The sequence below is a fragment of the Pyrgilauda ruficollis genome, unplaced genomic scaffold (genome assembly GCF_017590135.1).
Source record: "Pyrgilauda ruficollis isolate IOZ18807 unplaced genomic scaffold, ASM1759013v1 scaffold10, whole genome shotgun sequence".
Taxonomy (NCBI): domain Eukaryota; kingdom Metazoa; phylum Chordata; class Aves; order Passeriformes; family Passeridae; genus Pyrgilauda; species Pyrgilauda ruficollis.
The window spans coordinates 10228816-10300904 of record NW_024508101.1 but is presented as its reverse complement, the minus strand read 5'-3'; the positions used below and the strand labels follow the sequence as shown (position 1 = coordinate 10300904).

Here is a 72089-nt window from a genome sequence, read left to right as displayed (position 1 = left end):
TCATGCTTCCCATTTTACTGACAGAGCAAACTAATGGGAGAATATTCCAAAGTGACTGATTTTTGTGCCAAGACTCTTTTACTGATATCTCAAAGTAGCACAGGAAATGCCACTGCATGAATAAACACATTTTTCTCAAGTTATTTAAATAAATAAATAAATATTTTAAAAATTGAAAGTAAACTCAAATTCAGCTGGAAGAACAGCTGAGTTGCTGCAGCCCACCAGCCAGAGCTGCCAAGTCCATAAAATAAGCAAGTGTCTTTTTTATTATTTTTCTTTTTCTTTTTTTTTTTTTTTTTTTAAACTCTCCCAGTGAGATCAACTTGATGATCTTCCCTCTACAGCCCGTATCTCTTTGGAAGAACAGTGCTGTTAATTTGCTCTCTCACATGACTGGATGTAATACACTTCTATAACCTTTTAACATTTTGCTGCTTGCGTGGCATACCTGTGTCTTACTTATTGTTCATCAAATTATGCAGGGAACTCAGAGCCCTGCTTAGATGTCTTAAATACATCTGCATCAAAAATATGATTCTGTAATCCAGGCAGCAGAAAATCATTATCACAGCCTCATCTGCATATTAGGATTCATTCTCCCAGCCTGAATGCAGCACTGAAATAGCCAAGCATAAAAAAGATGGAGAATTTTCCTCAGGTGGTGCCTCATAAATCATCAGTTTCCATTTACAGAATTTTTTTCCTCTGGATTTCCATCTATTTATTTATTTATCACTTTCCAGAATACAGAGTAATTAATATTATCTTCTCTGCAGAAGGAAAAAAAAAAAAAAAAGAAAGGAAAAAAGAAGCTGTGTTGCCTGAGCACATTTACCAAGTCTCTCCATTTGAGCTTGTGGGGACAGGCAAGTTGTGGAGCTGGAAGAGAGTGGTTTAGGTTTTGGCCAAGAAGTTCTGAGTTCTGGACATGGCTCCTACCTCTGCTCCATATGCCCTGGGCAACCTCGAGCAAATTCATCAAACTACCAGGACAGCTCAAATGTCTCTGATTTTCAGTGGGACACACTCCTCACTTTGGGCACTGGCTCCTCAATGCAGTTGGCTGGTTTAGAAGTCTTTATCTTTTATCTCTCTGTGCTTTCCCTCTAATCCTGAGACTGTGTGAGTGTGCTCTTTGTGTTTCATAAAAGGAGACATGGCATCCTCAAGTATTTCATAGCTGGAAACAAAAATAAGTATTTCCCCAACCTGCTGGTGGTTTCCAGTGGCTCTGCTCATGGGTGTCCAGTGTGAGAAAATTAAGGTGACCTGATTTAGGGACAGTAGATTTTCAGCACTTTTGGTAAAGCTGAATGCCAAAAAAACTTCAGCTGGTGATTGAAATTGTAAGCCAAAGCTTTTTACTTGCAAATCTCCTGTTCAATTCTGGCTCAGGCAAGCAGGCACTGGGAGTTGTTCCTGTCTGACAGTTGCATCAGTGGCATCTGGAAAATGAGCTGCTAAGTTTCAGCTTCATTTCTAGTGAATACATAACTAAAAACCCATTCAGTGCATACATCCTGGTACCTACCAACCACAATTGCCTATGAATCATCAGGGATGCGTTTGTACAAACGATGCTACCACAAACAAATGGTGGTGATTGCATCATTCTTGCCTCAGCAGAGAAATCAGACACTAAATCATAAAACCCATTTTGTTTCTTGAGGCCAAGAGCACAGAAGGAGAGGAAGCAGGCCCAGGTTTTGGAATCCAGAGCTAGATAGGTTTATCAAGCCTATGAGCTTCTCCTGAAATATTGCTGAGAAATGCTTTGTGGACTGACAGAGGTAATGGCCTCAAGGGAAGGCAAGGAAAGCAAATTAATTATAATGTTGAAGTTAAACTGGAACAAAAGTAAGTGGAGGCAGAGCCAACTGTGAGTCCAATGAACCTCTCTAAAGCAGGAATTTTCCAGCAATTAATAGGGACTGTACCCTGATAAAGGTTACCTTGTCACTGCTAACACCATGTGATTTTCCCTCTATACCCATATCTATATCGTTTGTCAGGAATGAACTTTAATAAGATTATGCTGTCAGAACTCATCATCAGAGTGACCACACACATGGTACAGTAGATGCAGTGCAAAGACATGCTTTGATTTTCTCCTCTGAGGTGCCAAACTAGTTTCAAATATGCATCAGTGCCACTGGCACCAAGACAAGTCACGCAACACCATGGCAGGACTCCCCTCAGGAGCCTTCACTCACAACAGCAAGGAGAGGTGCAAAGACAGGCTGCTAAGAGGTGAGATGCACAGATTCTGGCCCCAGCTCTGCTAACAGCTTTTGATAACTGTCAGGCTGGCTGGGTCATGATTTTTCCAATAGTGCAGTTTCATGTGTGAAAATGCCCACACAACTGGATCCTCAGCTTGGCCAAAAATTGCAGTGGTGGAGCATAATGGGGTGGGGGATCCCTACCAAGCCTACACCTGCACTGGGGTATGCAACCTAGCTGAAAAATTACACCTCTACGTTTGGAGTCATAAATGATCATGTGAATGGATGAATCTTATACCTTTTATCCCCCTGAGTCTTCATGTTCTTTTCCATCTCCCTCTCCCTACAGATATTTAGAAAATGGACAGGATTCTTAGCTACTTCACCAGATTACCTTTGAAAATGAATTAATGCTTGTAAAGAGCTCTGTGATTCTTGGAAGGTGCCATAGGCACAGAGATTATAATTAAACTGCTAAACAGTGCAGCTGGATTTACTCAGAGTGCTGCCAACTGTGCGCTATGCTTTCAAGCAGAGCAAAACACACTTCCAACCAAAGGGACAGACATGACCCACATTTGTGCCCTCAAGGGCTGTTTGGAACAAGAGCAACAGCAAACTTCATCAAGTTTAGAAGGCTGTTTGAGGAAACAGAAATCTCCTTAGTAGTTCTTTGGAGCACACTGAAAGCCACCTCCCATGACCCATCACAACAATATTGGGTGGAGGTGAATATTGTTGTTTTGTTCAGCACAGGAGACTGAACTGAATCCTCACTCTGCTCTGTGATGGAAGAGCTCAGTGAGGCCATTTTAGCTTGTATGAGACTCGGGGTAGGCTGGCTCTGTTCTACCTTCCAAACATGATTTTTCATGAGGTCTCCTCCAGCAGGCTGGGTGAGAGCTGCCCCTTGCAAGTCTTCAGAATTGCATCCTGAGTCTCAGCCATCCAAAGTAATTTTGGCTGCTATGGAAAGGTGCAGTCACCAATGTTTGCAGCCATGATCTACCAGCCCCAAATAATACACGAGGATGTATGAGGTCAAGTGGCTACCAAAAGATTAAGCAAATCATCTTCCTGACATTCTTTCTACAGTCAGTTACCCATGATGTTAAGTACATTATTATGATCTGAATTAATGTTTGGATCTGTGGAGAGGTAAAGCCTGAAAATACCTTTAGTGTGACCGCTTTAACTCAAGGGATGTTCATTACAGCCCAGCCTGCAACAGCCCAAGGTGAAGAGAGTCATGTAAACAGCCACAGTGATGGTCATGGCATTGGCATGACAAGCCTGCTCTGATGCTCACTCCTCCTCCTCTACTCTAACCATTCTCTTAAGAAGTGTTCCCAGTTTTTCCTCCAGGCATTCTTAGCTCCTACAGGGAGGAGAGGACCACTGTTGGGTGCTCAGCACTTACTGCCACTCAGGGTTTAGATAGGTCAGGGTTATAGATACAATAGGAGCCTCCAAAGCATTTATGCATTGCAGTGGTAATATAGGGTGGAGGAAGTGATAATATCTGTCAGACTCATGTTTATTAACCATTTTATAATCACAATACATGAAATTACAGTTTGACAAGACACTACCAATGTGAACAACATCTGGAAGTGTACTGGGGTCTTCACAATGAGTACAGTTTTATTTGCATTATTTGCTTCTGCTGAGAGTGGCAGTAAACCGTAGTTAATAAAGGAAAGCCAGCTTTTATGGGCTAGGAAGGCTGTAAATATATGCAAAATGGTTTGTTGAATCTAGCAGTGGGGTGCCATAAGAGGCTTCATAAAGCAGGGATAGAGTTTAGCATCATTCTTTTAGGGCTGGGTGTGATGCGGAATAAATCTCTCTTGAGTCTACTTACTGACAGCCCCAGTTCAGATGGTGTATACACAGGCAGTGCTTCTTTCTCTGCAGAGTTCCTGTTAATCACTGTTAATGCTAGTCATCAGATCACTAATCATTTGAAACAAGAAGCTGCAGATATTAAGACAGAGATTCAGAACAAGATAAATAGCACAGATCTCTCCAGGGGCAGGAAGAAGGTCTGAGCCCACTGATGCTGCCTGGTACAGCATGAGGCTGCTTGCCTTCCTAATCTTTATTAGGATAGGAGCTACTCTACCCTGGCACAGAGAAGGAAGCAGGAGGCTTGAGAAATCTTGCATGGACTCATGGATCCAGAGGTAGATGTGGCCAGACCCTGACCATGTCTGTCTGCAGAGGATGGGAAGAGCACAATAAACCTCCCCCATGGCTATGCCCTACCAGACCCAAAGTCCACGTGTTTTGCAGCAGTTTGACTATCAAGGTGCAAATGCCCATAGCCACACATGGAACCAGCAGCCTGATGGGAAACAAGGATTTCCTAAGTCCCACATCACTCTTCTGGCCCAACCTGATTCTTTCTGTTGACTGTACAAACCCGAGAGCTGAAGCAACACCATTTTCTCTTGCCGCTGGGGAGGGTTTAAGAGCAGCTGCACGAGCAGAAACTGGTTCTGCTGATGGCCACTTGTGTCTCAGTTTATCACTTGTGGTCCTGGAAACATGTCCTGAGTTGTCTGAAACAATTCATTTTTCTGCTCAGAGCAAAGGCAGTGAAAAGGTTATGCCACTGCGGTGCAAATTTTCCTTGTAAATCAGATTCAGAAGTCAATGCCTGGCAGCCACCTCCTCTGACACTGCTGAAATCCTGAACCAAGGGCATGTGCCTGCAGATGTCAACATGTGGATTTACATGGCAGCTTGGGATGTCGGTCTCTGGCTGAATTTGCATGTACTACCAATGTCAGCTTCACCTCACCTGACAATGGCATTTGGTGTCCTTGGCATGAGGCATCTTGTGGTACAGGATCTGCCATTTTAACACAGGCTCACCTCAGAGGGCTTGGAAGGAGGGAGACAGCAGCAAAAATGCAAGACCCAGGGCCTCTCAAAGGCAGGATTTCACAAGATAACAAGCAACAAAACTGGATGTGCAGGGGAAGAAGAGGGGAGGAGGCAGAATAGACTTGTGTCTTGATCTTGCCCAGAGCTGATTTCAACAGACTCCATGGGGGTCAGGACTATTCCGAACTTAACAGTGGGAGTGCAGGTAATTGAGAGATTGAACCTTACAGGGGACCATGACTTGCCGAAGGGGAAGTCAAATAACATCAAAGCAATCAAAGGAATTCTTCAGGAATTACTGAATGAAAATCTGTGGCTCAAAGAGGACCTTAGGCTAGATTAATTACAATCGGCGCCTGTAGAGCTAAAATCTGCTCACAAGTAATGTCCGTTTCGATTTTGTTCTTTCTCCCAAAATTTTGTCTTGAAATCCAGATCAGACTGAAGCAAAATGGGGAACAAGACAATGAGAAGGAGCAGTGCCACATGATGTCTTTAGAAGAAAGTCTGTCTTCAGACAGGCAGTGTGAATACCTTTGGAACAGATGGGTGAGGGCAAAGTTCTGCTTGCCTTCAGTGAATAAACGGAGACAGAGCCAAGCAGGCTGGTGGGATGGCCCCACAAAGCCTGCCTGGGTGCAAACAAGCCTAGAGATACGTGCATAAACAGATTCAGTCTTGCTAAATTCCTTAGCACAGCCCAGAGACCCAACACAACCACCAGTGGGGCTGGTTCCAGATCTGTCTCTGCTGCACATCACAGTACAGACCAACATCACAGGCATTACCTCACCAACCACAGAACAACTGTGGCCCCCCAGGTCTCCCCATCAGATTACATCCCAAGCAGAAGGCAGTTGTGAAATCCTGCACCTCTGCAAACATTTATTTAACGAGTGATGAAGGACAAGGTGTGCACATCAGCACTCCTCAGGCAAAAGCACAATTCAGATCTTGCCTTCAAGACCACTTTGCAGCATAGCCTTGAACCTTTCAAGTCCTATCTGAGCTGAGGAATCTCCACTGTTATTCTGAGTATCTCTTTGGGGCTGTGCTGGTAAATGCTTCATTGGATTGGCAGTGATTCAATGAATTGTTTAATCTTTCTCAATCGATTCACAGAGGAAAGGATGGAGAGAGTAATTTTTTTTTTTTAATCTCCTTTTTCTCTAAGCTTCTTTAGGAGTGAGTTCACTCCTCTCTCCCTGCTTCCAGCACTCAGCTGCACTCACATGCACACACTCACCCTGGACCCCAACATCAGCTTCCCCTGGTACAGACTGGGTGCTGCATCACTGCTGGTGGATAACATCTCTGAACAAAAACATCTGGGAGATGGTGATCCTTTCTAGAGCAAGCAAGTGATTTGCTTTCATTTTGGGTCAAGTGCAAGCCAATGAGCTGCTATGTTAACATAAGGAGCTCGAGTTCCTCCGTATCTTCCCCAACTGCCAACCAAAAAAACCTTGCAAGCATTTGCGCAATATCAAGGTTGCTTCTCCAGATGGCTAAAGCAGTCCTGCGTGTTTCTTTTTAAAAGTTCCCAACTGTTGCTGTCCATTTCCTAACACCATGCTGCAGAGCAGCATGTAAACCTCAGCCCCTCTGAAGATAAAATTTTTCTCTGTGTTGGGTGCAGCTTATACACACTTGCATCGTCCTGATGAAGTTAATATCCACAGCTTGGGTGTCTGCAGCTTACTGGGATCATTCTCCTCAATGAAATCCTTATGCAGGCAAATAAGAAATTCTGCATCTCCCCGTTTCAAAAGCAGAAGGTGAAGCAAGCCCTCAAAGCCTTGTTCAGGAGCCTGACGAAGTGGTCAGACTTCCTGGAGGGGCTGAGTACCTGGCAAGTCTGATGTAATATCAAGGGCTGGGAATCACAGAATTCTGCTGAAGCATGGTTTGTATTAGACCTACAGAGAGGTCTCTTCAGCCTGTCAGCACAATGGGGAAGCCAAGTCTGTACTCCAAGGCACTGTATAAATCTTCCATCTGCCAAAATTCAGTAGTATTGGATCCAGAGCTCAGGTTTACCTTTATTCCAGAATACACGCACAAATGTAACATCAGTAGGTAAATAAACCATCCTGATGGGAAAATACTCATCATTTTACCCTTCTAGGAGAACAAAGAATTTTTCTTCTTGCTGAGCTATTAGAAAATTGGCTTAATGGAACTACTAATTAAGCTAGTGGTTTTTTTCTGAATCATCAGCTACATTGTAATTTCTACCAGACAAAAGGGCCCCATGGTTCATCTGGTGAGGCCAGAGAAAGGATATTGAAAATTATTGTTGTTATTTTATGACAATCTCTCTCCTCCATGCTGTTTGACCCCTTCCTGTGTAGTTTCTCTGATTCCCTCCTGCATTCCTAAGCTTGGAAGTCCTGGCTTGGGTACTATCTTAAAGCTGTTTTATAATTGGGAAAGATATATAAGTAAAATAAACCATTAAAAAATTAGGAACTATTTTTATTAGAAGCACCAGATCCATCATTATAGATGTTATTCTGTTTTACTTACACTATATGTGTCCTCCTAATAATCTCCCTCAGGTGGACTAACAATGATTCTTCAAGTCCCCTCCTAGAGACATTGAGGATATTTATGATGAATGAGCTTCCAAGACCTCAGACATTTAATTTGCAGCTACCATGCTTAGTGATGATTAAGATCCCTTTGTTTTTACAGCGTTTCTTAAATAAAGTGCAAACACATCCTGTCCAACTCCGTTAAAGAGTGAGACACATGGGACTGCTAGTGGAATTGCTAAGAAAGATACTGAAACTGGCCAGGCACAAACTAAATACACGTGATCACACTTATACACACCTATGCATGTGTTTGTGCATGTGCAAACAATGCACCTTACACTGACACAGATGTATAAGCAGTTATATGTACTCCTTCTGCCTGGCCTTGACTGCAAGTTGTCTTAATGTCTGGGGATTGCCACTAAAATACCAGCTTGATTTCCCACCAGGAAACATGGAGAAAATTAATCAATCTGTCTGGATACTCAATGAATATAATTCCCTGTTCACAACTGATGAATCCAACAGATAGGCCTAAGCAAACAGTACCTGCTGGGAAGTCACACGAGAGCTGGAAGAGGAACAGAATAATTGGCAAGAAGAAAGCCCAGTCCACAAATAGTTCCTTCCCAGCATAAGCCCCCCTGAAGGACCAGCTGGGTTTGTTCCTCCTGTGATTGCACCACACAGAAGTTCACAGAATTATATGGGGGTTTTAGGGAAGATGATTGCACTGCAGCTTGAAGCAAAAGATTTCACATTCATACATGGGAATCCAGACGCTCTCCTCATCAGACACTTCTTTTAGCTCCTTCCCCCAACTTCCATTCCTATAGGAACCTATAACAATGCCTATCAGAAATCCCAGAAGTTTATTCAAAGCTCTATTTTTCCTCATTCCTTGGCTCACCACTTCCGTTCTCTGTCTGCAAGCTGCAGATCACATGAAGATTCCCTAGGCTTTTCATAACACAATTTTATATTCTGTATTTCCTTGACGGTACAATATAGCTGACTTTAGCAGAAATTGCCCCAAAATGTTGCAGACCATGAAATGTGAATTTCCCTGTGAAGTGACTGTCTATTCAATCTCCTCACTTCTCACCAGCTATCAAGGCAATACTTTTATCCTTGTTTTCTGCTCCTCAAGTGCTCTCCAGATACAGCTGATCTTTTCTCCTAAGCCTCAGTTCACCAGGCAAATATCTATATACATTACACACATCCATACATCTATATACAGCAGGAAGAATTAGCAAATAACTAAATAAACAAACAGAAAAACCTGTTACACACTACAACTGCTTCAAGAATTTATAACATATGGTGGCAAAGCACTATAAAAACTGTAAACTACAAAGAGGGTCACACAGCCCCATTCATTTATCATGTTACAATGAGTAATTTGTGCACTAGGCAGGAAAGAGAAAACCCACACCACTGGAGTGTGAATATGTATTTCTGAGGCTCACACTAGAGAGCCTTTTATAAAACACACACATGATTTGAATTCCAAAGCAAAAGCACTGAGAGGCAATGCATGGGCTAATATTGTTATAGTGGTGTATGCAGAGCTTAGGAAGAATGGGCACTAGCTGACCTCCTTTACTGATAAGAGTACTTCCAAACACTGCATGTTTCTGCACAGTTCAGAGTCTATCCATTTAGAAGCTGAGCTCCAGCCTACAGCTATAAAACTTGTCCTTGGTGTTGTTACAGAAATGGCAAGATGGTGCTCGAAGAAGGAACTGTGGCTGGGTGCTCCTCCTGCTGATTCTGATCAAGTTTCACTAATTTTTGCCTCCCTTCACATGTCTGGTGGGGGTTATGTTGAACCACATTCCCAGCTGGGTCCATGTACTCATGGTCCAAGCTGTGTTTCATACCCAAATCCACATATTCTGTACGGACAAAACAAGACCAGTGAAGTTAAGCGCTGCATTTCCCTAGAGGGCCTCTGACCACTGCAGTGTCTCACAATAAATCCCGTCGATTTTCCAGATAGCACAGAGCCTTGTAATTCACATCTACCTGCTCCTGATCTGACATTTCATATTTTTCATTTCCAGCTGGCAAAGAGCTTTTATGAAACACATAACACATGCCACATGCTCTGTCCTGGAAATGGATTCGTTTTCCCAGTGGGGCCAGCAAATGATGTAGGCTGTGTCCCAGTTGTCATGTCCCAGTGCAAATGGTTAAGATCTTCTTTTTATCTCAGCAAATGCCCCATGGAAGCTTGAGCTGGGTTTGGGCCCTTGGGTCATTGCTAAGCAGTTTCTCTTTCATCCTTTTCAGCACCAGCAGACATAGCTTGAAACATGTATACAAGATGCAGCTTTACAGCATCCCTTATTCACTGGTACCTTGGAGACTCCAGTTCATTGGAAGTAATAAAACCAGATCATCAAAAAGAATTCTTTTGAACAGGCTTTGGGCTCTGCTGTGCTACTTGGTTACGGATATTCATCTTCCTGGAAACTGTGTTGTTTGATACAGCACCAGCACGAAAGCCTCAGCTGCCTCCCCTGTGCATTAACCCCCTGAGTGTTGAAATCACAGTCCTTGAATAGCAAAATAGTTATCACTTATAATTGCCTAAGGGGAGAAGAAGATTTTATTCTCCCAGATGCACCAAGGGTGCACAGCAGGGTCAAAGGGTTTCCCTATCCTCATCCTGCTCCAGTGATGCAATGGGCTGTGCACAAAAAGGGAAGAGGGAGCAGAAAGAAGCAGCCTCTGTTGGTTACAGCTACAGGCAGGCTGTAACATAACTCCTGTATCAAAGGGTGCCATAGCACTTAATCCAAACTGAAAACACAGGTGTGCTGAAAACACAGGCATTCTGGTACTTGGGGCTTTAACTTTCTGTTAACCTTACATATCTTGTGATCCTGTGTGTTTTACAGAGCCCTGATGTCAAGGCTTTAACCCAAAACCCTTTGATTTGGCAGGGGGAGTGTTGTCACTGTTGTTAGAATTGCCAGAGTGCTGGTGCTTTTTGATTGCATCCAAACCCTGCCTTCTTTCATCTTTCTCAGCTAGAAAGAAGAGAAGGTCAACACTGGCACCATGAGCATAGATGTACAGCCCCTGAGTTTCATTTCTGTAAATGCAGAAAGAGCAAGGATGGTGCAGCTGGGCTAATTCTGTCTGAGTGGCTGGCAGACTTAACTGCAGATTATTTGCATCTGTGCTTGCAGATCCAGGAGGACCAAAGTCTGAACTGCTGCTCTGGTCCCTCTAGAGTTGTGTGTGCTTCTGCCCTGAGACCTCTTTGTTGAGCTCCACCTTCTCCCTAGGGCAGCAAACCCAGCTTGTTTGCGAAATTCCTTCAGTAGAACATACTCTGGGTTCCAAGACTATCCCTAGAACTGCAGCTTGACAGCTGCTGGGGAGGAGCTGCAGAAGAGACAATTCTATCCATTTGGCCTCCTTCTTATTTTCTTTTTCCAGACTCCACCACCATCCCCCATTACTGGTCAACACCAGGGATTAGATGGTTATTTGATACCTCTTGGGCTCTGTCTCTCATACTGCACTGGTGAAACTCCAGTGCTGAAGATGAGTGAAGAGAGCTTCATTTTCCTAACTCCCTCCTTATTTCATACCACTTCCCTTGTGAGCCCTCATGTCAGGAAAACATATGGTTCCTTTTTGCTAGTGGCTCCCAAATAGATGCAAAAAAAGAGAACGTTGAGAGCCTCCCTCTCATTTCCCTGCCCGAAGCTGACCCACATCTGCCCTGCTGCACCCTTGGCACCAGAGAGATGTCTGAGGCTTCAGATCCAGGTCACACAGCAGAGGCTGCCTGCAGAGCATCCTTCTTTTCCCAGAACAGGCTCTGCCAGGGGCAATGTTGGAAGGAAAATGGCTGAAGTTTCAGATCAGCTGAGAATAAATCAATGCAGGATCCCCAGGAGGTCTTTTCTACACAATCGCTCTGCACTAGAACAGCAAGGGGAGGAGCAGGAGGGTAGTAGCTGGAATTGATCACACCTGATTACTTATGAAAGTTTGTAAGGAAAGATGTTGGAGGAGAAAAACAGCAGGAGCACATTTTATGACTAGTCTAGAAGGGGGTGGGGGGAAAGGGTGAGGAAAATGCCTCAAAATTGACTCCTACAATGTTCTATTACATTATGACCCCATATTTTTTTGCTAGATTTCATCACTAGTTCATGTGTTCTGTGGCAAAGGTGAAACCAACAGTGGTGAGGGATCTGAGGAGAGTCAGGACGCAAACAATACATGCACAACTACTACATGAACAAATATTATAAAGAGGCCTCAACTGAACTGCATGTATGAGTTTGTTTCTGCACATCTCTGTATAGACACATGCCTGTGAGGACATACAGTTCCCTCTCTGCATGTGCCAGCATGTGTTTGCACATACACAGAAATCTGACATTGAAAGATAAAGATCATTTTCCATGTAGCAGTGGCAGTGCTTGTCATGCACATGTCTGAACAAAGCCCCCCCAAAATTACTGGGATTTATGCAGAGAGCCTAAAACAAGTGGATCCTAAGCAGGACAGCTCCTAAGCTACTGCAGTGTTAGTTAAGAAAGCAACATCTCTTCATAAAACTTAAAATAAGCCCTACATCAAAAACAGTACAAAACAACTCTAAACCCTCAGGCTACTGCAGGATTATACTGTTGTGAAATACATTATCCAGCCTTTAAAGTCATCTTTGACTATCTGCCTGGGGTCATCCAGACAGCCCAGATTCTCAGCTACCTAATACCAAAAAAAAGTTGAGCCTGCAGATGTTCCCAGGAAGGCAGTCCGTCGATGTCCAAGCTCTTCCTGCAGGGAGAGACCAATGGGATTAGATTTGAATTTTGTGTTTTCTATAACAATGGCTCAGCAGAGAATTAGATCCAACACAACCTGCTGTTGGAGGGAGATCTACTGTGTTTGGTGGCAAGAAGAGAAAAAACAAAGAGTTACTGGACTCCTGTGAATGAGTCATTGCATCAGACTGGAAGAAGATGGGTTATTCCTTAGCAATAAAGAACCGAGACACAGCAATTTCCAACAGATGGATTTGAAGGTAGAGTTTTCTATTTTATCCACAGCAGGCACACCAACTTCAGCTTCCAGCTGCTGTTTGTGGTTAGCCAGTCAAGCTTCTAATTGGATCTCCTGTTGGACATTATCAGTGGGACACACCAGGGTGGGAGCAGAGGGCCAGGCTGCTGCCTTGCCAACACAGCCGAGCCCTGGCGGCACCCTGCAGTGAGAGCCAGGCACAGGGACTACGTGCAAAAACTCAGCCAATGCACCACAGAGTCCCCAGCCCACAAGGAGCTGCTTATCCCTCCATCCCAGGGCAGCAACAGACCCAGCCAGCCCTGCACAACCCTCCCATACTGGCCAGTCCATGCTGGTTTTACACACGGGCACTCTGGACTGTCCATCCCCAGCCCAGCCTCTTCCGTGCTTCTAAACAGGCCCAGGAGAGGGCTGGGATCTCCAGGGAAGATGAAGTGGTGGGAATTAGTTTGTCAGAGGCTTAACCAAAGGACAAGCCAAAGCAATGCTATCAGCATAGCTAAATCCAGCTTCACTTCAAGAGGCAGCTGGACACTTTAGGTGTAAGAATCTAAGTGTCCTGGGCAGCTCTGCAACAGCTCTTTGCTTGACATTAGGAATTCTCAGCCAGGAGGTCCATGTGTTGGGGACCTCAAACTCACAGGATGAAAGTGTTGAGCTGACCCCAGCATCCAGACAGGGTCTTCCAGACAGCAAGAAGGAAGTATGAGATGAAGAAGGGGTTTTTGTTTTTCTCTGGACAACAGTGATAAGTGTAGAGGATTTTGCTGTTCACTCCAATGACTGAGATGGCATTTTTTTTTGCCTGCTGATTGTAAAGCACATTTGGCCACTCCTTTCCTTGCTTACCAGCTGCTGCAATGGCACATTTTGAAATTCTTACTGAGGAAAATTGGCACAACTTTTATTTTCTACATAAGAACAGTAAACACTAAAAGGAGCTCAGAATCAAATTTCCATTGAAGCAAAGGCCACCTCAGGATCAGACAGGTGGCTCCACTCCTGTGTAACAGGCCAGTGCCAGAATGCCTCATCCAGTCAATCCTGACAGGAGTTTCCCAGCCTGGCATCACTACTAACCTGAAAACAGATTTCTGTAGTGTAGGAACTAAGGAGTGCAACTGCTTCTTCAGAAGTGATGAAGTCCCTGGCCATGTACAACATGTCACTGCTGTTCCTTACAGGGTACAGCTGTGAAAGTGCTTGCACTCAATTTATCCTTCTGTTGCTGGAGATTTACAGGGGAAAAGAGCATGGTCTGTGCTTACCAAGGAGCAGTGGGGGTTGTCCTGTGAGCTGTGTGTTCCTAGAGCTGCAGACACTTGTGTCTGTGCTCTGTGCCTGCGTGTGCAGCTGGCCACTACAGAGCCCCTGTGTTGTGACCTGGTTCAGTCTAACCAATGAGCCAGGTAATCAGTTCATGTTAACATAAACAGAGGCAGTGGCAGTCAGCAAAGACATCAGAAATCAAAGCTGAGGAAAGGAGTTAGGGGAAAAGCATTCATTAATTACCTCTTCTCAATGGCAAATTCTTTCCACTCACTCTTTTAAAATGACATTTTACCTGCTATTAGTTTACTGTGAGTATCTGGCGCTGCCTTCCCTCCTCACAGCCGATTCCCTTAAGAACAAAATTAAATTTAAGCTACTAAAGTTGGACCTTTCTGAAGTAAAAGGAATCTTTAAAAATGGATTTTTTTAAAGGTCATTTTGAACTTTATCTGAGCACACATGGAGACGCAGGCCATTCAGCTAAATAATGCCACCTGACTGCCTCCTGTCACCATTACTAGAATAAGAACATCATTTATGTGATGGAGAGAGTGGAAGGCTTTCTGCTCATTCCTTTTATTCCTCTTCTAATTTTTGGAGACTTTAATGCTGTTCATTTTTATAGCTGCCTCTTCACTTTCCACTTTCTTTAATAACCCATAGGAAAGTCATAAACTTATGCTGAAGTAAGACATCCTGATTTGGACCCAAAACAAGACAGACTGCACCTCCTGCTCTCATGGAATCATGCTGCATTCTCTAGGGCTCCCTCTGCTCCTCACCCTTAGCATGTCCTGCCACACTAGAGGTGTCAGAGTAGTCCATCCTTCTCCTTGATATGTTTCCCTCTTCCAGAAATCCAGCTTTACAAATTAAATAAATATAACCCATTATTATGTTTCTAAACACATGCTTGACTTCAAACACCAGAACAATCATGAGCTTTTTTTGTGAGTTTATGCTTCACTGTGAATTGGTACAGTCTGTGGCACCAAAGCCCTGCTCCAGAGGGAACTCAGGGATGTACAGTATTTATCCCAGCAGTGTCCCTGTCTGCCAGAGAAACCTTCACCACTGACCTGACGATCCAGAAATAATTAACTTAACACTATCTTCGATATTATCTTGACAGCAAAGGCTGGCATGGGGGGATGGCTTTGCACTGCCAGGCTCCAATCTGAACAAACACAGATTCTTTAAGGCATGGATTTCATTTCCAGACATATTAGATCCACCTCCCTACTGTCAGCTGAAGGTAAGGGGGGCTGCACACAGCTTGCTGTGTGAAGAGCCCTGCAGCAGTGCTCTGAAAACACTGCTTGTTATTTACTGTACCCAGTTCTCTCATGACTCAAAGGAGGCGATATGTATTGAAGAGACACTTAAAAATGTCCCATGGCATGCTTTGTGTGAATGGGGACTTCCCTAAGATGGAGCTTCAGCACTCCACCTCTTCCTGCAGTGGCACTGGTGTCCCACTTCACAGCTGCCTGGTCTCTTTGAACAGGCTTCCCTTTAACAACGTTCAAATATTTAATTTGCCAAGTGCTGTGGGAATCCCAAAGGTTTGGAAGAACTATCTATTATAAATGACAAAACATGACATTATTATAGGTAGCCTGCCTACTCAATGTCATCTGTGTTCTATGCTGTGCCTCTAATGAGGCTGTCTTTCAAATCCTGAACAGAATAGAAAAAAGATCCTGATGCCAGCAGTTCCCAGGTTCTCTAAAAATTAAAACAGCCAAGTCCTTACAATATAAAAAAGCCTGCTTTCTAAACCCTAAAACCCTCATGTTCAGAGGAATTGCTTGTAATATTCTGTTATTTAGTTGTACAAGCATTCAGGAGGAGGTTGCTCTCAGCCACCCAATGCAATTCAATAAGTGTTCCCCTGAAACCTAACCACACAGTGCCCTCTGCTGCAGTTTTCTCCAACATATTAAAAGAAGAAAAAAAAAGAATGAAACAAGAAAAAAAAAAAAAAAACCAAAAAAAACCACAAAACCTAAACAAACAAAAAGAAAAAACCAAAAAACAAAAAAAACACCCAAAAAAAAAAAAAAAAAAAAAAACCCTAAACAAACAAAAAGAAAAAACTAAAACAACCCAGCCACACTCTGCAGCCTATCCTCTGGCTCAAACTGAGATAAGCAGATGGTTTGTAAGTACTTATCAATGACTCAGTAACATCCAAAGTACTACACAGAACACTTTAGCCAGAGAAAAGTCAAAATAACAAAATGAATTCCATACAAGGGACAGTGAAAGCAATTGAAAAATCAGGCAGGGAATGAAACTCCCTGCCTTAGCCAGGCTGGACCTGTTTTCCAAGCAGAACTCCAAACCTGGTGATTTCAGCTAAATAACTAGTTCCTATGCTCTCATTACTTTGTTCTTCCCACCCTCAACTCCATCCAGCACATCCTCGAAACTCACAAGGGCTGTGTGAACAATCCAGACCAGAGCCCTCACTGCCCTCAGTCCTGATGCTGAGTAACTCACACCACGTGGAGCCAGCTCAACTCCTGCTGAGCACCCTCTCAGGAGAGAAGGATGGGCTGGGATAAGTCATTTCTGTCATCTTACTCTTCATTTTTGACAGCAGTGCCAGCAGTTGGCATTCCAGGGAACGGGGATCTTCGTGGAATACCACAGAAAAGAAGGACAAACACAAAACAGCCTTGGGAAACGCAAGGCCAACAAGGTACTTCAGCAATTCTTACTTTGAGTTACTATCACTTCAGGCTCAGTTAATTAAAATCAATAACTGCATTTGTCTTGGTTTGGAGTTTAGGCCTTCACTGAACAGTACTAAGGCTTTCGTTCACAGATTCACCAATTATAAAGTCAATAATTTTAAATTAGCTAGACATACTGTGAATATTGTCTTGGCAATGTGAGGCACCTCTGAACACAGTGATTCAGGGAATGCACAGGCATTAGGATTCTAAAACAGCACCCCGCTAGTGCTGCAGATGAAGAACAAAAACATTTCAGATACTCCTATGTTCAGACCCAAACACCAGGGTTTGGGAACATTTCATTCTGATTTCTGGGTTAACCTGGTAGAAGAATAGGGCCCACCCAAAAACTGTATCAAGAGTCAATGAGATTATCCTTGATTAATCTCAGTGTCAGTCTCTAAAGACCTGAGGGTTGAGTCTTGCCACCAAAGCCAACAAAAATCAATTGGCTCTAAAACTGTACTATTAAGAAATGTTGAGTTTGTTACACAGTTGGCCTGATATTCAAGATTGTCAGACCCATGTTTCCAAACTACTGTTTGAACAAAGAGCTTAAAAAGATGATAAAGTTTCTCTCCCCATCACCCTCTTTAACAAAATATAAAAATTGAGAGACTTTTAAAATCATGAGATTTGAGATCAGTCTGGGTTTGTCTTTGAGATGTGCTGTTGTTTAGCAAGCTCGAGAAATCTATTTAAGAAAAAATACATGTTTATTTGAACCTTCCCTGAAATTTGAGCTTCATCAATCTCTAAACCTTTAGAAAACACCAGTCTGTTAAGTCTTCTCCTTTCCACAATACCTTCTCCTGTGCTTTCAGCATCTTCCTGGGTCCCAGCCAGGCCTGGAAGCACCAAATAACCAGAAGGAAGATTGTTCCTTGAGATCACCACCCAGGAGCAGAAAAATATCATGAGCTGCTTGGGCGGACCTGTTTTTACTGAAGGAACCACCTTACAGAGCAGATGTGGAACCTTGAATGAAGCCAGAAATTCAGCCAACAGCTTATCAGCACCAGTTACTTTGAAAATCAACTAATTCCACTGAAACAGCAAAAATCCTAAAGGGATGGCTTCTTTTGACACATGGAGTCAGCAACATTATTCTGATCAGCAGGGAGCAGAGCATGCATGAACCAAAGTGCACAAAGGGCAGAGTTCTCAGCTCCAAAGATTCAAAGACGTCCAGCCTGCTTGACCACAGAATGGAAGACAAAACTGAGGGGAGACTAAAAACTGTGTGCAAATCTACATACAGAGAAAGATCTCTCTGACATAGCTACCCCAAGGGTGAAAAGCTGGGAGAATCTCTGTTCAGCACAGTATTTAATTACCTAAAGGAAAAACCATGTAAATAGACTTTAAGAGACACACTTGATAATAAATCTACGACAAAAGGCAATGTAGAAATCTGTGCTTTTGAATTTATTATCTGACCTTCCTGCTGAGCATTCCCATGCAGCTGCAGGATAAAATAAATTGCACTAGTTAAAGAAACTGTAGGACACATTTGAATATTCCCTGTTCTGAAATATTAACCTGTGGTAGTTTTGACCGTCTCTCTCTCCAGTGGAGACTGGCACTGGACAGAGGAAGGCATTAGGAATTTCCCTGGAAGAGAGGATTGGAAAAGGGAGTAGGCCCCAGGCGAGACTCCCTGCACTGGAAGTGCAAGAGTTGTCTTGCTAAAATGGATTAGAATTTAAAAACCCAAACCACAAAACAACCTTCATTAAAATACTCTTCTGGACAATGTGCAGCATATGACTACTTAAAGGAACTGGTTTTGCTTAGAAATACAGCCAACTTTCCATGTTTCTGAAAGACTAAGGACTTTCTTTTATCCTTTATGACTGCATTTATTTTCTTTTCCTTTCTCCTTTAAAAAGCCTTCATAAGAATCCCAGAAATGAAAGGTGACTTTAGTGCACGGCAGATGGACACCATGCTGTTCATTAAAGCAGATAAATAAAGGGCTTATCCTGTAAAGCAGCTGAGCACCAGCACTTTTTCTGTCAGCTGTAGAAAGCTTCTGGCTTGCAGCACTTAATACAACTGAATTGTGGAGGCCATTATTCCACAGGTTTAGATCCAGCCTGAGTCTCTCGCACTTCATTAATATTTCAACCGGGCAAAGGGAGACCCTGGTCTGCACAAATCCTTGGAGCCTCCTCACTGCTTTCCCTAACACTGCAGCCACCTGGGGAAGAAGGTCTGGAACTCTCTAAAGTATTATTTATTGTAAAATAACATCTTGTTGATGATGGAACATCATCAGCAAACTGTGCCCTATAGGAGGACACGTTCTCTGAGCCTAAGTGTTGCCAATCTAATTAAGGCATGTTCAGATAATCTCATGCTTGCCTCAGACCTTCATAAAAATGATACTATATAAAAATTAAAACACTGTTCAAGGGACATTAACCATACATTTTAGACTGAAAGTATGACAGGTAAGATTAGATGAGACACATTCAACAGACCACAAGAGCCAAAATTTTAAAACAGAGGACTACCAACATCACGTTTGCAGGAAAGCAGATACACAGTCCTATCTCACTTGCAGGCACAAACTAGCAGATGGTTTGCAAAACCAGGAAAGTGAACTTGAAGCACCCACTCTGTCTTTTACAACTTCACAAGCATGAGTTTTGCATGGAAAAATTACATGTGTACATCATTAGCAGATGCAGGTCCTAACTCTACCACTTTGATTATTTCCTTTTAACTGCCTTGTTTCTGATGCCTTTTAAAAAGAAGCACAACAGTTTCTCACTATTTATTCAAGATCTTGAAGAAAAATTGTTCCTGGTGGGTCTTGAGCTCCCCCCATTGACTTCTCACTAGCTGCTAACATTCAGGCCTCATTCCAGCACTGCCACTGTCCAGACAAGATTTTCTGGGTGGGAAGTTGAATTTTTACAGCAATGAAGACGATTGCCCTCTGCTGTGTGTATGCTCGCTGTATTTTAGTTGTACCACTGCTAACAGAAGTTATTGCTCTGCCTGGCCATTCCTGGAGAGTGCTGCTACTCAGCGGAAGAGTTTATTTTCCTTTTCCTTTCAATTTCTCCCTAAGCTCTTCCCCCTTGTTCCCTGGCCAAAGTCTTGTGTGATCTGACACACTCTCCTCATCTCAGCCTGGAGCCCAGGGTTATTACACGCTCTGGATTATGTTCACCATCAGCACTTCAATGAGCTGACTTAACGTACTTAATGGTGCCAGAATTTCTGAATGAGCCAGAAGACTTTTGATATCATTTGCCATGAACACTAATCCATAAAGTCTGAGCTTCACGCCATCCACATGTCACCCAAAAGGCTGGCAAACAAATCAGGTTGTCAACAGCCTCCAGCATGGCTCAGACTCCACTGACTCTCCATTGTTGGTGTTGACAAAGGGCGTAGCCATGCTCATGGCTAAGGACTTTGGCTGTCTCCTGGCTTATAACCAAAATCTACAGTAATCCAATGAGTGACACTTGTTATTTTTTTCTCAATAAATAACCAGCATCTCTTTTCTTTCTTCTACCCATGAAATACGTAGGTTTTTGGGGAGATCTGGAGCTCCTTCTCCAAAATAGGAATTGCACTTCTAAAATGCAGCACCCTTATTCGTCTCCTGATGCAGACAGATGAAGTTCTCAGAAGACCAGTGAAGGCACTGGAATAATGTGGGAAAGACTGAGGCCACAGTTTAGGCCTTTTGTCACCTTCTTGGTCTTTAAGGTACATTCCCTACACTTTCTTATCTGTGTTATGAATTCCGGATATATAAAAGAGGGAGGGAGCAACCTTAGAGGATACCATTTCATAGACACATCCTCAATAGAATATAAAGATGGAGATAGGTCATGTTCTTTCTTTTCCTGATCCGTGACATGAGGCTATGTCAGGGAACAAAGGGATATGGCTGGAGGGAACCCTCTGATTATTCTTTGCTGTTAAATTGACTGCCTTCAGCAGCATCAAGGTTCATGGCTATCTGACTGCACACGAGGAATGGGAGCAAGCCCAGGTGACAAATTAATTTGGTTTTAGATGAAAGAATGGCTAAAGATTTTCACAGTTATGTTTAACACATTTCCTTGATTCTTTTCTACGAGCCATTTGCTCTTTCCTCCAAATATCTTCTTGCAAACAACTTAATTTAGAAATGCTTCCAGCACCTGTTGTCTGCATGGACTTGTCTTTTGGAGCATTTCCTTTATGGCAAAAATTGTCTTACTCATGTTTTTCAGAATGGTATGTAGCTTTATTCTTTCAAATAGGGGATCAAACCTTTATAATGCCAAGAGCCCTCTAGTCCTATGCAAGAGCTGAATAAATCATGCATATTCTATTCCATTCTATTCTATTCTATTCTATTCATAAACCTCCTCTACCAGTTTCTACCTCAATGCCTTCCCATAACACACAACGCTACATTATTAAGAATTATTTTATGTGGTTGGTTTATTACTAATCCTCAGAGTAAGCTGAATAATGCCTAGGAGAGAACTGTCATAATGAGACAGTTTATATTAGAGAAAGCAGACCAAGGCCTTTCATGTGGAAGGTGGGGAAGCTTCTCATCATCCTGTAAGCACTTTGTGCAGCTGCTGACTGGCCTGCAGGGAGCCATAGTTCAAACAAGCATGTTTAAACCTTTATTAAACAAGTCTTTTGCATTCCTATCCTTAAAACAGTTTCCTGATCCTTTCCACAAGTCACTTGCCCCTTTTTCAAAATCCCTTCTTGCATACCACTTCATTTATGAATGTTATACTTCTGCTGTTTCAAATATTTTGACATAATCTCTTAGTGAGTGGAATGGTTGCCCAAAAAGCTGTAGAACTTCTTACATTTCTCCCCAGCACACCTGAAGAGTAAGATCCTCAGAGCTGAGTATGATCTGGTATTCTGTGGGAGAAAAAAACCTCAGAACAGAAAACAGATTCAGGGCATCATCTGTTAACAACAATCAGAGCCATTATTGGGGTACAGAGACAGGACTCGAATGTGGCAGTCCATTCATGTCTAGAACTGAGCAATAATTGCTTTCTTTTTCTCCAGAGTTCAATCCTTTCCTTTTCTGTCAACCAGTTACAGTGACTGAAAACAAAGCTAAGCAAAAAACTGCCATCATAGTGCTTCCAGACTACCCCTTTGTTTTGCAAGTCAACATTGTCCCCCTCCTCCATTCTCCACAGAACCATATAATTACAAAATGGTTTAGGCTGGAAGAGACCTTTAAAGATCACCTACTCCAACCCCCTGCAATGAGCAGGGACATCTTTAAGTAGGTCAGGCTGATCAGAGATCCATCCAACCTGGACTGGAATGTCTTCAGGAATGGGGCATCGACCACTTCTCCAGGCAACCTGGTCCAATGTTTCACCACCCTCATTGTAAATAAATTCTTCCTTGTATCTAATCTGAATCTATCCTCCTTTAGTTTAAAACCGTTATCCCATTCTTGCTCTGAGGCAACAGTGGTAATAACAACCAACAGCAGAGTGTGCAGAGCAGAAAATAAACCCTCAAGTGACTTAATTTGCCTTGGACATTTATTCCTCATGGGACTTGGCACACTGCCATCAGTGTTGAGCACACCAACGGAGAAAGATCTTTTGAATATTTATTCCTTTTTCAGACCTTTTTAGAGCTGATGGATGTTTATATTGAAGGAAACAGACTGAGTTTAATATGAAAACCTATCAACCTTCAGACAGTGGCACAAACCTTTGAGTTTGGGATATTAATTCCTGTAACAATAGTAAAGGCAGCACTGTTTCTCACAAGGTAAAAGGAGTCTGAGAAGGAGAGAGAACAATTAGCCAAAGCTAGGAACCAAACAAGCAGTTTTGTTTGGACTATGAACAAAGTACAGTGGGTAGTTCTGGCCCATGCATGTTACGTCAGTAGCTGTAGGTAATGTACCCACTTTCCTATATGCTGATACTGAAATAAAAGGCTGCAGAACTTAGATTTGTTTTCCTCTGTGGGCAGTGTAGAAAGTCTTAGTCTATAACTCCTTCTTTGCCAACATTCAAATAAATGCAATATACTTTTTTTTTTCAAGCTCACTGGGCTTGAAACATCATAAGTACACATGATCCAGAAAGGAATTAAGCCAGTTAATTCAGTTGTCTCCCACCAGGTCCATTTTCATCACTGGTGGCATTACAGCTATTATATGTGACTATTTTTAGCATTAGTAAATAGCAGTAGGACTGGTCTGTGGCAGGTGTGGGAGGGAGCAATGGACTTCATCACCTACGCTGCTAAAAACTCCTTACTGAATCTTATGAAATCGCTCCGTGCTTTCCTCACCTACAGAAAGTAACTCCTGTCACTCAGAAGCTCGCAGGGTTTGATTTAGCGAAGTTCTTAGACCAGGACAACCCGCTAGGACGGCTGACAGGAGCTGCTGCTGCCATGGCACACAGCGGGTCGCGGAGCGGGGAGATGCCCGAGCTCTAGGGGCCTCGGCTCGGCCCCGGCCCTGCCCAGAGCCCCGGGGCGCAGGGAGGGCAGAGAGCCGGCAGGGCTGCTCCTGCCCCCTGCCCTCACACGGGCTCCTCCATGCCTCTGACAACGGCCCCTCCACCCTCCAGCCCTATTACCAGGCTTCCTAAGGAAGAGCAGTCCAGCTCATAACAGATGTATGTAATAAGCAGTGCCAGATGCTTCAGCATGCCCTCCTTTAACCCCGCAACGTGTAAGAAAATGAAACTTTATCTGCTCTCTTGCCTAATAATCCGTTTTATTATAGGAAATGCTCCACTTGTACCCGTTCTCCTTCCTGCGCAGGAGATCCAAGGGGCAGGTGGAGGCACACGGGGGAAGCAGCTTTTCCCTCATACTTCACGCCAACTTAAAGGGCACCGAGGCAGGTCGAACCCGGGACTTGGGCCGATCGCTCCAGGCCGGGGCAATCGCCGCCGGCTCAGAGCCGGGCGGTCCGTGAGGGGAGAAAGAACAACCCCCACGCCACCCCCGGCTCCGCCCGGCACTATCCGCCCCCTCAGCCCCGGCCGGCCGGGCGCCGAGGCGGCACCGCCCCGCCCGCCGCTCATGCGCGCTCTCGCCGGCCTCCTGTTGGCTCACTTCACGCCTCCTCGCAGAGGGGAGAGAGGCTTAAATAACTCAAGTTTATCCTTCTCTGCATAGCCTTTGAGCAGATAGTGAGGCTTCCGCCTCTGATATAAAGTATCTTTTATTATTCTATAATGATTCGTAGTGCTTTTGGCTGAAATGCAGGGTGGAGAGCCCTCCTGGGCATGTTGTCCCCCCTCGCTCCCTCCGATTAGGTCGGCCCGGCTCGTCATGCTGCCCGCTGCGGAAGGGGCGGGCGCGGTTGAGGGTCAGTGTGGCTGCCGCGGGGAAGGCGTCGGTGCCGCTACCGCCATGGCGCCGCCGCCGGGACAGACCCGGCTCCCGGACTGGGACGGGCTGAAGCTCCGCGTGCGGACCCTCATCGCCTCGCACCGCGTCATGATCTTCAGCAAGAGCTACTGCCCATACTGCAACAAGGTGAGGCGGCGGTGGCGGTGGCGGGAGCCCGCTCGGCGCGGTGCCCCGCGGGCCCTCCCCTCGAGGGATGCATGGGCAGACCTTGGCCCGAGGGCGCCCGCTGGGCCCGCGCAGCGGAGCGGGGCTGAGGGAGGCGGTGTGGGCATGCGGCGGCTGCTGCCGGCAGAGGCACCTGCGGGCTTTGGAGCGTGCCGAAGTGGCGCTGTATCCATCCCGCTCCAGCAGCACGTGCCAGCCCTGGAACACCACTTTCCACTTGAAACCAGGCGAAGATCCGTGGTGTTCGTGGTAGTTCTTTCGCTTTGCCACGGTGGGAGATGGATGTGTGGCGAGTTCTGCGCAGTGTGCTTGTTCCTCCAGCTGTACAGCTGCTTGAAGCTCAGGGTGCTGGCTGTGTTTCTTTGTCGCTGGAAATTTGGGTACCACACTGGTGTTCAGCTTGGACAAAGCTGCCCTCCAAGGGAGGGATGAGTTAAGTTTTCTGCCCTTTCTAAATTTGAGGAAGGTTGACTCTATAACAAATGTGTACGTTCTAAATATTGGTTGCAGCGTGTGTTCAAAAGAAGAGAAAAGCATGCTTAGTTAATTGTGATGTTTAGAGAAAAATATCTTTTTAGCCCTAAAGCCTGTACATCAGTGTCACAGGCTGGCTATAACTAGTAAGCCAAACTCATTGAAAAATCAGGGCCTTCATTAGAATTTTATGATACCAACAAACTGGTCATAGTCCACACAAGACCTGAGGGTTTGTAGGCCTTGGGTTTCTTGGATAGTTGCAAAAAGTATTTTATGAAATTTTATTTAAACTTTGCACTTCCATATTTGATAGGGCCATGGTGGAAGAACATAATTGGAACTGTTGGATGAAGTCCTAGTGTTCCTCAATAAAAGTGATAACCAGGAAAATACTCAGAAGCCTCGCTCTCATTTCTGAGTTAGGCTTAGTTCTGGAAATTCTGGGGAGGGAAGAGATATTATGACTGCCTTGCACAAAACTTAACTGAATATATCCTATCTCACTTGCAACTTAAATGAGGTTTTGAGAAGGGAAGCTTTTGTGTTTGGGAGGATCAACCAAACCAGTGCCTTCTGTCTAAGAACCTTTTGGCAGATAGTGAAGCAGAATACACAGCTCAAATCTTTCTTAACAACTTACTTGAAGTTTTGGTAAATGAAGAGTTGGAGTCTTGCTCCTGCCTAGTCCAGTTGACAAAAGTGTTATCTTCTGCTGAGGAGAAATCATTTCTTGAGGACTCCAGAGCTGACCATTGAGAAATACTTAGTCATGCCTGTCAGTATTGCCCTGTGAACTTTTAGTGCTTGTGATTGTAAATGCTGATGCTCATGGCACTCAGTTCAGTGGGTTTGAGATCGCTTGATGACGCTGTAACTTTTTAAACCTTCTTCCTTTTTCCTTCATCTGTTTGTGGTGTTGCAGGGGCTCTAGACTAAGACAAGGAGGGGAGAAAAGACTTGATTGTAGTCCGGTATTAAATTCTAGATTGTTCTTTCCTGCATTTGTTCATAGCTTCTCCATTAGGCAGTTTGCTTGCTTCAGTGAAGCGATCAGATATGAGGAATATTATCCTTATTTTCTTGCCAAGGGGACAAATGAACACAGGGAGTAGGAGGACCCTCTGTCATGCCCCTTTCTAGGAGGGGGAGTTGAAAAATGCTGTGTGAATTTTTGTGAAGAAACAGGTCATAAATAGGGCTGGGGGATGAAGAGCAGATTGGCCTGGTAGGCAGATTTCCTTGGCTCATGTTCCTGATTGGACCAGAACAGAAAGGTAATATAATAAAGAAAATGTGGAGAAGGGGTATAGATTGCAGGCAGAGAATTAGAAGAAGAAAGTTTATGGAAGAAGGAAGCCTCACATGAGACATCAAGTGATAAAACAGGAATATCTATAACACTAAGGGTATTAACAATCCCTCTTACCAAAGACTTAGAAATTAGTGAAAGGAATGGGAAAACAATGGGTAATGCAGGACTCTTGTTAGCTGATCAAGTCTATAGAATTAATGAAGTGAATGTAATTTGGAAGTGTAATTACAGCTTGGGTGCTTAGACTGTAATCACATAGTTCTGAGTTCTTAGACAGATATGAACAGTGTGCATTGTATTGTCTTTTACTGTGGATGGTTGTTAGCAGTGTGCTTTTTGTAGGATTAATTTAAAAAGATGTTTAGTGCTCATGCTCTGAAAGTACCTAATTTGAGGGTGGAAAGAATTCTCTATTTCAAGTGGAGGTAGCCATGCTAGAAGAAAATTGAAATTGCACTTTTCTTCGGAAACACAACTGCAAATAAATACCCTAAGTGGATTAGGTAGGTGATTGTATTCAGGTTAGCTAATAGCATGACTTGGCAATTGTGCTGTTGTTCTTCTGCAAATGCAATTTGTTGTTCAACTGCTTTAACAGGGCAGTGGTGGAGAGGGGGCGGTGGTAGAATTACTTCCTTGTCATAATTTAACTTGGCTGCTTCTTCAATTTCTTAGCAATCAGAAAAGATAATAAGATAGAAATGCATAAAGAAAACATAGTTTTTTAGCATGGAAAAAATGGCAAGGCTGAACACTGTGATATGTCGATACTTTAGGAGCAGCAGCTGTGATTGCATGAAGTTACTGGTTATTTTAGTTATATTTTATGCTATTACAGATTACATTCTCTCTCTTCAGGGGGTTCTGGCCAATTCAGCTGTAGCTGTTATGGAGTGTTAGCTGATACTTAAAAAAGCAGACCTAGGACAGACCATTATCATTTTATGATATGAAGCTTATCTCAAACCTGCTTAGCTTCCTTAGTGACAGAAAGCATCTCTGGGAAGCATTTCCTAAAGTTAGACTAATTTCTTGGTTTCAGAGGAATTATCTATTGTTTAATAATATTTGGAAGTGTTTCCAGTCCATCATTTTTTGTGAAAACTGAAAGGGTTTAGTAGGTACCTGAGGCCATTGCATTGGTGAAAAGGGAAGTAAATGGTTGTATCAGTGACTACAGCCTTGTGTCCCATCCCAGACATTTGGAGAAATGATAGTTTTGTCTTTGGGCTAGAAGTAAGAAAATCTCCCAGTGCACTGCTGAAGTTTCCAGTGGTATGTATGTGTGACACAGGAATTTTGTGACCCAAGTCGGTATTAGTTTTATTAAGTTCAAAGTTTTCAGTGGATTTTCTTTTTCATTAGTTGGTCTAATAACTCCTTTGACCTCATTTTAATTTTGGCTTGTACAGTGCCAGATAGCAGTAAGTTTTCTGGTGGTGTTCCCTAGGGAGAATTACTTCCTTTTCATTTCAAAGTTGTTTTCTGGTAAATGCAGTTATTGCTGAGTGCTCCAGTGAGTATTTCTGAGAAATCATTTCCTGTTCAGCTTATCTTGATATTAGTCATGATTAGTGTGTTATCTTTCTACTCCTCCTAATCATTTCCTTCTCCAAACCAAAGTAATCTATTATCTCTTGCCTGCATTGAAGATTTTGTAACTGCTCATGTGCTTGCTATGATCCTTCCTCCAGTTTCATTAGCACGACACAAGTATGATTTGTTCATAAGTGTGAAGTGCAATAGTTGCCTCTAATTAGGATGCTGGCATTTGTCTGATTTTTGTTCTTTCTACTGAGCACCTTCAGTAGAGAATAAAGGTGGTCTAAATGCCTTAAATCTGTCCTTTCTTGAGTGTAGTCTTTCTTGGTTTAGTAATGTCATGTCCTGTCCTTCCTGCCAGCTGCTGTTGCAATGTTTTGGCAGAGTTTTTTTTTTTTAAAAAGAAAACAAAAACTAAGGAACGCTTGCCTGTTATTTGCTTTGCTGCAAACTAAACCAGCAGCCAAGAAATCAGCTAATTTCTGATTTGCCTCTGTATTCTTAACACTTCCTAGTAGCAATCATTTTAAGCTCTGCATTTTGGATCTTGCATGGCATTTACTTTGAGATTCGTAACAGCAGATGCAGAGCTGGAGATCTGGAGTGGTTCCACTGCTGTTTCCCTTTCATTCTGCCTGTAGCTGTAATCATTCCAGGGAGCAAGCCTGGAGGTAATGGTGAGCTTAGGACAAAAAATTTCAAGGATCATCTGTAGCTGGTTAGAGGGCTGGAGTATCACACACAGTGAATGTGCGAAGGAGGAGCTCAATTTGTTCAACCTTGATAAGGCTGACCAGAGGTTTTAGTTGCTGCCTTCAGCTGACTAGTGGGAAGACAGCCAGACTGTTCTTCAAGTTGAAGAGTGAAAGGAGAAGAACCAGCAAACATGAGTTGCAGTGACACACTCCAATGGGATAAAATGGAAGTTCTTTACTCTGGTGTCTCTGCCCTCTTGGATGTTCCCAGTGAGAGGACAGTGCTTTAGCAATCTTCATCAGCCTTCACATTTGGCTCTGCTTTGAGCAGGGAGTTCATGCAGATGGCCTAAAAAGGTCCCTTAGAGCTTCCACTATTCTAAAACTGTAGAACCAATATAATCAGTTACAGAGGCAAAGCTTTTTTTTTGAATGTTACGGTTGATAGATGATGTGCTAAGTAACTTCATTTGTACAGAATACAAGATCTTCTTGTTTGTCTGCATAAAGCTGAAACTTTATCAGAAAACACTGGGGATACTCAGTATTCAGTATAGTAACAGTATGAATCACAGCAATATTAAAAACATTTTATTCCTCATGTGTTATACATCTTTAAATTTACTAGATGGGACTCAACATACTCTTAATGAAGCTCTGTCAATAAATTTGAGGTTCATCAGAAAGCTGATTGAAAAATGTTCAGACTCCATGCTGGCAAGTGGGTCCATCCCACTGACATTCAGTGATTCTTGCTCAAGCTGTTTTCACATGCCAGCTTCACAAAAAATGTTATTGTAGAAATGTTTCTAAAAGGCTGCCTCATTTGAGTCAGGTCATGGTACACTTTGTCCATCCAGAACTGAGGTTAGAAAAACACCCAGCTGAGTGCTGAATACATTTGGAATGTGTTCCTTCCTTCTATAGCTTTTTTTATTATTATTTCTTTGACAGCATTTTGTTTTGCTTATTGTTTTCTACTCCCTTTTTTCCTTTGGTGTTTTTTTGTTTTGGTTTTTTTTTTTTTCCTTAGTATTATCAAGGACTCTTGCTGCTGCTTTATCTCTCTTCTTAGTTTTTATATGGCAGTCACTTCCATGGCTTTTGGTATGTCATGGGTGGAGAAGTCAGCAGCTAAGCAAATTGTATCTAGAAGCTTTTTCTTAAGGTAACAGGACTTGTACTGGAAGGTTAAATGCTCTGGCTTTAAGTGAGGAATGCACAAAACATAGAACCAAACTATCAAAGCTGTGTGGAGCCTGTGCCTCAGAGCACGGGCACTGAGCCGTGGAGGTCTCTGTGTGTGTCCAGCAGGGAAGCTGTACCCTGAGCTGAGAAACCTTTGCACTGCCATGGTGTCTGTTCCTGTTGCAGGTGAAGGAACTCTTCCGCTCCCTGCGTGTGGAGTACTATGCTCTGGAACTGGATGTAGCTGGTGAGTAGGAGAAAAAAAAATGTATCACATGCTGCTGCTTAATGTAACTAAAAATTAGTGATTCCTTAAGCTGCATAATTCCTTAAGCTGTCTTGAATTAATTGGGGGAGATTAAACAAGTAAAATACATTTTAATATATGTAGAGATAAAGGCAGTTAGGTTTCAATGTGGTTTTTGTACAGGATGTGTTTTTAATATAACTGAAGGCTTTGATTATAAAAACCATCAGGTGATAGAGAATGTGAGATCTGATTTCTGTACAAGGAACTATGACTTCTGGGGAATAAGTCTGTAATTTTTTTCCTACTCCTGGTTCTCTTGTGGCTTCAGATGAATTGTTAATGTTTGACTTGGTGTATTGGTGACCTTCTTTGGGGAAAGTGCTGAGTCACTGGAAGGAAGGGTAAATTCTAGTAACTAGGCTGTTGCTAGTTTCAAGTTGTTTTTTTTTCCTTAGAGCCCAAGCTGCTTTAGTTTTAGGACATGTGCAGTGCCTTATGTGTATATGGACATAATGCATGTAGCTTTTCATGTAGTTTTAGGAAAAAATAGTTTCTTATATGGTTCTTACTGAGGTCTTAAGTGCACTTTTGGTAAGCTTTTGAGTGTCTATTATTTTTTTCTGCACAAAACTTAAATTTCCAATATTTTTTTCAAAGTTCTAATGCCTTTTTGAAGTTTCTGGTTTTGCCTAAGCATTGTTTGGGAGAAATGTCGCTATTTATTCATCTCTTCTTAGCTACTTTTACTTCTTATTCAAGTTGTCATACTGTGAATTAATTATAGCCCAAGATATGTAAAGTACAATGCACAGCCTTTTTTTTTCCTGGAATTACTTCTAATTAATAATATATTTCCCTTGCAGTTGCTCTGATTTCTGATACTTAGTAGATACAATCTTGGAATAAAAAGATTTTAGTCAAAAGTGATTACTGTAAATCCCCATTCCCACATTTACTGCTGAGAGATCCAAATTGAGCCTCTGTGTAGGTGCTGATGATTCAGATGGCAGATGAGGTCAAGCAATGATAATTTTAAAATTATAAAGTTTCTGACAGTGTGGTGGGTGGAAAAAGGAGGAAGGTAGCTTTAGGGTAAGTAGAAAAGCATGTTCGTACTTTCCTTACCATTGTCTCGTAATACAAAGCTGCTGGGCAAAATTATGTTCCTGTGCACAGAACATACTCCAAAATAAGACAGTTCTCATGAAAGAAAAGGTGTCTGTGTGATCTTCTGTGATAGCTGGAAAAGAATTTTTGTGTAGTGAACACTGTAGTGTGTAGCAACAAATGTGACACTGTAAGAGATAAAAATCCTTACTAAACTCTTACTACTTCGGCATTACTCCATTCTGTAGAATTGTGGCTTGAAATACCAATTTAATTTCTGTATTTAAGCCTGCTCCTTTTGAGAAGTAGTTTCTGAAGACTTGCTTATGTCCAGGAAACCTGCAAATGGAATATTTATAATAAAATTGTTGTCTTGGCAGGCCTACAGTGTATCACTGTCCAAACCTAAATACTTCAGATTGTTCTAAAATCTCCTCCTGAAATCTGTTTATAATGTACACATTTCTTTTATTCTTAGACGATGGAGCCAGTATTCAGCAAGTATTGGCAGAGCTGACCAACCAGAGGACAGTGCCTAATGTATTTGTGAATGGAACTCACGTTGGTGGCTGTGATGCAACATATCAGGTAACTTGGCTTTAAAAATCAGCTGGAAGTAGACAAGACTGAGGGATTTTGCTGTTTGATCATAGTTACATTTTGTGTGACATAGCACACTGGGTCAGTCACATGAGGCAATGTTATCATATCTGTTGTTTGCTCAGAAACATGTGTGCTAATTTGATTACTTACTTCTTTTTTTCTCCCAGGCTTATAAGGATGGATCACTGCAGAAACTCCTTGGGGATAACCAAATTACAGAGCCCTATGAATATGATCTCATTATTATTGGTGGTGGCTCAGGTGGACTTGCATGTTCTAAGGTAGGATGGGAAAATGACATTAAAGAACGGGTGGTACGGAAAACTTATTCAAAAGTTAATCTCTCTATTAATTATGTTGGTACAAAAGAGTCTATGTTTTGATGAGTATTACTGCTCTTCTTGTTAATTAATGAACCAATAGTGGTCTAGTAATGTGCTTACTCAGGGGATAAAGGGACCAGTTTCTAGCCAATGTCTATTCAGTTCTTGATCCTAATAATAGGTTTTAGTTTTCTGGCTGAGGGTGGAACCAAATGTTTTTTAACGATGTCTTCCGCATGTGTAATACACAGGCACTTCCAAACAGTAATCTAGAAAACTTAAAGGCTGCTCTTGAAGCTTTTTGACAGTTTAGGATTTAGTATCACCTGTCATGTAAAATTAAGTGCTTCCAGCAGTTCCCTTCAAGGAGCTGCTTCACTCTTTAGTTCGCTTTTTAGGTGCTTTCTCAGAAGGGGAAACTGAGATTGTGTAGCCCTTACACAATTAGCTGTTGTTCGGAGTGCCTCAGGACCTAAGGTCCAGATTCAGTTTTCTCTGCTTCCCAAGGGATTTGGATACACAGTCCCATTTGTCAGCCAGGGATCCTTAACTGTCAGTTTGTCTTGGGCAGGGTGAGGCTCTTCTAACAGCCTTGACAATTGCTGAACTATACAGCCAAGCATGCAACCTTAATTAGAAAATACAAAGCAGGCAGGAGGAGCTGACAGTGGAATTCTTCAGTTGGCCAGTTGTGTATTTTCAGAATGTTCAGATCTTTCCTCACAGTACCTTCTGGGACATCAGTTGTAAACTTGGTGCTAATTGCCAAATTGTTCATAGTATTCGCGAAATGTAAGACAGCCAGCTAAACCTTGTTTTAGCCAGGATTGCAGTTGTTATGCAGAAGTTCTTAAATGGATTTGAGACACCTAGAAATTTGATTTAGGTGCTTGAAAAATCAAACAATGTGTACTTGGTAATTTCTTGGATAGAGGAATAGGCTTATGAGAAGAACATCTAATGTAAGCTACTTGCTCCAAGCAAGGTCAACTGTGAAGTCACACAGGATTGTGCAGGATCTCATTCATTTGAAATAAGCCAGGGGTGGAGATGGCACAGCCTTTCTGGGAAACCTGTTTGGTTGTCCTCATGGTGTGAAAGTTCCTTAGTCTGAGTCTTTTATTTCAACTTAAAGCCATTGTCTTTTGTCCATTTGCTACTTAGCCACCGTGAAGTGCCTGGCACAGTCATCTTAATGTACTTCTCATAGGTATTGGAAAGTTGCTCCTGTGTCCCCTGCAAATTCAGTTGTTCTCCAGACTGAATGTGTCAAATTCCCTTGGCCTTCTCATAGGGGGTGTGCTCCAGCCCCTTGAACATCATGGTGGTGCTCCTTTGAAATGTCTCCAGTGTGTCACCTTCTTTTCCATGCATGACCATGCCAAGTCAGTTCTGTCCTTCTGAAAGGAAAGCAGAGCTAACAGCATAAAATATTTCTTTAGGTGAGGTAGAAGAGAATCATAGGCTGCTGAGCCCATCTCCTACTTTTTTCACATCATGGCTTTTGACAGCATAGGATGATCTGGATGCAGCATTGAACATGCAAGGAAATAGTCAAAGTTTGGAAAAAAGTCAGTTCTTGAGGGATTCCAGTTTTTGCCTTGGGAAGGAGACAGAAGAGCCATGTATGTTAATGACTAACTGGTGAAGGTAGTAAAGAAGTCTTCTATTAGTGCTAAATGTATCATGACCATAAATGAGTGCACAGGCTTGCTTGGTTCAATAATGCTGACTGGTCTTCTCCATCCTTTATAGGAAGCTGCTGCCTTGGGAAAGAAAGTAATGGTATTAGATTATGTTGTTCCAACACCTCTTGGAACCTCATGGGGTGAGCTTTTTTAATCTTGTATTTGATGATGTTTGAGTACCAGTGATACATACTGAGTTGTTACATATTATGGATTTGTGTTCTTAGGAATTGAGGCTAAATTCCTGTAATTCTAGTACACAGATAACAAGAGTTATTTGCCTGGCATGCCTGCTGCTTTTCTGGATGGTTATTTCTGCTTTGAGCATTGTTAATTCTGCTCTCTGTCAAAAGTTTTTCTAGTTTTGATCACTTTCAAACCATGTGTGGGTAGTGTCTGCATGCATGTTCACATTCTAATGTTTGTGGGGATATTTTGCCTTTCACTTCATCCAGTTCTATATAATAGACAACTGATAGGATCCCTTTAGAACAGTGACTCCTTTGCTGTGTATGTCTCACCTTTTCCTAATTAAGGACAGCTACTGGCTGGCCTCATTAGTGACACTGGCAGCTGAGAATGAGTAAAAGATTTCAGTGAAACTTCTGTTGAGTCAAGGAATGAATGTGCTCTTGTAGATAGCATTTCAAACACAGGCATATTTAAAATACCACATAATAGATGATGCTAAATTGTAGAAACCCTGGGCTTTTTGCCTGGCTTACTTGACAAGCTGACTAAAATCTGAAGCCTTGTGGAGTAAGTAACCAGGCTCTGTTTGACATGCTGTACCTGTCTTTGGGTCAGTGAGTCTAATAATGTCTTAAACCAAATACAAGCTTAGTGTGTTCATCGTATTTTATAATGTCTCTTGCAACAGATATTTCATGTTACTGGTGTGACTGTAGCAAAGCTCCCTTAGTGATATGAGTGATTACACAAAGTATGTGATAGGGAAAGCATAAATCCCATTCATGGAAGCAATAATGTCATTCTTTCCATCTTAGGACTTGGTGGCACGTGTGTAAATGTAGGTTGCATTCCCAAGAAGCTGATGCATCAAGCAGCACTTCTGGGTCAGGCACTCCAAGATTCAAGGAAGTATGGGTGGCAGTATGAAGAACAAGGTTGGTATGAACACAGAGGGAAGACCAAGACTGTACAGATGAGATGCTGAACTCAAGAGTGTTCTTGTATTTGGACTTAATAAATTAGAGGCAGAGTTGTGTACTTATCTTAGGTGAATCAGAAGGTGAACTCCTCCTTGAGTCATAGAAACCTTTGGGGTTGAAAGTTAATTGTGTTTTGTTCCCTGTATTAACAGAAATAAATGACAGAACTTCTAGAATGGGTTTAGTTCATATAGTAACAAGTCACATAAATATTAACATGGTAGACCAAGACCTTAATATGTATCCTCATTACTGATAATGATGTTTTTTTTAGCATGATGTACAATGAATAAGTTAAGTTTTTCTTAAGGGCCACATTGTACTTTTATTTCCTTAAATATGAAATCACTGTCTTGTTTCAGTTAAACACAACTGGGAGACCATGGTAGAAGCAGTTCAGAACTACATTGGTTCTCTAAACTGGGGCTATCGAGTGTCTTTGAGAGAGAAGTCTGTGACATACCTCAATTCTTATGGAGAATTCGTGGAACCACACAAAATCAAGGTATATTCTGCATTTAAAATACTTAGTTGGGATGGAAAACTCATGTTCTAGAAACATGCATTTCTGGCTTATAAAATTCAGCACCAAAAAGGCTTCATCTTAACATTGCCAAGTTAGGTCAACTGAAGTTAATAACTCATTTATGAAGTTACTGGTTAAAATAATTACTGCACTTTAGTGTCTGCCACAGTGTTTGCAAACCTAGTTCTGTAAGAGTGATGTGGGTATGTGTAAACCTGTGTCTTGTAAGAACAGAGGAAGGTGGTCTCATTTTCTACCTTCATGACTGATTTCAGCAGCCTGAGTGAGGAAGGGGGGGAAAGAAAGGAAACTCTAGCTGTGTGATTTTGCAAGTTGGAAAATCCTCATACTAAAGCATAAAAACTATTGAAATTAAATTTAGATTAAGCACTTGCATAAGAGCTCTTCTAGAACCTTGTGCCGTATCAGCATACAAATTAAAGTGTCAGTTTTGCAAGACAAAGCTTGTTCTGCCAATCTTGCTATAAGTGAGCATACTGAAGCAAGGTTAACCTAGCAGTGCATATTGAAGGCAACAGTTGCACTCAGTGAGTGTAATTGTCTGTTTGCAGTATCCAGGCTGAACTCCTTGTCTTTTAAACCAAGATAAAGAAAGATAATAGTAAATTCAATTTACCTTGTGTACCACCTGTTCAAGTGTCCAAGTCACTGAAGTGTCCTTAGTCAATAAATGAAGTAGAACAGAGACTTCCCAGCAGCAGGCTGGACTAGATGACCTCCTGAGATCTCTTCCAACCTGAATTACCTGTTGACTCAACGGGGAAAATGTTTCCCTTCATTTGTGATGGAAAACTAACAAAGAGCAAGAATGAAGGTCAGATTCTGGGAGAGATGCATTGGCAAGATGAAATTTCCAAAGACCAAGGGTCTCTAGAGGTCAAATTAGTTAGAATTCATGCAAGGTTGGGTCTTAGGCCCTCTGAACTGAAATCATGTAACTAGTTACCTTTTTGTTAATTACTTTTTTTTTTTTTACATTAGCTGAAGAACTAATTCATGTTATGCTGTCCCTTGCGTTACATTGGCCTTTTATTGTGGGGATAAAGGGGTTGTCTTAATTTGTTGTGGCTTTTTATAACTTGGAAGTCAAGTTGTTATGAATAATCCAATCTAATTTAGTAGTTAAAATGGGCAGGATTCAAAGAGTAAGTGATTTTAAGTGCTCTAATGGAAGAAAACCCTGATAGTCAGTTGTTTAAACCTGTTGTTCTTCAGTGGCCTGTGTGGCATCTCTAAATGCGTTTGTTCTTGTTTCAAACTGCTTATTCTTGATTTTTAAACGTATCTGCAATAATTAAGGAAAGCATTACATAATTTTTATCTTAAAGCATATGAAAATGTCTGGCTTAACTGTGTCTTCATCAACAGGCAACTAACAGAAAAGGACAAGTAACCTATCACACAGCAGAGACTTTTGTGCTGGCTACAGGAGAAAGGCCAAGATACCCAGGTATCCCTGGAGATAAAGAATTCTGCATTACCAGGTGAGATGAAAAGGCACAAAAGACTGAACTTGTCTGCTCTAGTGTTTGCCAAGACAAACAAGCTTGTGTTGGAAGGACCTTGTAACTTACTTAGACTCCTTCTCTTTTCAGTGATGACCTCTTCTCCCTGCCTTACTGCCCTGGCAAGACTCTGGTTGTGGGTGCTTCCTACGTGGCTCTGGAGTGTGCAGGGTTTCTGGCTGGCCTGGGTCTGGATGTCACCGTGATGGTGCGTTCCATTCTGCTGCGGGGTTTTGACCAAGAAATGGCAGAAAAAGTCGGTGCCTACATGGAAACACACGGTGTGAAGTTCATCAGGAAGTTTGTACCTGTTCAGGCAAGTGCTTTCTTCTCTTAACACATCATTACTTTAAACAGCACATGTAAAATGCAGGTGTTGTCTGGGAAGGCTTTGGCTCTGTGCAGAAATAAATGTTTTATGAGACTGAGCTTTTTTAACAGCTTAATGATAGATTAGTAGGTCAAGGCTTGAATGAGAATGGAAGTGAGCTCTGCTGCTTCAGGTCATTCTAAGCTTACAAAAATTTGCACAGGTTGAGCAGCTGGAGCAAGGAATGCCAGGAAGACTGAAAGTGACAGCGAAGTCTACTGAGGGACCAAAAATCCTTGAAGAAGAATATAACACTGTAAGCATGTCTGGATTTGAAATAAATGGCTGTTGATCACATGAATAGTATTGAAATACTTTCTCTTGAACAAATTGAAGGGAACTCGTCCTTAAAAAGTTGTTCATGTAATTTACTGGCAGAAAAAAAAAGGGGAAATTCAGTATTTGTCTTTAGTTGAACCCTGTCAGCCTGGGCTTTAGTTCATATAAACAGTGTTGTTGTTTCTGTTTTTGTTTTGGCTTTTCTGTTTGTTGCATCTCTAAAACAAGATGTACCTGGATGAGAGTTGTGGTGGCTCTTTCAAATTTTGGAAAAAAACAATTTGGAATCATTCATATGCTTTAGTTTTTTCACTGAAAAACCAAGGGAAATATTACGTTACACTTCTCTTGCGTGAAGTTATTGCATTTAATTTTTGGGTTTTTTTAGGTTTTGATAGCCATTGGTCGTGATGCATGTACCAGGAATATTGGTTTACAGACAATTGGTGTCAAAATCAATGAGAAGTGAGTATTACTGAACTCCCTCAAACCACTGAATGCAAGGATTTTTTTTACCTTTGTAAAAATAGCTCATGATACTGATGGTCTTTTAATTCCTACTCTTATGTATAGCAATTATGTGAAACTTTGAAAACTTTTTGTTTCTGAATTTGAGTACAATTGTCCATTAACTTAATTTCTTCAGTACTTACTTTGTAGAACAACTGTTCTGAGTGAATACGTACTGGTTGGTCATTGTGCTGAAAGCACAGTGCTGTATAATAGTCAGGTGAAAGATTGTGAGTCCAAAGATGTCTGAGTAGCTTGGCTGCCATCAGCCAGGCACTGTTGTTCATGTCTGAACTGGCCCACTGAATACAGACTTTAGCAGTGTGTCAGAGTTGGAGGTGATTGATGCTCTGCAGAGTTTGCAGTTGAACTAAAAAAGGCATAAAGATATTTAATGAAATGAGCTGAGTAGTTAGAGTTTCTCCCCTGTTTTTTTGCAGAGATCTGAGGAAAGTGATGATGCTGAATTTTGTGGTCTTCTGTTTGTTTTAAAGGAATGGGAAAGTCCCTGTAAATGATGAAGAACAAACCAATGTGCCTTATGTTTATGCAATTGGGGATATCTTGGAAGGAAAGCTTGAACTTACTCCAGTTGCCATTCAGGCAGGGAGACTGCTGGCCCAAAGGCTGTATGGGGGTAGTTCCAAAAAGGTAAAGCTGTAAGCAGACAACTTCAACTTATTTCTCAATAAGTTAAAGTATCTCAATAAGATGCTTTTAGCCTCAAAACTGCAGTAACATCTTGTATAACTTTTTCTGGTATGTAGTGTATAGAACTTGCATAGTCTAAATATGATTTTTTTTTTATTTTTAGTGTGACTATATCAATGTACCAACAACAGTGTTTACCCCTTTAGAGTATGGCAGCTGTGGGTATCCTGAAGAAAAAGCCATAGATGAATATGGAGAGCAAAACTTGGAGGTAAGAACACCCAGGAGTCAATTAACTTGTAGCTTGAGGGTGTTTTTCTTGGGCCTTGCTGCTTTAGTCTCATGGAATAGTGTTAACAAGATCAGAAGTTTGGACAGGTAGAACTGTTGTGGCTGTGTTTTCATCTGGCCAGCAAGGTACTGAGCTCACAGAAACCCAGGACTGGACTTAATGCCATTAGAATTGTGCATAACCATTTGCAGGTGGCTGAGAGAAGCATTTGCCCTCAGGAGGCCAGACTTAGGTTGCAGAGCTGTAGGAGTGTTTTTTATTGTCATGAATTAAAGGCTTTTATTGCTGAAGTATACCAAACTCCTGGGATGAACTATTTTCTGCTGGTCCACTGTACTTGAATTGTGAATTTTTTTTGCTGACCTTAACATATGTCTATAGGAGTATTGGGGATAACTTCCCCATTGTATGGTAATTTCTGGCTTCTGCACATCTCTGAGGAGTTACACTGAAGATACTTGCATGCCTTATGTTTAATTCCTTACATCTTTCAAAATCACTTGACATTATTGAGTTTCTGCTGTTACCTGTTTTAGATTTAAACTTATTGTAACTGGATATTAATTTCATATTTCTCTTTCTGAAAGTTTGATTTGTGACTACTGTATATTGTAGCTGTTGTTGTTTTTATCAAGTATTTAAATCAGAGCTACATGGTTTGAGTCAAGTCTTCCTCTGCTGAGTTTTGGAGGATGGACTCTGTGGACTGAGTTGAAAAAAAAAATCACTCTTGTCTCGTTTGTTATAGACAAGAATATAGTGGGTTAAATGTGAAACCACCTATTTATAAAGATACTATAAAGTAGAATTGTGCCTGACTGAATCAATGAAATTCTAATGCTCTTTTTCTTGTTTTTCTCCCAGGTTTATCACACCTTGTTCTGGCCACTTGAATGGACAGTGCCCGGCAGGGATAACAATACCTGTTATGCAAAGATCATCTGCAATAAACAGGACAATGTAAGTAGCAGGATGGATATGCTGAGGGTATTTTTGAAGTGGAAAGAACTGCAGAACTACTTTGTTTGAAGTGGTTAATTTTTTCTTAAAGACTGTGCTGTTGACCTACTTGTGTAACATTTTTAGTGTAGTGGGAGTTACACACTAGAGCTTTTGTCAGACTTTGCCTGGTACTGACTCATATTTTTCTCTCACCTGTTCTCAGAATCGTGTGATAGGACTGCATGTTCTTGGACCCAATGCTGGTGAAGTTACCCAAGGTTTTGCTGCTGCAATCAAATGTGGTCTCACCAAAGAATTACTTGATGAAACAATCGGTATCCATCCTACTTGTGCAGAGGTAAGAAAGGGGGAAGGCACAGCCTGATTCAAAACCTGCTCTTGAAGGCAGTTTTACCAAGAGGAGATCAGTAGCCATGTGGATGATGATGCAGGCAACAGTAAACAAGCTCCTCTTTTGGTCTCTTACAGGTGTTCACTACGATGGATATTACCAAATCTTCTGGGCAGGACATCACTCAGAAGGGCTGCTGAGGTTAAACCTGCTGTTTTACGTGTTTCCATGTTGTGCACTCTCGGTCCTGTGGAAGCTCTAATACATCCAACTGCTTTGCAGCAGTGTGAAGGTTTGCATCAGTGCCACTGTAGGTGCTGCAGCTGGGAGTGGTGCCTTCGAGAGGCTTCCTCAGCACGAGTTGTATTGCACATGGGGCAGTAATGCAGCAGGGAGATCTCGGACTGTGAATCCTGACTTTGCTTGGATTAGCACTGCGGTGCTTTCTTGACGTTGTTGCTCAAAATCTTCTTGTGAGGTGAGCTACGACTGATGCTGCCAGGCAAGGCTGGGAGGTTCCTGTCTAGTCAGATGACTGAACTCCTCCTGAAGGAAATTCTTAAATTGCACAAATTAAAGCTAATGCTTCTAGTTCCAGTGTCTTGTACAAATGCTTGAAATAGAAGACAAATATATAATTGAGTGATTCCTGCCAACAGTTTACAGTTGACTGATTTACCTTTTTGATGCATTTTGTTATACTTAATTGTATGTTCAGTTGAGGCAAGATGGCATAAATAGGTTGCAGTGTTGAGCAGTGCAGTTCAAGCACTAGTCTCCCATCCCAACCAGTCTAAAACTTTAGAGTAAGTAACCGAAGACACCTCTGTTGTTCACATTCACAGTTCTTTGACCTCAGGTGACATCATGTCTTCAAAATAAAAATTTGATTTGTAGGTGTCTTGTGTGTCAAGGCTAAAGAGTGTTAAGTACAAGACCATGTCAGTTTGCTTAAATCTGGTTTCAGCTCTGTAATTTAAAACCTCACAGAACCCAGACTTATATCTGTGCTGTTATGTGGAATGCTGAAGTCCTGGAGAAGCAGACTCTGTCCCACTAACACAGTAGGTGCCTGCCCATGCAGGCAGAAGGTGTTGTACAGAGCTGCTCTGATTCATGTGGCAGCCCAGGGCGATGACCTGCTGTGCTTTGTGTAGTGTTGTGTACTGTCAGTACTTTGAAGCTTTCTTCCACCCCTAGCATTCTGTCCTGGGGGATTTGTGCTTGAATCTGGCTCTTAGTTTTGTCCAAAGAGCTGTTTTGAAAGACTGTTCTGAACATTGTATGATAGTAACCAGTTTTTAACTATTTAATCTGTGACCTACTGTGGAATTTGAAGTTCAATAAACAATGCATACAACACTCTGTGGTGTCTGACCTAATGATTTCTGTTGCCTGAGATTTTATTTGGCTTCATTTATGTTGTGTATCCGATACAGTACTAAAACCCCTGGGGATTTGTGCATATTTGAATCTTTTAAATGGAGAAACAAGTTGTCTTGTCACCCCTGGGGGCTTGTTCAAGATATCAAATGTGCTTCTGTTTGGGTATACAGGATTGAGCTTAGGTGAGTTCAAACTTGAAGCAACGGTTTTATACCATTTCTGTATATTCCAGAAGATTCTGAACACCTTGTATTGTTTAACTGCAGAACAGCTCAAAGATGCTCAGTAGAATCTGGGTAGTGCTAGCAGCAAATCTTGCTAGTGTTCATGTTTAGTAACTCTTTGAGACTTGGGGGTTTGCTCAGTAGCACTGCAAAATACCTTCACTTGACGGGGGGATGCTTGCTGAGCTGCAGGGGCTGCTGTGCTGCAGAGGAGTTACTTCTGCAGAATTATTCCTTCTGGTCCTATAGAAATTATGACAAACTGACTGGGAATAGCCAAGTTTACCTGCTGTAGCCCTGTTGGAGAGGGAGGGAAGGAGGAAGCCAAGCCAATGAGTGCTAATTCCTGAATTTGCTATTAGTAAGCACTAATTGAGTTTTATTTCAAATTGAGATTTGATTTGCAGGTTCATGTTAATTGATCAGTAATTACCACTTGCATATCTGTAAGTGTCCTAATTGCAGGTGTTCCTTTTGTCACGCTTGCCCCAGCTGCCAGCTCTGGATGATACACAGAGCTGGTGGCATCAAGAACTTTTACAGAGTTGTTATTTAAATCTTTCAACTCTTCAGTTAAAATACACAGTAAGTAGCTTATAGCTAGAGGAAGTGAACATGTCACTTATTTCAGTAGGCTCATGTGTAAAATAAAATGTGCTGTGACAACAAGCCATAGATCAAAGCCAATATTTTAAGGTGGACAGTATGTGTTAGAGAAGAAGATGAGATCTGAGAAGTGGGACTTAAAACAACAAAATAAATACCCTGAATTTGGGTGGTAAGGTCACTCCAGCAGTGGCATTAACAACAAATTGGTGTTTATATTTCTGTTGTCATAAATGTTGTTGAACAAATTCTGAAGAGCTGTTCTGTGTTCTTAAAACACTGGTATTTATTTATGCTCTAATACCAGGGAGCTTTTATAAGCTGTAGTTGAAAATGCTCAGTTGTGACTGGATTTGTGCTTAGCTGCTTGTCTAGATCACTGATAATTATGGCACTGTGTATCTCAACTGGAGCTCTTGAAACAGTGGATGAACAGCAAAGCTGTGTGGTTTTTTAACTTATTGGTGAAATTTATCCATTTCAGGTCCAGAAGTGGCTATGATTATAGTTATTGTAAGCATTGAACACAATCATCAAATTAGTAGATGGCTTTCCACATAGAATAAGTTTTAATTATATCTCGAGTACTGTAATTTGTCTTGAGTAACACAAGCAGCTAAAGTTGGCCTGTGCAAGAACTGTGGGGGCAAATAAGAGACAAAAGGGGGAGCTGAATATTCTGTAATAAGCCATGAAATGCCAAAATTAGACACAAAAGAGTTTTCCTGGGTAACTGAACTGTTTAAAGCTTCTGATTCTCACAATTCCCCTTGGAGCTGCTTTTGACAAAGACTTGAAGTGTTTACCCTTTTTCAGCACATCTCATACTGGCAGAAAATTGGAAAATAGGGTTGTTTTTTTTTTTCCTCGGCTCTAAACTAAAGTTAAAAGTACATGTTAAAATCCTGTGCTTGTCAAGCCTTCCTTGAATATTGGCAAGGGAAAAATTCCTGGATGTGCCTTAGAAGAGTTGGGAGCAACAGAGGAAGGAAGGATCAAGCATTTTAACCAAAAATAGTAGCAGATCTATTGAATGTCATGTGCTTTGTGATTCTTGCTCTTCGAGGGGAGAGATGTTCAAATTACCAAAATCAGCTGCAAAATTGTGGATGGATATGAATAGAAAAGAAAAAAGTGCCTTATCTAGAGGTTCAAGTAGAGATAGGTCAAAATGCCTCCAAACTTGGCTGTAGTATTTTTTACTAGCTTTTCTTGAAATAATTTGCTATTCTTACAATGTGTACCATTCAAACATAATAGTGGTGAAAATCTAAAGACTTCTAGTTTTTACATAGAAAAATTTGTCTTAAAAGACTTCGAGGAAAATTTATTTGTGGGGTTTGCAATCATTTGACAGCTTTGTGGGTTTGACCACTGAGAGAAGTGTTACTTCTTTAGTTAATTTGGTTACAAATTACTACTGCACTCTTTTTCTGAAATACCTGAGTTGGGGGGTTCTGTGTGTACTGTGGTGTGTAAGGATTTTGGTTTGTCTCCCTCTGCCACTCCACCCTGCTGGGATGGAATTGCCATTTGTGCTGCTCTGTGTCTCTCTGCGGGTGCTGCACCTAAGCTGTGACTGAGTGGGCTGAGCACACGGAGAGCCCGAGAGCCTGGGCAAGAAACTCCCTTTGAGCAGCACTTGCTCTGCTGTGTGCTTCTCACAGGGGCTGATGGCTGTGGGTAGGTGCTGGCAGGGCTCACCACTGCTTTGTCTTGTAAAAATGTCACTCTTGGAAACCTGGCACTGACTCCCTTGTGTAACCTTCCCTTGGACGTGCTCTGACTTGGGGCTGCCGTGGTGTGTGGGCGAGGGCAGCCCAGAGCAGGGATGGGGTCTGGGCTGTGCAGCTGTGATGGAGTGGGGGTCATGGGGCTGGAATTGGGCATCAGGAGGGCAGGAGCCCACACTGGCACGGGCTGGGCAGAAGAGGAAAAAGAATGGTGGAAAGGGAAGGATTGGTTTCATTCACCTCTTCTTTGCCTCCCTTGCCTCAAGCAGGATAAAAAATCGTGATAAAGCCTATACCAGCCTGTGGTAAAAATGCTTTGCTGGGACTGTATCAGCCAGGTTTGTTGCCAGGTGATGTGTCTGCATGTTCCTGTTTGTTTCCTGCATGTGTCTGTTTTCTGGGTGTAGGTAGAGTCCAGTGAGCAGACTGGGAAACAGACTTCACTATGCACAGTTCCATTTCTTTGCAGGAAGAACTTCCCTCAGCTTGATTAATTCTGTTCCTCTACGCATCTCTCCCTGTTGACAAGATTATTGCCTCTCCTGTGGGATAGGAGATCTTCCTACTCTCCTTCCCCAAAAAAAGAGGCCCCACACTTTCCCTGGAGCAAACACCCCCTGCTTTAATTTTCTTCCCCTTCCTCTGTCACTTTCCAGGTTTTCAATTACAGCCTGATTGCATTTCTATTGCTCTTGAATGTTAATTTTATTGACCTTTGCCAATCCCTGCCCTCCTCCCAGCTGAGGGACAAGCTTGAAAAGGATTATTCCTTTCAAAGGTGATGAAAAGTGCTCCTTGAATGCCAGATTGGCATCTCCATAACATTCAAGGTCTCTGGGCCAGGGAGGTGGAGGAAAAAAGCTTGGGAACCAAGCCAGCTGCTTCCCACGTTGGATGAAGCATCATTAAACAGCCCCTTCCCTTCAGGCTCCTGTTTGTCTCTCCCTCTTATTAAAGGAGCTGAGTTTCTAAATTAAGAAGCCTAAGATTCTGCTGTTGAGATGTTCACATTTAATTTATTTTGCACTCTACAGGAGATGAAGTTCATCTCGCTGATCCTGACCTCAATCAGCAGGGAATGCAGAATTTTTAGATGTGTTTGTGCCTTGTACTCAGGTTCGTGGATGTGGGCTGTGACAGCAGAGGTTAAAGCTTTGCTTTGTCTTGCATTTGTGGTGTGACTGGGTTGGTTACTTAACATCTCTGAGGATAAGCTTATATTGCATGAGTGAGAGGATTAATTGGTGTTTGCACAGCACTCCAGAGTTCCGAAGTGAGATGTGTTAATGTCACCAGCAGGATCCCTTTGACACGGAACCGTTTCTGGCTGAGGGCCTGCAGCTGTGTCAGGGGGCCCTGAGAAGCTGAATTCCTGGATTTCCCTATGCAAATTCTTTAAGCAAGGTGAGATGGCATCAGCTGCCCACCTGGCTGCTCTCATTCTGCCTTCTCTGCTCAGGGAAAGAAAACACAAAGAGAAAGCTTTTAGGAAGAGACCACTCACCAGTCACTGTCGTGGGAAAAACAGACTGAACTTGGGAAAAAAAACTTAACTTACTGCAAATCAATACTGGAGTAAGACAGTGAGAAAAAAAAAAAACTAAACCAACCTTCTTGCCCAGCTCAGCTTCACTCCCAACTCTTCCACCTCCTCCCCAGGAGCACAGGGAGATGGGGATGGAGGGTTGTGGTCAGGTCATAACACTTCACCTGCACTGCTCCTTCCCCACACTGCCCTGCTCCAGTTTGGGGTCATTCCTGGGAGAACAATCATCAGACTTGCCCATGTGTCCCATGTAAACCCCACAGACACAGGTTTACATTATTGCCTTCAATCCCTTTTAAATGATCAAGCACAAATAAGTGGTTGATGCTTTTGGGATGGGAATTTCTGGCTTGGCACTTCTCCTGTGGTCCTTCTGCTGTTCACAAAATACCATGAATAGGGCAGAGCTGTTGTGATTAGTATCACACCATCTGTGCATTGCTCCAGTATTCCAAGAGTCTGCACTTGTAATCAAGGATTAAACTATCTTTGCAACTCATCCTTGTGGCATATGATAGCGAGCATAGATTGCTCCTAAATATTGCAGAAGATTTTTGAGCCTTGAGTTACTTCCTTCCAGCATGGTAGCAAAGACAGATGTATTTGTCACACATGAAGAAATTCATTTCAAAATTCAGAAAGTTCTAAAGATATGGTGAGTTCCTAAGTAGAGTTTGGGCACACTTTCCTTACATGGTTATATGGTTACTTTCTTCTGTTCTAAAGGGAAAGAAAATATTTGTTTCAGCACAAGTCATCGCTAATATTTTATTTTTTAGTGGTTTTTATATATAACAAACTAAAAGATTAAAAAAACATTTTATGATCTCTAAACCTAACATAAACAAATGAGATTAGCTACTCACAATTTTGGATCCCTTTGGAAATATCTACTACATTTTTTCACTTGGGGTCTTGGGGGGTGTTTTCAGGGTTGTTTTGATTTTTTTAGATTTAATAGCTCAAAGAAACAAAAAAAAAAAAAAAAAAAAAGGAGGGGAAAGCATAAGAATGGATCTAAATGTAGCTGTTTCCCAAAGCTTTTTGATTTGTGTCAGAAGGGAGAGCACAGTTTGCAGTAGGGATGGAATTTGTTCATCTCTGACTTTGGCCAGCTCTGTGGCCTTTTTCCCTGTCTTACAGGAGACATCACTGCTGCCTCTGGCAGAGGTGGCTTGGTGGGCTGCACCATGGAGAGCTCACCTTGCTGCCTTTCCATTGCTCCTGTGCTGTAAGCAGATGGTTAATGCCTGGAAGATCAAAAGAATTTTCCAGCTAGTCTTAAAAATAATAGTATGCATTTAAAGACTTAATTATTTTCAAACTGAAATATAAAAAAAAAAAAAATCAGGGCAATTCTTACACTAAATTTTTGGAGTATTTTTTTAGTTTGTGGTTTCCTAACTCATCCTTTACTAGAATGATGGTACTTCAAATGTATTTAACAATTATCACAATGTGAAAGATTTTAGCCTTTGAGGAGTTTGAGGAGTACTTACCTGCAGTGAAGGAAACTAAGTGGTAGTCTAATACTCTCTATCTCTGATTTGTGTTACATTAAAATTAGGATCCCAGTAGCTGGAGCAAAGAAAAAATATTGTAAGCTCCCTTTTTCAGCCTCAGTTGCTGCTTTGCTTCTTAGGTGGTTGTTTTCTTGGTGAGCTCAAGTAGCCAAAGGACATCCAGGATTCCTTTTCTGGGACAGCAGCAGGCAAAAAGCTCAGGCAGTGCCTGCTCACCAAACTGAACTCTAACTCAGATATGCTTGTATTTCTCAATTATCTTTTCAGCTGCTCGTAAAAGAAGTGTCAGTGGTTTTAATTGCCTGTCATCCCTCAAAAATCTCCCTTAAACTTGTGCCCTTAAACTTCTCAGGGAAGTGCTTGTGATAAACTTGTTCTTAGGCTGGCCCTGACTTTGCAGTTGTTAATAAGCAGGAACATCTGGTTGTTGCTGTCAAAGCCAATGCTAAACACTGGAAAAATGTCAAGACTATAAAAGTTTGTAGTGACGTTTATCAGGAAAAAGGTCTTGGGCACTTTCAAAGCTTCTTTAGAGGTTTAAAAAGCCCTCTGGCTAAAAGCCAACTTCAGCTTTTTTTTTTTTAATTTTTTTTTTTTTTGGTTATTACAAAAATTAATTTTTCCTTTATTCTGTTTTCTAGTAGTAGTATCAGGAAAATAATTGATTGAAATTATTTTTTATCTTCCTGAGAATTAATCTTGCATGATCTGATAGCTTTTTTATTAAAAACAGCAGAATGCTGGAGTAAAAGGGCTGTTTGCACAAGTCACAGGCATACCTAGGCTGTCACAAATCTCCTTGTCCACTCAAATATTTATTTTTTTGTTGTTGGTTTCGTTTTTTTTTTTTTTTTTTTGGTTTTTTTTGTATATTTGAATTCTTTGCTGGAGCAATGAGATTATATCAGTGGACACAAAGCAGAGGTTTTGCAAGTATTGGTGAGTGATAAAACATTTGGTTGAATTTCAAGTGACAGGAGGTCATCCCTGAAGGAAGAAGATTTATACAAAAACTTGTGAATTTCAGCATTAAAGGCAGATTTTTGAGGTGCCATATACTCCCTGCTCACTACAGGTTAAAAATGCCAACAGGAGATTCCCTGTTCAGCTCCTCCAGCCAGGCTTGGCACAGCCCCTGCAGTGTCCTCAGCTCACAAGGTAAACATCATCCTGACGTTTCTCCTGCTTTTAATTTTCAGGTGGGTTTGATTGGACTCAGACCCCTCAGTGCTGGGTGTTGTGCTGCCAGCAGTGTCTGCTGCCCTGCATGAAGGATTTTACTGAACTGGAGCCTTTCTCCCAGCTCTTGTGCTCTTGAAACTTTGTGGCTCGTGCCCTCAGTGTGCTCTGGTCTGGGAGCCTCTCTCACTTCTGAAACAGAAGGAAAGAACCCTACCTTGAGCAAATTTAACTGAATGTCTCAGTAAAACTGCTCCTCTTTCAAATCTGGGTAAGAAAAATATCTTTATGTAGACAAATAGAGCTCGTTTTCTTGAAGTGTCATCAGAACAAAACAGTGTTGGCTAAACAGAGATGATGGAGAGAAATGTGAATGTTTCCTGTGGCATGCACAGTTAGACTCTGCAGTCTTGCAAGACTAATACAGTGTCCTGCTACATGGCAAGGACTCAAGGCTTCTCCCACCCATGGATTCTGGCAGAAATGTTCTTTGGTGGGAGAAGGCAACAATGCCAAAACTCCTCTCCATCATTTAATCATTACTACTGCTTTATTTACACCAAGGTTCAGCATGAAAAGGATCCTCTTGCATTAAAAAACCCCTCCAGTGAAGTGTTATTGTTTGTGCTGAAGCTCAGATATGCAATGAACTTTTTAATTCACAGCAGCAAAGAAAAAATAAAGTAGGAGCTTGTATCTTATTTGCAGTGTATCTTCCTGCCAGTAATAAAAAAAAAAAAATCTCCCTTTCTGAAGCATATGTAACTCATAAAATCAGAAAATTGCTTTGAAGCAGTGGCCTTGTACAGAGCTACACTGTGTAATTGGCTTTTTCAAGAAACCTCTGCATCATATGCTTTAAGGTATGTACTAAGTGATTTAATGGGGTATGTCATTTTTAATTACTGTGGAAGAGCATTCATAAGTACAAAAATGCAAGTCATGCCCTCTTGGCATTACTGCCTCTAAAAGCATTTTTATGTAACCTGCAGGAACCAGCACAGTATTTTCTTTATCCTCTAAGTGCATGATAGTTTTACATTTTTGTGATCCGCAGGATGAGTTCAGTGGATGATTTGTGGTAAATTAGCCTTAACTGAGCTCTCAGAAAAACTGCTGCCAATATCTGAGTTTAAATGGTCTAAAATTAGCTCATCCAGCTTTACAATACATCACTGTCTTAGAAGCATCCCAGTTTTCTCCACCCTCTCAATGCCATCTAATGCAGCATAATCTCTGCTAACAGGAGGGAAAAAGCCATGTCATTGTGATTGCCCCAGCCGTGCCACAGCAGCCTCTGAGTCCAGTGGCCATCTGTGGAAAATAATTGATTTTTTTTTTCTTTTTTCTCTTGATATTGAGTTCTCAGCAAATCATTAGAATTTAAAAATGACATAAAACCTCTTTATAGGAGAAGGTGATTTGCTTTGAGAAAGTGTCGCGTGCAATTTAACCTGCAGTGTATTGTAATTGATGTTGGCTGCCTTTGACAGTTTTTTCATGATTTTCTCCTCTGTGCCTGTGCTCTGGCCCTGCATGCTGAAAGGAGCTGATGCCTGACAAAGGAGAAGCTGCTGTGCTGCTCTCGCTGCAGCCTCCGAGCATTTGAATGGCTTTGCCCATTTCTGAGTCTTGTGCAAAATGCACAACAAATGCAGTGAGAAATCCAGCAGAGCAGCGGTGCTGGTGGCTGGCAGCAGGTTTGTGGGTTTAGTGGGAACGGCAGAACACTGAAACGGTGTATTCCAAAGAATTGAAATGTGTGGGAAAGGTCCCAACCAACAAAGTAACCTCTCAGCACTTGCAGGTAGAAGCTCATTTCCATCAAAGTTGGAGCTGGACGTCTCCAGCTAGAGTTGGTCTTTCATCATTTGCAGCACTTCTAACAAAATTTGAAAGTTTCCAATACTTTTTTAGCATTTAAAATATGAAGTATTTTAACATATTTTAAAGCATGAAGTATATGGTGCCACCTATTTCATTGTATCAGTGGGGGACAACTTTTAGCACAAAGTGAAACTGGAGAAACACTCTTGGAAGCAGCAAGGCCTGTTCCTCAGCAGAGGACTAGTTGAATGGAAGCTGTTTAGCAGTGAGATAGGTAATCCTTTTCCTTTAATGAAAATTTAGCTTTAATTTATCATTTTCCCTCATTACTTTTTTTTTTCTTTTCCTTGGCTAGGATTGAAGCGCTCCCTCCGCACCCAGACAAGATGGGACATCTCTGTCTGTGTCCTTGCTGCAGCCAGCCATCAGCCTGCTGTTCAAACACCCCAGGGACATCAGACCCTGTCACCATCCATGTCACCTCTGGGGGACATCAGACCCTGCACAGCAAGGTCCTGGCTTTATTTTGCCCTTTCCCTTGCCTGAAATGCTGCTTGTCCCAGCTTCTGCCCTTGGCTGCTGAGGAGTCTCGTCCCATCTCTCTCACTTTCTTGGCAGAGGAGAAATGACAAATACAGTTTTCTAGCTGCAATCAGATGAGATGGTGGTGAGGGGGTGTGTATATATGAATATAGATAACAAGATATGTCTATATTGGTGCATTACATATTTCAGTGGCTTCTGGTTGCAATGTCAATATTGGCTTTCTTCCTTCTACAGGAATAAACCTTAGAGAAGCCATAGAAAACAAAACAGAGGCTGAAGTTCATTCAATGCATTTGCTTCACTTGAAATAGATGTAAGTCTCCTGAAAATGATCTTGCTTTAGCTGTGGTAAGCCTTGAAATGCCCCTGCTTCAGTTGTTGTTTGTGTTTACATGTGTTTTGTGGGAAAGAGGGTAGAAAATGTTGCTAAGGAGAAGGGATTGGGAAGTTTGAAGCCATACAAGCAGCAGGTGGTGAAGCTGCAGACAGGATTGCCCTGGCCTTGCTATTTGATGGCAGCCTGTAAAGTCTGGATTAGACTCACAAAAAACACATCTCACCTGGGCCAGGGGAGTATAAAGAGAGGGAATGAGTGCTTGGGCAGGTAAGAGCTGTTGGTTCTCTGCTGCTGTTTGCTTCCTCTGTGAGCCCTGGTTACCTGAACCTGTCTGTGGCAAGTGATGTGTTGAGAGCCCCAAATTAACTGAATGCTTTCACTTCCCTTTTTTATGAACCTCACATCATAGAAATGGTTATTCTGCAAAAGCTGTGACGTGATTATAGAGAAAGCTGTGCTGATGTAACCTGATGTTTCCTTTCCTAGTACCATTAAAAATACCCAGGCTTTTATCCTTTAATATAAGCTTTCACCTTGCTAATACTGCTTATTCTCCTAGACTGAATAGAAAGCTACGAATGCTGAATTGTAACCTCACTGAAGATGAGGGAAACTGGGAAAAAAATGTTGATAGAGGAATAGGAGTCAGAAAATTCATTTCCATTTTAATGGGATTTTAGTTGTGTTCTGAATATTCTTCAAGTTTAAATCCAGCACTTATAAAGCTCATATTACAAATGGGTTATATTTTCAGTGAAGGAATATGTGTGTTGTCTCCTGAAGAACCCACTGTGGTGCATGCAGAGAGAATTGAGTGTGTAATTGTTTATTTACATAGGTGTCTGTGGGATTTAGAAACACCACAATATGTTCAGAGTCCATTTGTATTGTAGAGAGTTTGTTTGGGGTTATGTGAAGGCACGTTAGATTAAGAAAACTAAAAGAACCTGTGAGGATGCTGCTAATCAGGGAGCTGAATTTACATGAGCTGTAGCCACAGCCATACAGCGGTCTTATCTGCTGTAAATAATCAAGCAAACTTATTAGTTTTATTTCCTTTTTATCTCCAGACTCTATTTATAATTTCTCCCACAATGAAGTCATAAGAAAGAAAAAGAGAGCTTGAGTTTTTCTAAAAAAAAATAAATAAACAAAAAGAAAAGAAATACTTAGTTCTCTTCAGCCCCTTTCAAATATTGTCTCTCCTAAGTAACAAAGAAAATACCAATTCAGATAATCACTGAATTTTTAAATAGGCAGCATCTCCAAACAGGCTCTGTTTTACTCTCCAATAAAATAATTCCAATCTTGCTGAATTGTTTCCTGTGTAATATAATAGTGACTCTTGGGTGCTTTCATTGGCTTTGCAGTGGAGCTGATTACCAAAGGCTGCTCCAATGTGTTCCTAGGGAATCACAGAGTGACCCAGAGCAAAAATTCTATTACTACCTGTGTATCTCAAACAGGAAAAATACAAAAAGGAACACATTTAAGATACAGACTGTAGACCAGATTGTTACAAAACTCACAATATGGGCCACTGCCTCTGCTGTCTCTCCTCTCTGTCACAAAACGTTCTCATGTCCCTTCCCAGCAGCAAAGCTGCTGCACTCCTGCTCTCCTTCAGGCCAGGAGAGGATTGCTGCTGCTGCTGCTGTGCTCAGTGAGATGCAGAATTTCAGGTAAAGCATCAGCACAACTGTTCACAGGTGTCATTCATCCATAATGCCCAGGATTAACTTGGATTAGTGCTCCACTGAGTTTCTCTCTGGACAGCCAGGTGCAAACAGTTTAAGCAGACAGGAGGGCTGGGGATGGTGAAGTGACCTGCTCTGGTGCCTGTCCCTGCACCCCTCTGTGGGCTCTGCTCTTTTTTTACAGTATCAGACTTATAGATCAGGAGCTGGAGCACTGGAAATGAGGCTCACAGACCAATTTTTATTTCACTGAGCTGTTGTTATTCCGGTCCTTCGGTGAGGTTTACTCAGGAGTGTTGTGGAGCAGGTGGAAAAGAAGCTAATGTGTTATGGATTATCTGACACCTTCAGCTGCATCCTTCCTTCCCAAGGAACAAAAGTCATTCCACAAGTACAGAAACTTCTTTTAATTAACCATCAGAGGTAAAGAAGTCTCCACTTCCTCCCCAGGAGCTAAGTTGTCAAATCAAACCAGGGCTGGTTGATCTGCTCTCTCTGGTTCTGATAGTTCTGTTCTCATGGTTCTGTTCTCTGGCTGGTGAAATCAGAGTCAAATCCATTTTCCATTGATTCAAAGCAGAAATTGGAACCAGGAACTTGAAAAAGAAAACCTTTATCACAGCATTTCACAGTAATGTGGGGCGTGGATTGCTCTGTCTCTAGGTAGAATTATCTCTCTTTTCTACTTTTCTGTCACTTCCATTTTCTGCTTTATTGCAGAATACTCACATAGCTATCACACCGGAATTAATAAAATGGCTTTTAAGATAGACATTAGGAATCAGGAAGCCTGACTCTATTCTTGGCTAGATTTATGTTAGTCTTTCCACTTGTATTTAAAAACAAATCTGAAAAAAAAAAAAACCCTAACAAAATGCAAGTGTGTCGTGTCAGTGCAAATACCATATTGAAGCCTATTTAGGTGGCTATCCCAAATCCTTGCTGCCTGTGGGGTCTGTGACTGAGGGACACAAAGGATTTAAACTGAAAGAGAGCAGGTTTAAGTTAGATGTCATGAATAAATTCTTCCTTGTGAGGGTCATGAGGCTCTGGAACACACTTCTCAGAGAAGCTGTGGATGCCCCTTCCCTGGAAGTGTTCCAGGCCATGCTGGACAAGGCTCTGGGCAACCTTGTTTAATGGAAGATGTCTCTGCCCATGGCAGGTGTGCTGGAACTAAATGGTCTTTAATTCCTGACTAACCAAAACACCTCTGTGATTCTATGGTGATTTCAATGAAGTGTAGGCAGGAGAGGATGAGTCCCATGGAGTTCTGGTGGCCTGTGCGTCCTTCACAAATATTAGCAAGCTACTATTCTTCCGTGGTTAAGATATTAAAATCTAATGTGGCTCTAGGGAAAGCTGAGGAAGAAAAAATAATGCAGCTTCTCAAATAGAATAAATCCAAGGTGAAAACTCATAGCTTTGCCTAGGAACACAGTAAGTGAAATCTGGTTCAGAATAGCATTTTAGAGGTTGTTAAATCTGACCAGCACAGCTTGGGGTGCTTTGGGCACTAAGGGAAATCTGCTAGACAACTTCCAGGGCAGTTCTCACTGCAATTTGCACTCTGCCCTCAGTAAGAATTTGGCAACACCTGAAGTCTCAGAGGGCGTGTGCAGGTGTATCAGAGGGCAGTGGAGATCAGCTCTGCTTCTGAAGGCTGCTTAAGGGTTGTATTGACAGGATGTGAGAAATTACAAAGTACAAACTGGATTCTCTAGGAGCTGCAAAGCCATTTATAAGAGAATGTTACTAAAGTATCTGTTTTCACTAAAGTGAGCATGTAGAAGTGGATTACAAGTGCAGATCTATATGATTGCTTGTCATTGCTCTTAAGCAGTGGTTAATTTCAAAATGCACTGCACAAGCCTCTGCCTGTGGATTTAATCTTCAGACACCATTGATTTCAATATTTTCTCCCAGAAAATGGTGAGAGATCTACCATTGTAGTAAGAGGAAAAAAACCAATCCTCCTTCTTTCTTATACACAAACACACAACACTCATACAGCCAAAGGTGCAATAATCCCCATTTAGCTGCCAGAGCTGCTGGGAGAGTAGTGGTGGCCTCAGGCAGAGGTTATGGGGCAAGTACAGGGGGTGACTCCTGGTGTTATCCAACACAGCTTGGTGGGGGCTCTGTGGAGCCCTAAGTAATTGTTTTCTGACCCTTCCCTTCGCTGGAGCCAGATTTAAATCCCCAATCAATAAAAGGAAGTTGCACCATGGCTTTGAATGAATAATGCAGCAGTTTTGCAGCACAGTGTAGCCACTGAAGGGCAGCAGTTCATGATTCAGGGCTGATCAGACTCTCACACTTGCTCTCACAGGCCTGGGTTTGGGCACTGCTGAAATTCACAGGGGTTTTCTCCATCTTCACGACGAGCTGAATGTGGGGAAGGTGATTATTCTGCTGACTTATCCGTGGCTCTGGATGAATGGGTGTGTCCCTGCTGGGATGTTAAAGGTACTGGGAGTCACCTTGTGTTGCGCAACCTGTGAGATGGTTGCACCTGGAAAAGCTTTTTGCAGCACTCAGTCCAAGAACACAGAGTGAGCAGAGCTGATCTCTCCAGGCAGCTTTCTTGTCCTGAGAACTCCTGAGCTTTATTGCAGCTCCAGTCTGAGATGTGAAGATAAGAAAGGAGCTACAGTCACGGTTACAGAACTCCATTTCCTGGAAAAGTTTATGGAGAGGGAAAATCACAGCATTGTGCAAACACTATGGGTATGCAAGATATGAAGTGACTGCCCCAAAGGTATAGAGGGGGCAGAGCAAAAAAACTGAAACACTGAGGTAGAACTAAGGAGATTTTCACTAGAGCAAGATGAACATTTTGTACTAAGTCAGCAGTAAAACATGTGGACTTGCAAAAACTTCAGTGTTTCCTAGAAGCACATCAGCTATGTTAAAATTAGTGTTAGAAAAGATCCTAATGATCAGGATGAATTTTTTGTTATTTTGTCCTGAGCAAGAAACTGTCCCAATGGCGAAGATTTAATCTAGAGCTGTAGAGTGCAAGTTCACATTTTTGATTTTTCCCATTTAGTCTGGATGCACAATGTGTGTTTCTCATCCCAAACAACTGGGAATTTTGACCTTTCACTGTTTCCAGGCACTAGCTTCATTAGCATTCCTTATTAAATGGACATGGAAGCATCATTGGAGTCATTAGAGTTTAAAAGGGTGAAAAACCCTACTTTAAAGTTTTAAATCCTATAAGTACATAAATGGATGAGTTGAACTGTGTGTGCTGCTTTTACTAGGAGCAAAATACTTATGTTTGGAAAGTTAAAAGCCATCTGTAATTAAGAATAAATAAGTCATGGCCAATTTATTAGGCTTGCTCTTTTTTATGAGACAATTGTCTTCTAGATTTTCTTTCCTCTCTCTGGTGTGCTGATCCTGTCATTGTTGTTATGTAGTGCTATTAATGGCAATCACATATAACAGCACTTCACACATGGCATGAGAAGACAGCAGTGTGAAACCAGAAAAACACATCAAGCCAAGAAGTGTTTCAGGTATTTCCCCAGCCCTTTGTTGTTTTTCTGTGTATTCCTGTGTGCTGTGTTGTTTTGGTTTTGGTTTTTCAGCACTGAGTGTGCCAGGGCTTGCAGTTTGTCTGCTGAGCCCATTCCTGATAGAGCACCCAATAGACTGGGTGGTGATTTATGTTGGGAAAAATACCTAACATAATGATAGATCACTGAATCCCTCCATTTGTGACTTATCTTGTATCTCTGGAAAGGTACAGACTGCGGCCTTCCCTAATGAGTAAAGCACGAGAATCTCTTTTCCTGAGTTGACATTCAGCTATTTCACTCAAGAACAACCACAAAAAAATGCACTTAGATTACATACCAAATGGAAAGCTTTAAGTTTTAGGCAACCTCATCTGCTGGAACTGACCTGAAGGACTCTCTGGAAGGTTTTGCTGCACAGGTCCAGCTCACCAGGTGATCAGCAGCCATGTATAAAGGGGAAGAAATTGTGCCACCAGCTTTCTGAGGTTTTAGCAGTCTGAAAAAATAAAGAAATACTTTTGTTGCAGCAGAAGTAAATGAAAATCCAGGAATCCGAGAAGATTATTTTAGTAATGTTCCCAGACTCACATGGGCTTGAGAAGCCCAAGTTTCCTGGGCAGCTGCCAAGTGCAGGTAATGAAAGGTTGTTTAGCACTCGGGAAGTGTTCAAAGCCAATGCTAAACACCAGTTCCATTCTGCTGTCCAAGTCACAAGACTGCCTAGAGAACTGCTGGTGATAAATGTTCACAATTATGGTATAGAAATACCATCAGGAATTTAGGGTGGAACAAGGCAGGGCCACCCTGGGCTAATTACATGGACTCAAGGAGAGGAGAAACTTCCTTGAGAGAGAAGTTTTGAAACAGACATATTTGACTAAAGAAATGCTGACTGTGTGGTAAGAAATACTTTTCATGTCAGCCTGCAGGAGGATAAACTTCCCAATTCCAGCTTGGAAGGTGTGCTGGGTCATTCACAGAGCCACTGCATCTGAGGGCCAGATGTGCTGCTTCTGACTGGAAACTAAAGCCACTTCTCACTGATGTTTTTGCTCTCTGCGGTACTTTGCTTAAGTCACTTAAGCATCTGCAAGAAGTTTAGTGGTGCATGAGATGAGGAAAGGTTCAGCATTTACGACTAGGTCCAACTGTGCTTCCAAGACAGATTTTTTCCATGCACAACGGCACCAAAAGTCGGGCAACAGCCAGAATGTTACACTAAGTTCTTTTATTTGTCCTCCTTATTGCTTTATTAGCAATTCCAGGGTAACCTGTTGTTTCAGACTAATTTTACTCCTGTTTTGCAGGATTAGTGAAGGAACCATTGTAACAATCAGCTAAGGACACTGAAACACTTGAGGTCTGATCTCCATTTGTACCTGGGGAGTGGATGTGTCATGTCTGTACGGAAACTGCACAGGCTGTAGATAAAATACAGCAACATCTGAGCAGAAGGCATCCCTTATCTTCATGAGTTGCCTTAATTAGCTTGGTGTAGAGTTAAATTGCCTTCCCTACAGAATGAAAGTTTCTGCTCATTTATTCTTTGTTTTCTGAATACTGCTGAAATCTTGCCATTTATATCAACGTGGAGTTTCTTTCTCCAAAGAGTCTTGAAGTGTTTAAGCTTAATGCAGGATGAGAGACAGGTCAATGAGTTAGGAAGCTATTCCTGGGGAGAGGGAAGAGCTTTTCTAGGCTGTGGCAGCACAAATTCTGTAGAGTATTTTGTAAGAAAGCAGAAAAGCTAAAGAAGGAGGTGAGGGATGATTGGAGAGGTATGAATGAAGGAATCACAATTAGAAGAGAATGGGCGAGCAAGATGATACAGGAAGCCACAGAAAGAAGGTGCAGGAGCTAGAACTGAACAGGTAAAAAGTCAGATATGCAACTTTACCTCCCTGCCAGGGCAGTGAATTGGACACTGTGATGTTGGCACAACAGAGCAGCTCTAAATTCTCACAGTCAGGATTACACTGGAACAGTGACCAAAGCAGGGGCTGCTGCTGAGGGTGGAAAACCACAGGACCTGCAGAGGAAAAGACAGAACTTGTGCTCAAATGGTCACATTCATGTCAGCAATTCAGTTACTTATCTCTTATGAAGTCACTTTAGAGCCACTTGTAAGTCCTTTGAATATGATTGACAATTACTGTGACTATTTGCTTTTCCTTCTTGGGGATGGTGAAATTTTAATCAAAATTACCTCAATATAGTAAGTTTGTAAAAGCTGAATTCCTAATGTTTTTTTCCCCAACACTTTTACAATCTGATCAATCTTTAATAATGAGACTGAGCTGAAAAAAACCAACCCAATTTTCTACTCAGACAATGCAATTTCATCAGAAATGAATCATCTTAAGTGAATACATTGATTTAGATTAAATTTGATGGGAAAATATCAAAATGAATAATTTTACCTTATTTCTTTTTGGCAAGGTTGAAATATTTTATATTGGCATTTCATTCATTTAATTTCAACTTCTATGATATTTACATTATTTTGCTATTCCTATACTATTGCATATAAGAGTTTCAGTGATTCAAACCCTGGATGTTTGTTATTTGCACTGAAAATAAATGTCAAAATGTTGGAATTTCCCATGGGATCAGAATTCCACTTTCTATTTACAATAAAATATGTTAAGAAATACAGTACTCCAGAGTAAGTCTGACCTTAGTACTTCTCAGAACTGGAATGCCAGGCAATCCAATATATGGATCAGGATTGTGTAGGAAGATTTTTGAATGATTTATGCCAATCACATTTTCATTATTTCCTCACCAATACTGGCAGTGGTAATTCCTTGTACATTAATGCATCTTTTCCATCCAGTTAGACACAACTTATGTGAAATAAACTGCCAAGAGTCTCCTTGGAGCATGGCTTCCAGCTTTAAGGATTGTTCAGGTATTTAATCTTTTTTTGCTGAATTAGATCCAATGCTGGTCAATTTATGGTTTCAATCCCCAGTATTATCATTGATACTTATTTTACAAAATGTTCTGCAGTGTTGATGAGTTTCAATCCATGCAGAGATAATGGCAACTGTTCTCCTGTGCTTGCTCATAAAATTGATCTGAAAGCGATCAATGAAATGGTGAAACTTTCCTTAAAACACCAGAATGACACTTAAAAAGATTAGAGGGGATTTATTTTTTTTTTTTAATTAAGCACATAACCAATATTCATGTGAGATAGCTTCAGCTTGTGCTGAGGTTTTTTTTTTTTTTAAATTAAGCACATAACCAATATTCATGTAAGTAAGATAGCTTCAGCTTGTGCTGAGGAAGTAATTAACACATCAGGTGAAAGTTCACCTCTGCAAATGGTGTTCCTGAAGGTGAGGGAAACTGAATACATTCTACGATTGTTCATCTGAAAAATACCTGTATAAAAATTTATTTGATGCTTTCCTGAAACAATTACAGTTGCCATTTCCATATATTGCATAAACTATTTCATCAGCTTGTCTTCTGGAGAAAAACTTATACAAACCCTTTGCAGAACCCACTCTGAAACTTAATACAGGTAAACTTCTTGACTGAAAAGTTTGAATTTGGCTGTCTTAGTTCAGGTCAGATTACCCTGTCCTAAAGCTGTAGGTTTTGATCTCTTAATAAGCTATCTCCTCTCAAAACATTGATAAAGAGCTCAGATAATATTATTGAGTTTAATTCTGTGTCATTAGCCCTGCTGGAGTCTCTTATCCACCTGTTCTCCTCCTTATAGGGAATACTCAGAAACTCAGTGCAATGAGTGGAAGGAGGGTCACACAAAGGAGAGATGGTAACCAGAGTTCCATCACAGGCTCTGCTGAACTCTCTAAGCCCAAAGCCACACACAGAGAAAATTATCTTCTTATCAACCCATTCTTCTGGTGATCTGAAAAACAGGATTTTTGTGTTTAGCTTCTCAAATGCAAATTTAAGATGCATTTGCTGATGCCTGCTGAAAATTTCCAGACCCTTTGTGCATGCTACTCCACCAGAAATACTGCATGGAACCTGTTTGTAGAAACCCTGAGGGGCAAATGCTGATCAAAACCTCTCAAATTCTGTCAGAAACGATGCAAAATATCAGCATTAATTATATCAACTTTTTTTTTTTTCTTTTTTTCTGTTCTCTTATCTAATAAGTCCAATCTAAAAATCTTAAATGTATCTGGTTTTCTCCAATCAGAATATTCTTACCCTGTTTTGGTCTGCTGATCTCCCCTCCAAGACAGAAATATCGCTCTGGAAGAAAGTGCTCTGGCCTCTTCCAGACTCAGGTTTTGGGCTCTACTTCCTATTTATTTCAGCTATTCCACTGACCAGGGACATCACAGAAATTCCTTTACACAGAACAACTCCAACTACTCCTTGGACAGCCCTCTCTCCTCCTTGGTTCTTTCCTGCTGTGTTTCTGCTGGGCTGAGCTGGGTGAGAGTGAGCCCATTCTGTCTGGGAAAATGGCTGTTTTGTGGAAACCTGCTCCTGAAAAATGTATTTACTGGATTATAAACACGTCACATTAGATTTAGTGCAATCTGACAGACTGATCTCATAGCAACAACACTGCAGGAATGTGGGTTAGTAAAGATTTTGTATTGTCAGCTTTTTATATCATCCTTAGAATTTTTTATTTATTTTTTGGAGCAAAATAGAGTAATATTTGTCACTATGTTTCAGATGTAATATTTAAGAACATTTTCAAGAATTTTTTTTTTTTTGAAAGTGCCATCTCTCTAAAAACAACCTGCCTCTAAGTTCAGGCCATGCACTTTGTTCCACGTGGAGAACAATTTACAGCCTACACGAGCCCATTTCCCCGTCACTGGTTGTTGTCCAAACTAAACCATCCATTCCACATCTACAGACAATCCACGTTTCACCTGGGGTTCCCAGATAACCCTTAGGGTTCTGTAAACAGGGACTCAGCCAATTGTTTCGATTGTTTTGATGCTGTTTTCTTTGTCAAGAAGAGTTTAAACCCCATCTGCTGGCAAATTTCCCTTCTAATTGCAGCGCAGCGCTGCCCATGTCACTGTGAAGTGGCTGATAGTGGCACTGCTCTAAATGACAAGGCACAGAAGAAAAGCCCCTGCTCTCTGGAACCTGCTGTAGGAACAGATAAATATATGTTAAGTGTATAATTAGTGAGGCAGATCTTGCAGAGGAATCATTCCTGCCCTTTATGGAAAGGCTCTGCCTTGTGGGGCTGATTGAATAAAATGCAGGGGGATGGGGGATGCACTTAATAAAGGCAAAACCAGAGCTAAGGCTGGACTGACAAATGCAAAGGGGGGAACAGATGAATTCTGAGAAATTCTGGGGCAGAGCATGAGGATAAATGAAATAAAAGATACACAGGGATGGCAGAGGCACAAAGGCCTGGGGTTTGTGAGGAGGGGAGAACGATGTGGGTGTGATTGCTGCTGGGTACGGACTGAGGGGGAGCATTGCAGCTGTGGGGTGAGGTTTGCTGGAAAAGTCAAAAATCAAAACAGCCAAAGGACAGACAGATATTTTAGCCACAAATTTTTGAAGGAAGAGAACGTACTTTTAAAAAAAGCTACAATTGTGGTGGAGAAAAAACCAAAGGAAGTCTTGCTAAGGGCAGTGTGGACATGCCACAAGGAAGATTCCAAAGTCCTGAGAGAGCACTGAGACAGGGAACTCAATGACAGGATAAATGCTTTATTTTTCTCATGCAAGCCGTCAGAAATAATTACACTTAATTTATAGTTTTCTTTTGAAGATATATTGAGTAGTTCTCAAAAGACACTCCTATGTCCAAAAGCACATTCCAAAAGCTCCTACCCCTCCGCTAGAAGTAGTCGTTCTCTTTTGTAACTTATAAAAACTTGTTTGGCCTCCTCTCACATCTGCCTGTGGTACAAAAGCTTAGCAGATGCAGACATTCCCGTGCTGTTTGTTCCAGCAAGGTGAATTATGATTATAACACCAGGGATGAGCAGCTGACGTTGACAAGGTTTTTCTGCAAGTCACCGTGAGGTAACGAGAAGTGTCTGCTTTAATGATTTTCGCTGTTTAAATTTTTATTGTATTCAGCTGGATTTTTTTTTAATAGCCTTTGATTGAAGTTCAGAGGGAAGATGAATTTAAAAGTCTTCAAGTTTGTTAGATGTGCTACAGCTTGCCAGTCACCCTGCCAAAATTTTCCACTGTGTACCTCTTATAGTTCTGCGTGGTCTAAATTTAATTGACTGCAGATGAGAAGCATTATTACAGATCTGTCATTGCAGCCACTCTTCATATGTTTCACTAGCTGGAATGAGCAGTCACTGGGTTTGTTTCTGACCTAATTCATAATGATGTAAAGCAGCAGTGATTTCACAGAAGAGGAAACAGATTTAGCTGGTGAGAAGGGCAGAACTGGGCTCAGTGCTGCTCCAGTAGTGATCATTTACAGGTGAGTGGAAGAGTAAAGCCCATTGTTAAAACACTAAATTTCAATTTTGTGGGAACAGAGGTACATTATATAAGCTGCTCAGTTGATATAACAACATAATTAATCATTTTATTTCACTGATTCTGTTAAGACAATAGGAAAAAACCACAATAGTCTGGGCTTTCCAGCCTAGCCCCTCCTCATGATACTGACTATTGTCACTAGAAGCAAAGCTCTAAAGATCAAAGAATGGACAGAGACGTATTTAACATGACAACTTACACAAACTGGTAATGTTATTTTGGTGTGTTGAAACATCATCATTCCAGCAGCCTCATTTTAGTAAGTTAAAGTAAACTAATTTATATGTGGATGTCTTGATTTGTCTGCACATTGATTTATCAAGTATATTTGTTTATTAAATCCCCCTTACTGATAACAATTACTACTTCAGGTAATTTATTTAAAACGTGGGGGAGACCACTGCCAGCTGATCCCGTGCCAAGAGTTATAGCACAAATTTATACAGACCAGAAGTCTACGTGCCTTGTACTTGCTCCACCAGATCAATATGTGAAGTAAGACTGGCATCCACCAGGTTTGTTAACAGCCTTTAACAGGATCTTGTTGGGAATACAAATGTCCAGCACATTGCTGGTGGGATCCTTTTTTTTCTGCATATAATTTGTATTAACAGCTGACTTTGGGAGAACAGAAGGCACTATGATCTTAGTGGGAACACACAGGGAGAAGTTGAGTCTGTGATCTTGCCTCTATTAAAACTGATTGCCATGTGATGGATTTGGTCTCTCTCTAATCTGGGACAATCTCAAAAATTCCTGAGAGTCTTCCTGCAAAACACAAACGTGATGTTGAAATGGGAAGCCTTTTGTGCACAGCCTTTAGCAGTATTGTAGGCATGTAAGAAGGAAGAAACAGAAGGTAAGACGGACTGAGAGGCCTTAAAACAGAGCCCTTATCAGAGCAGAAATGTCCAGCTTCCTGTCAACACCAGCAGTTAAATAACTCAGAAGCTTTTCAAACAATTGCTTGGGCTGGAGACAGGAGCTGTGACATCTGTGCTGTCAATTAAAGCTCTGTGAAGTCACTGCAGAAGGACAAGAACAAACACTTGTTAACAGGGTGTTGAATATGAATATGAATAATCGTCCTCTGGCCTCACAGACTGAAAGTGGTGGGTAGTGATTTACTGCTGAGGAAGAGAGGCAGTCTGGGCATGGCATGGAATACTGCTTCTCCAAACCAGATTTTCAATATTATTGTATAAGTATTATTAAATTAATCACTGAAAGTAAAGGGTCAAATTAAGGTTTGGAGTTTTCTTCCCTAATTACTTAGTTTCCTTCCTAGTTATGTCAATAGCTTTTACCTTGCTGAGGACAGTAAAAAGTTTCATTGTATTCATAGGGTTGTTTCATCCAAAATCATGAAATGTCTCAACTTTATTTAAGAATTTGTGCTTATTTCAATATTCTGTACACCATATCTTCCTGCTGGGTTGTTTCTCCTACTTGGAATATTTCCATTTGACAGAGAAAATCTATATTATATTTGCAAATTGGGATTTTCAAAATTTAGTCCAAATTCAGAAGACAAGACTCAGACTTGTTTTTTGATGGAATTTGTACCTTGGGACTCTTTAGACTTTCTGAAGGACAGGCCAATTCTCAAACATTTCCAGCAATAAAAGTGTTCAGTTTACTTTAGATTTTTTGGCCTTTAAAAATGTGTTTTCTACCATTTCTTGTACTAATGGTTTGTTGTTTTTTCACAAGAGTGCTCGCAGACGGCAAAGTTTAACTAATAAACATGCAAATGTGTTCACAGGAAGGTTTGTGCCAGAAATTTTTATGGGTCGCTGTTCTGCTCCTGATTGAATAAATCATGGTGGCTGCTCTGACTTTCTTCCTATTTTCAAATTTGGTAACCAATGACAGAGCGGGAAAGGGCCAGGTGAGGGAAAGGTTGGAAACATTAAGACAAAAGCGCCTCTGATTTTCCCCAACCAGAACTCTACATAACATGAATTTTGTTGACAATTTTAAATAGCCAGTTGAAAGAAATTTGACTCATGAGTTATTAATATGCAAGTAATCTGGGATTTTTTTTAGAAAAATGTTGCAGTGGCAAAATAGCATTTGGGAGGGGTTTTGTGCAAGGAAGTTTTTTTCAGTTCTTTTAATTGAAAGAAATTAGGGAGCAAAATGTGTAATAGTGAAGTTTTATGGAAATGTGTTTCTCTATTTCAGGTTCAGGGATCTTAGATGCTTCTCACTCTTCTCAGTGGTGTCCTTCAGTTTCTTTCCTTGCCTCTTTCTCTCTCCCTCTTGGTCTTTGAAAAGCATAATACTTCTAAACCAGAACGTTTTACATGTAAAATAGTTCCACTCACTTGTAGACTTTGAGTAATAAGAGAAGAAATTTCAAAGATGCATTCAAAGAATAAGAATTTGAATGGTGTTACTTTCCTCTGTTCACGTTCCACTGGCAATGTTCAGCACTGATTTGAAAGGCTCAGGGTGTGGGTTGTGTAAGCCAGTGCCAGTCCCAGTGTCACCTCCCCTGTCCTCAGTCACCAGCTCCCACTTCCCTTCATGTTCTGTGTCAATGTCACCTGTGTGGGCGTTGCTTTTGGAGCCTAAATCTGGCTCATGGACCGGGGCAAAACCTTCCCTCATTTGTCCTGCTGTGAAGACTCAGAGCTTAAGTTTAGTTCTCAGATTTCTGTTATTCCAGAGACAGAAGTAAAGCATATTCCAGAGTTAGCTGGGAGAATATTAAGATTGGTTAGTTCAACCCATGTAATGTTCTCTACTACAAACACAGACTTTCCCTCCCTGAAAATAAAATGAGTTTTAACACCTGTATTGCCAAACATTAAAATATCCTGCAAAGAACTTGAATTCCAGATCCATGTCCCTAAAGTATTAAAGAAATTTGGGTCAAGTCCAACATGGCAAATTTAAATGCCATTGGGAAGATCTAGTTAGAAATTATACTCTTGTAAAGCATCTTTTAATTCTGAAAAAGCACATGGCTATTATTACTTCTCTTGACAGTTGTGTTTACAGCAAAAAAAAAAATGTTCAATTTGTGTGTGATATGGAAACAATGAAGAAATCAAAATATTTAAGATCTATTTAGACTGCAAAGCAGGCCAAATGAAAAGCTATCACTGCTGTGACTGACCTACAGAGGACTTGTTGATAAAGAAAAATTGGTGTGCTGACGCTTATTCTGTCAAATGATAAAGCACAAACAGAAAACAAGGCTGAAACCCCTTTTGGTGAATACACAGCTAAATGCCTCCCAGACCCGCCTCAAGCATCCACTTTTGCTGCCTTGTGATTTGGTGGGGCTGTCTATAGATCCAGCTTGCTCAAAGATTTTTCATTTAAGTGTCAGTTGCTGTGGTAACAGCATGAAGAGCAGATCAGATGGATGCCAGGACCAGATGGGTTTCTCGAAGAGCTCCACATACACGGACAGTTGGTGGTGACCCAATTCCAAAAGGTTACCCTCACAGATTTCTACTGCAGCTGACTTCTCCAGGGGTCTGGACCTTGTCTCTGAACCCCAGGGGTTCTCTTGAATTTGCAGCCCTGGGCTTTCATCAGAAGCTCATGGACTTCCCACAGAGGAAATGCTGGCAGATTAACAGAATTTATGGAGTTTCATACCCTGATGTTTATGCTGCCTTCTCATTGTCAAGGGCTGGGCTGAGCCCAGTCTTGAGCTCTGTCAAAATGTTGAGTAATTATTACATGATAATCACACGCTGCAGTTTCTCCCAGGCTTAATCTGATTTCTGTAGTTGCTTACATCCCACCTAAAATCCACCCACATGTAGTTTAACCAATATCACTGATTAGATTCAATTTTCCATGGTCAGAGCTGTGTCACATGCAAGGTGTATCAGCAAATATTTGACCTTTGCTGAGGTCTTCTTGGTTGGTTCTCTTGCATTTGAAAGTGAACGAATGTTCTGATGAATAATTCAGTTGAAATCATAGTAATGCTCTGGTGTTTAGTGTCTGGTAAAACCCCAAGTTTCCCTTTCTGTTTTGGAAGGTTGGGGTTTCTGTTTGTTTTTTGTTTTCCTGAGAAATGTGTGAAGGGAGTGTGCATGTCGTGGTTTAGACACAATTACGTGGGCTGGGCCAGTCAGCGTTCCAGCTTTATCTGGAAAGGGGATGGAAGGCAACTCCTTAAACAATGCTCATTTCCCTTCCTCTCCTACCTCCAAAATATGTTCTAACATGCTGGTTTGTTCAATCTTGATCCAATCTCAAGCATATTGTGGGTTCTTAGAGGAGTAATGCTACGTCACAGATTTGGGGAATTGGGGAATACTCCCAAAACAAGGCTCTGCCTGTTCTGTATGGATGATGCGTGTCCCTTGCTTCCCTGGCCTGGCTGTGCTGGCAGATTCACAGCAGTGCAGCTGGTAGATAAAAAGGTGTGGATCTTGACTTTAAGGGTGTTAAAATCTACTTTTTTAAAAAGCATTTGATTTTTGACAGAAATTCATTAGAAGGCATTCATAGAATTGAGAAAACTTTTGTTTTCTGCATTTTTTTTGCTGCAGATTTAGTACTTTGGGGTACTGTTACTGGGGTTGGACTGTGCCATGTCGATGCCAGTTTGTCCTCTGATCTTCAAGCCTCTTGCTTCATGATCTCACCAGAAGGTGTTCAGCCCATGCAAACAGCAGGTGATTTTGGACTCATGACATTTTTTGTCCCTAATCAGCAAGCACAGTTCTAAAAACGTCTGTCAGGAGGCTGGGAAAAAGGCTCCACATCAGCTGGATTCTGTCAGCTCTGCCAGGCAGTGAAAGCAGTGAGATCTGTGAGTATGCTGGTTAGATTTATGTGCAGTGCATTCTTTCTTCCTGCCCCTTGGTCACATGTTTGGGACTGTGCTGCAGCTGGAGATGCACCCCTGGCACCAGGGAAGGCTCTGTGCCTCTGGCAGGTGCTCCAGGCACTTTGTGGAGGGCAGCCTCCCAGTTTCCCTGCTCACAGCTCAGCAGATTAGCCTGCCCATGGTGCTGAAATGAACCACAGACTGCTTGTCCTCACAGGCTGTGCTCATCCACACAGAGAAACCTCAAAGTGATTAATTTCTGCATTTGCAGCTCTGGGCTTTGAACATAGAGATGAAGAGAAAATACTTGGCAATAGAAACCCAGAGAGGAGCAGATCAAAAGAAACAGAAGAATTCAGAAATATCTGCAGTAACAAATGGGGAGACTGGAGCCTTTCTGGGACAAAGCCACTGAGTAAGGAGGTAAAAAGTCCATTTGTACACTTCTGGCTTTGGACCAGAAAGCAGCAGTCTGGGAGGTATTGATACAGGATTCAAAGTGTTCAAATGACCACACCTTCTGCTAGCAATGGTAAGAAATCAGCTCAAGTTCAGCATTTCTAGAGTCAGAGCCCAGGCTGTGATGTTTCAGACAGGCTTGTGCTGGCTCAGGATGCCCCACACTGGTGTTTGTCAGTAGGCTCAGCTGGCTGTGCACGTGTTTAGGTCCCCATGGTAAAATGCTGCCTCATCTCAACTGAGATGGGCTTTGCTTTTCTAAGGTTAATTTGGTTTTTGCCCGCTCAGTGCCTCACAAATGGAACAAAATTACTAGGTGATGGATTCTTCCTGTGGCAACGTGGCAAAAAATTATTCCCCAGAGAGGAATCCCCACGCAGGGTCTGCATCACTTAAAGCTCTGTTCATGACCTGTTTTGGGCACCTGATGGGTCTCAGGTCTCCTGAGCCTCATCTAGCCTGGGCTGAGTTGTACTCAGGCAATTACTAAATCAGTTTTAAGATTGTTTCATAGATGGTCTTGATTCCTTTATCTACCACTGCAAGCTGTTCAATAAAGCTCTAGGATATTTAGCAGAATTTGCTGTCTGAGAGCCTTCTTGATAACACTCCAGTGCTGTTTCCTCACTGCTTTTGAAGGTATCTTAGAAGCTTTTAAAAATTATCTTTATATCTTGCTGTGCAGTTAATGCTCTAAGTTTCTCACTGGTATGTACAGATGTTTCTTGGATATTGGTAACTGCTAGAAAGTGGAATGTGTAAAAAAAAATGCTTAACCTCACGGATCTTCCCTTTCCTTTAGCTAATTTTTTTTTGTCTGTTTTCATCACCTGCAAAATAAACTCCACTGTTCCATGAGAAAGAAGATCTGGAACAAAATGTATTGCTTGAAGGAAATTTGGACAACCTGAATTTCAACAAGATCCAAAATTTTGGATTATTGGATTTTTTAATCCCTTAATTTTGGCCATTTCACAGTGTCCTGTGAATTGGAATAAGTGCCTCCCCAAAAATATCAATATTCATGGTCAATTCTGTGTAAAAGGCAAAAAAGTAGGGTTCATAATTTACATCCAAACCTTCTAATTCATATATATATATATATAAATGTTTTATTGGGTTACTTCTATTTAGAAAAAAAAATATTTTTTTTACTTCTCTGAAGTGCTTGCTTCAATATACACAATAGCACTGGGCTATTTAGTGTGGAGAACCCAGAATAAATCACACCCCTTTGACTTCTGCATTGAATAAGCTGCTGAAAAAAAGAAAGTAACAGCATCATTTGGAGGAAAAACTAAGCAGGAATGGGACAGAGTTCCTAGTGTGGAACCTTGATTTGGAACTTTGCAAGCATATTCATGTGTAGATAAATGAGGTTTTAAACTTAATGATGTCCAGTTTTATTATGTTCATAAAATATTGTTCTTTTTATATCCTTACCACATTCATCCATCTTTGAAATTCCATCTTTAAACACCAGAAGGGAGAAAAAGCTGCTGTTCCTGGGGTCACTGCCATCGATTCCCACCTGGAAGGTTTCTTGATGAGAATGTAAAGTATGAGCAGCCATAATGAGCCAGACCAGAGGTCTACAGAGCCCAGTATAAAGGAAATTAAAAGATCAGGAAAACATCCCATGGCAGCCCTCCAGTACATCTTCACAGCATCGCTGTAGTATTGCTGCTACTTGAGCTTTAACTGGGACACCTCATGGATTTTTCTGTCTTGGGTTTGCCTGATTGATTTTTGAACCTGTAAAAAATTTAGTTGAACTTGCACTGCTGTGAAAAACGAGGAATTGAATTCTGAATGAGCTGCTGCATTCAGAAATGTAAGAATCAGTTCAGAGTGAAGAAGAACTGATCCCAGCAGCCAAGCCTGCCACCATGTGCTAAATATACTTCAGAACAACCCTTTGTGGCAGATCTCTGGAGGAGCGTTGTTGGGAGTGAAAGGAAGGAAGAAAGGAACCTTTTGTGAAATCCAGAGCCAGGGCACAAGTCCTGCAAGAACTGCTATTTTTCTAGCCAAAACCTGGAAGATTTTCCATCCTGCTTTAGTCAGGAGTTGCTACTAAAGCAGATATTGCTGCCCATTGAAAAAAAGCAAACCTTTCATAATAAAAAAGCACACAAAATTCTTCCATAAATTAGACTGTGCAAACAAACTGGCTTTTGAATAGGGGGTTTCTTTATGTGATGCAGGCTGGGGTTCTGAAAAGAATTTTGTTACAAAGACTAGACACAGTAGCACTTACCTATTTCTCCCCCATTCTCCTTCCAGCTATTTCCTTGGTACTCTGCTCCTTCTACATTCCACTCACTAAACACAAAAAACTAAATTTGTTGGTGGTTTTGTGAAACTTTTCTGCTTGTTTCTGTATTTGTTGTAGCTCTTCCATTTTTAAAAAGGAATCCATATTTGAAGTTGTTCACTGAAGCTTAAATTTTGATGAAGATATTAAAGAGATATTTTTGTGGAAGCAAATACCTTTTGATGAATTATATCTTTGAGGTTTCACTTACTTGTCACGGCCTCTGTTTTTTGGGTTTTTTTCCCCAAGAATTACAGGAGGAAAACCTTACATAGTACCACAAATAACCAAGATCTAGCAAAATAAATGACTCAGAATACTTTTTCAGAAGGATGCTTTGGGTGAAAGCAGTACTCAAGATGAAATATGCATCTCTCCTTCTAGGTAGGGAGCTTGAAAGCCTGGAGATTTACCTTTGCATTTTTAGTTTGATTTTTTTTTCCTTGTTCTGATGTAGAGGCATAACACAACATATTCATTAGACTATTTGGTACAGCCGATGGTCTTTCTTGTGTAGCATTTATATCTCACCTAAACTTCATATTTGCATTTTATTCACTGGTGGAGAAAATTTTTTTCCAGTGAGATTTCTGCTGCCATGAACTGGTTTTTGGTACATGCACCCACCACAGAGGTGAAGGTGTGTGGGCTGGATTCTCATCTTTCTGGGTGGAGGTAGGGGTGGGTTTCAGAGGCATTTAGAGTTGTTTTATAGCCACCATTCTTGTAGGAATGTTGATTTTTAATCATCCTGAAATTCCATATTGCCTCTGCACAGCTTGATCAATGTCTTGTCAGAAACCACCACCATGGTGATCCTGGGCTCAGCTCACAGCAGCAAGGAGTGAAATCAGCTCGGGGATTACCCTTCCTTATCCAAAGGAGTGATTGTGACAGGCAATTTGAATAATCACCCCAGAGCTGCGGCTGCCAGGGACCTGGGAACTCCTACCTTTGGAATCTCCCTGCGTGCTTCCCTGGCAGGCTCTGCTTGGAGCCGCAGCCTGAGGAACAGGTTTGCATGAAACCATCGAGATGGCTGCACAGAGTGCCCTGTGTGCCACTGCCACCCTGTGTGTCACTGTCACCCTGTGTCACCGTGTGTCACTGCCACCCTGTGTGTCACTGAGTGTCACCTTACCCTGTGTCACCGTGTGCAGCTGCCACCATGTGTGTCACTGAGTGTCACCTCACCCTGTGTCACCGTGTGTCACTGCCACCCTGTGTGTCACTGAGTGTCACCTCACCCTGTGTCACCGTGTGCCACTGCCACCATGTGTGTCACTGAGTGTCACCTCACCCTATGTCACCGTGTGCCACTGCCACCCTGTGTGTCACTGAGTGTCACCTCACCGTGTGTCACCGTGTGCCACTGCCACCATGTGTGTGTCACTGTCACCTCACCCTGTGTCACCGTGTGCCGCTGCCACCATGTGTGTCACTGAGTGTCACCTCACCCTGTGTCACCGTGTGCCACTGCCACCATGTGTCACTGTCACCCTGTATCACCGTGTGTCACTGCCACCAGTGTCACTGAGCGTCACCTCACCCTGTGTCACCGTGTGTCACTGCCACCCTGTGTGTCACTGAGTGTCACCTCACCGTGTGTCACCGTGTGCCACTGCCACCATGTGTCACTGTCACCCTGTATCACCGTGTGTCACTGCCACCAGTGTCACTGAGCATCACTGTGTCACTGTGTGTCACTGAGTGTCACCCTGTGTCACTGTCATCCTGTGTCACCGTGTCCCCCCAGCCCTGTGCCGCTGGGGCAGAAGGCAGAAATG

At 41.7% G+C, this 72089-nt stretch overlaps 1 protein-coding gene across 1 annotated transcript; it reads left to right on the top strand.

Moving 5' to 3' along the window:
* Window positions 1–23886: 23886 nt before the first annotated feature.
* TXNRD3 (thioredoxin reductase 3) lies at window positions 23887–41467 on the top strand. The gene is made up of 16 exons (XM_041461836.1): window positions 23887–24261; window positions 29701–29761; window positions 31350–31459; window positions 31642–31755; window positions 33553–33625; window positions 34493–34612; window positions 35020–35162; window positions 36573–36688; window positions 36800–37025; window positions 37243–37335; window positions 37747–37823; window positions 38363–38519; window positions 38683–38790; window positions 39676–39771; window positions 39977–40111; window positions 40243–41467. Exons 1-16 carry the CDS (start codon window positions 23983–23985, stop codon window positions 40303–40305), a joined length of 1971 nt encoding a protein of 656 aa, XP_041317770.1. The 5' UTR covers window positions 23887–23982; the 3' UTR covers window positions 40306–41467.
* Window positions 41468–72089: the final 30622 nt, after the last annotated feature.

Bases quoted from the DNA above. Each gene is read 5' to 3' on its own strand.
- TXNRD3 (XM_041461836.1), top strand. From the start codon at position 23,983: ATGCAGGGTGGAGAGCCCTCCTGGGCATGTTGTCCCCCCTCGCTCCCT. The intron at 34,613-35,019 runs GTTGGTATGAAC...GTCTTGTTTCAG, and splicing joins GTGGCAGTATGAAGAACAAG to TTAAACACAACTGGGAGACC. The intron at 38,520-38,682 runs GTAAAGCTGTAA...TTTTATTTTTAG, and splicing joins ATGGGGGTAGTTCCAAAAAG to TGTGACTATATCAATGTACC.